Source organism: Miniopterus natalensis, chromosome 7, assembly GCF_054644295.1.
Source record: "Miniopterus natalensis isolate mMinNat1 chromosome 7, mMinNat1.hap1, whole genome shotgun sequence".
Classification (NCBI taxonomy): domain Eukaryota; kingdom Metazoa; phylum Chordata; class Mammalia; order Chiroptera; family Miniopteridae; genus Miniopterus; species Miniopterus natalensis.
Window position 1 is genome coordinate 30,229,786 of NC_142087.1, and position 72,089 is coordinate 30,301,874.

Consider the following 72,089-nt stretch of genomic DNA (forward strand, 5'->3'; position numbering starts at 1 on the left):
TGTCACCATGGCCTGCTCCACCAACTGAGCCACACTGGCTGAGCGCCAATGGATATTTTGGGGAAACTACTTGCTGAAGTAACAAACAAAAATCTAAAATTTTCATTTTAACTTCTTGCTACTTTGAGTAGAGAGACACGTTAGGGGCATATTGTCTAACAAGTAGTTTAACTGGTTTAACTGTATGAGATTGAATTTTTTACAAAGATTAACGATGTTGACTACACACTATATTGCCCTAAAGAATATCTTCTAATATTTGAGTATTCCAAACCAATATCCCTTAACTCTTTTATTTTTAAGGCAAAGTAATATAGGCATGCTATTTAAAAATTCATTATTATTCTGATTTTCTCCCATCTGGGGCAATGTCTTAAGGCAGAGGCTAATTGTAAGAGCCACGTATCAGATCATTTCTACTTGAATAAAGGAACTGTCTGAAAGGAGAGACGCATCTTAAATTGCTTTATAAAGGTGATAATGCTGTTCAGAGTCCCGTCTCTCAGTGGGGCTGTTGTCCTGTTTAACATATTTAATACATTTAAGCATCCTGCCTTTTAGAAAAGCAATTAGAGGTCATAATGAAATAGTCTGACTTAGCTAATGTTATATACAGTATGAAGGTAAATAGAAGTGATTAGGGAAGGGACATTTTAGGCTGAAATCTGCCTCAGGGAGTAATGCACATGCCATAGAAAGTAGCATTTGGCTTTCAGAACTGTAAGGCACGTAGCAAAACAAGAGTCAGCTTGGAAATGAATAGCCCTGTCCCCATAATGCTCTCTCCGAGTTCAAATCCCGAGGTTCCAAAAGCCTTGTGCAACCAATTTAATTAGAAAAGAGAAACAATTATAAACTAACAAATGATTTACAAGGGCAGGAAAGCCTTCTGCAATCTGGCTTGTTACATACAATAAGACGATTCGCTCATAAAAGCCTAGGCTATAGCTTCCAGTTATAGTTATCTCTATATATTTTAATAAATCTATTGATTTTTACTAATGTTGCAAACCAGTAATATAAAAAACTGGACATAAGAAATGTAAGATTTTGATGAAATTCCTGGGTCAATTTTATTTTTCTTTATCCGTGTTCAACTATATTTTCTCCCTCTGAGCTGATAATGGATAACATTTGCCTTGGCATAAAATGCAGAAGGACCCATAGTCTTCTAAGTAAATCTTAGTGGAATGCACCCCCTGCTGGGGCAGATCATCAGGTTGATGACTCCTCTACCTTGCCTTTGCCAGATCAGAGTCAAGGAACCTAATCAACAAAATAAACTGACAAACAAAATAGGACCAAAGGCATGGATACATGGAACAGACTGACAGATCTCAGAGGGGAGGCTGGTAGAGGGGACACTGGAAGAGATGGACCAAAGAACATAAGTACATATATAGGCATAGCTCATGAACACTGACAATAGGGTGGTGAAGGCCTGGGGGAGGGGTTAGGGGGAGGGGAGCCAATGGGGGTGGGAGATGGAGGACATCTGTAACTGTGTCAACAATAAAAAATAAAATTAAATAAAAGAGTAACAGGCATTTTAATGACCTAGTTAGAAATATAGTAAGGATTCAATGCTAATCTGTCCCCACTATGTTTTAATATTTCCTCTAAAAGTATTACAAAGGGAATGTTTTAGATTACTTGTTTTTCACCAAGTAGAGTAGAAAGGAGTATCGTGACTTGAGCACATTTGCCCTTTGAAAATGTGTTTAGATATGGAGCTCCTAATTCATTCTCTCTTACTCCGTTTCACCCTTTCTAAGTATATTACTAAGAAGATGTGCATGCTTTTTTGCCCTAAATTTGATCAGAAGACATTTTTACATAACAAATTTCAAACGAAAACCTCCAATATAACTGACTTGTGTCATTCTACATTGACCACCTTAAAAATCAATACCAGGTCTGATATATATGTTGGGAGGTAAAAAATGAAATCCATTACAATTCAGATGTGCAAAAAATTAGGTGACTGATCTGCTTCTCAGCATGTTAATTTTGTACCTTGACCATACTGTGAAGAAAACAGAACCTTCTCCTCTGTTTTCATCCTGAGAGAAATGGACATATGCTAGAGGAATCCATAGACTTGAACTGGCCCAGCTGGTGTTGCTCTGTGGTTGAGCATTGACCCAGGAACCAAGAGATCAGGGTTTGATTCCCAGTCAGGACACATCCCCTGGGGTGCAGGCTGGATCCTCAGTAGGGGGTGGTGCAGGAGGCAGCCAATCGATGATGTTTCTCTCTCATTGATGTTTCTCTCTCCCTCTAACAATAAATACAAACTTTTTTTTTCTAAATAGACTTGAACTGGTGCATCAAGTAGTGATGGTGCCTGTTATCTTGGTATTTGGGGTTTCCTACTGGTCAGTTGCTGTCTCCTCTAATCAAGGAGTACGTCACTGTGTGATGTAGCCTGATATCAGAAGGGGACAGTTAAAGGAACATGTCCAGCGTATCATTTTGCCCTTGTTCCTGGGGCACAGATCACCACTGGGAAATAAGTCAGAGAATCAGGTCTGTTTATCAGGCTTATTTTGTTTTACCCAAGCACATCAGAATCTTTCGCAAACACTGTTAAACTCAGTTCTCAGTCTCTATGAATCTCAGAGGTCGTTGCTTAAAAGCAGCTAATCTCTACCTCGAGTTGGTGGTTAAATTACAGGAAAAAAATTTTAAAAGTACATTCTAGTATAAGTGATATATAATACTGAGAATGCCCAAAATCGAGGGAACTATGAAGGAAAACTGAGGGGAGGTACCAAAAGCAATGCAAACAAATGGAGGCTGCTGTGAAATCGCCCCTGTGCATTTCCTGTTTTCCCATCCTCTTGCCTTCACCTTCCTTCTTTCTTTTGCTCATGATTTATTTGTTCTTTGTAGCAATATTTTTTTTTAAAATCACCCAAAAATATTTCTTTCTGTGCTCTTTGTGGGTGATTGTTACTTGAAGAGGAAAATACGACTTTAAGTAAATAAATATACTGGGTTTGAATGCCATTGCCTAATATAACAATGATTTAAGAATAAGTGTGCTTGAATAATCAATGTTTTTCCTGTGCCCACATGTATTGAGTGCGTCCTTTCTAGTAGCTATAGTATGATATATAATAAAAATGGGGAAAGAAAAATGTTTGGCATTTAATTTTGATAGAAACTCTGTCTAGGTAATAAAAGTAATATAAAAAGGGATACATATGTTTTGAAAAAGGAAAGCTAACCTACTATTAATCTTATATATATATGTATATACACACACACATATATATACACATACACATATAATTTATATGCAGCCAGAACATTGACAGTAACAAAAAAATTACTAACAACTAAATATAATTAAATGAATTATGGGTTAATGGATTAATAAATGAAGGAGGTGATGTAAATGAGGAGGAGCATGCTATTGTTACCTGATAGCTGCCCAAGTAGGAGGAGGCTCTCTCCTCCTAAGCTCTTGTCACTCTCAGGAGAAAGAATTCAGATGAGTGACAGAAAGCAGTGTTGAAGCAAAGCAAGAAAATGTATTAAGGAAGTAAAGCAAGAGAATTTAAGAATACAGTTGGCATAAAGCACAAGAGGGCAACTCAGCCAGTCTGAGCACCCCACCTGGTGGGGTTCAAGGGTTTTATACTTTTCCCCCTTATAGATTTCAAGGTTTCTCTGCCAGGTAGACTAGATTTCAAAGTCCCCCTTTTGCATTTTTGTGGCTTTTCCCAGAATTTATGAGAACACTTGGTGATTTTCTATTGGCAGTTCCCAAGACTGCTGACTTCTTTGCCCAGTGGGAGAGGTAAACTCCCCATTTCTTACCCCCTTTCCCCTCCTCCTGCCCTAGCAGCTCCCTAGCCTGCCTAACAGTATCATAGACAAAATCCAGGGAGGCAGAACTAACTTGCCTGGCTTTACATTATTACCACTTATGTGTGTAACTTCAGGCAAACTACTCAGTCTCTCTTTGCCTCTGTTTCCTTAGTAGTATCCTGGAATAACATGAGTACATTCTTACATAGTAGAGAATCAAATGAGAGAACATTTAAAAACATACACGCTTAGAATGGGACCTTGGAAATATACCTACTTAAAAAAAAAAAAAAATAGAGAAATTTAGGGAATCAGCTTTGTTTGGTCTGTTCAGAAAAATTTGAAAGACTACAAATCCTCTCTTTAATATATTCCTTTTTTTGACAAATAGTATAACTCAATGAAGCCCATTCAGAGTCAGCGATTCCTTTAGGAAAGCTGAGAATTAGTCTCACCTTAGCACCAACCTGTCACCTGCTCGAGAGTCTCTCACTTCACCTCTAAGAGTTCCTCACCATTATTTTTTCAGGCTAGGACACAGATATTTCACTTGTCAAGATTCTATTCAGGGTTTATTACACACCACTCAACTTGGAGATGCTCTCAGTAGATGCTACTGGTCGATCAAATCTTCAATGTTTGTTATTTACTTATTGAGGACCAGCGAACCTAAGTGTAATAGAAGTTTCAGAGTTCAAAATTTTTCCCAGCATGTTCTTTGGCACAGATTTCCTTTCCAGGTATTTATGTAAAAAAATTAAGTAGCATGACTATAGATAATATTTCATACAGAGAGAAATATTTGCACTTAAAACCTGTTATTGGGACAATTTGTTTTAACGATGTGTGATAATGGTAAGTAGTTACTATGGATAAACATGCTATCCAGGGTTGGGCAAAGTAGGTTTACAGTTGTAAGTATGCAAAACAGAGTTTATTCTTGGGTTATTATTTATTAATTATTGTATCATTTCTCATACTAACAACTGTAAACCTACTTTTGTCAACCCCTGCATGATTTATCAACTTCTAGTTTTATTTACACAGTTAGTAAAACTAATAACATTTTTAAATAATTGTGTGAGATTCTCTCCCTGTAAATTGACTATGTGTAGGTATGTGCTAAGTTTTAAAGAGTTAAAATTAGATGATTAGCTCTGCAGGGGAAGCTCCCAGAATAATGTAGAGCCCTGTAGAATAATGTAGGTTTCTGAACACTGAGGATCCGTATGACCTGGATAGGTGTCCGGCACTTGCCTGAGCACTAAGACTGAATAAAAGGAGAGATTGATAAAAACCTACTCGTCAGAGGACATATGGCGATAGATGTGTCCTTAACTTTTGTTTTTCAAAACAGAGGATGGGGAATGTAGATTGAAGCCAAGGGTGTGGCTTTTCATTCTGTATTGTCAGAGGTGATGAGCGCAATCTGCTTTATAATTTAATTGTAAATTCTTCACATACAATTAGAACTGTGAGTATCAGATGTTAGATACTAACAATAGGTTTGAAAGCTTTCTCTTGGAGCCATTAGCCTGTGACTTTTATTGCTTCCATGTAGTTCTAATAGAACATAGAAATAATTTCATTTCTTCATTCCTTACAAAGTGAGCAAAACCAATCCTTTTTTAAATATATTTTTTTCTAAAATATATCTAGAAAAATTTGCCACAAAATTTAGGTACTACTTATCTTAGCAGATTTTTCCCCAAATAAATATTGTAGAGGAGTGACTTTCAATCAGAATATCTTGTACATAATGTATAATGTGAGCAATTAATTTTTTCTTTGGTAATGAGGCAACGCTAGACAGGAAGGGCCGGGGAGGGGGGGCAGTAACAGCAGGCTAATTATTGTCCTGAGTTAATTCATTTTCTTCCAATCCACATCAAGTCTAGAGTAAGGAGGTCAGTCTATGAGCATTCCTAAAGATAAACTTAACAACATAACAGCAATTATTATGTTAACAATAACAACAGGTAAAAGCATTGTTTGCCATACGTTAGGCAAAGTTCATTCTTCCATAAGTATTGTTACAGTTAATTCCTACAGTAGTGTGACAATTTAGAATGTCTATTCTTGATATCCCCTTGTGCAGATGAAGCCACCAAAAGAGAAATTTCTAAATAGCGTGCCAAAGTTGGCCTATCAAAGAATTGTTAGCTGGAAAATAATTAAAAGTGTATTTCATAGACCGCTTACTCTCACTAGCAGGCACATGAGATAATTTATGGAAATGTGAATTCCATATATCATCCCCACTCCCTTTTCTAGACAAAACGTTCGGCCGATTTCTACATCTATGTAGTTGTGAATATGTGGGAGTTTCCTTGTCCAGCCTAATTTGCAGCTGAGATAAATCACTTCGGACTGCAGAACTCAATAAAACACATCACATTTTCAGTATTAAAATGAATAAGCACAAAGAGTGGCATGAAATACAGTTGTGTAAACTATTTTAATATGCTCTCACATGTTTTAAGAACACTATAAATTATATGTACTTCTTTTCTATCTTCCTTATGGTTTATATTAGAAAATAGAGTTTTAAATTATTTGAACTGTGAGAAATGCCATATTGATTTGATATGCTAATAGATTCGGTTTATTGATCAGTTTGTAACTTGAAGGGAACATCATGAAAATGTTTTATTTTATTCCGTTTTTAGACACATTTGCATTGATCTCTCCAATGGCCACCTGGGCCAAATCTCAGATAGTTTGCACAGATTCTGGAAAGGTATCCCTTTTCCAGGTCCCAGAAGCCTTTAAACTCACATCCAGTGAAAGGTTCTCTCTCTCGCCCTCCCGCACTGTCCTTGCTGCTTGTGGACCCCTGGTGTCTGGGTGGGGAAGGAGGAGGAGAGATAAGGGGGACAGTAAACCTGGCTGTTGCTCTCATCATTTCACAGCCAGAGTCCTGGGCGATGACAAGCCTCCCACTATCCAACTGTGTTGCTCTGTCCTGGGCCACTTGCATGGGATATTGGGAGATAGTTTAAGACCTGGAGGTTCCTATTGTTCCTTAGCCTGGTTGACACCTCTTTAAATGATTTAGTTAAGCTCCTTCTTAGTTCCTACCTTCTGTGCAAAATTTCTGCAGCTGCAAACACTTAACCTGTGGGGAGGGCATGCAGCTTTGCCTGTCAAAGGCTAAGGAATTGCATGTGGTCCATCTGTGGCCCTCTCTCTTTTCAGGACATTTCAGACCAATCAGTCAACCTGACATCCTCAGAGATCTAAGGGAAAAAAAGGTAGCAACAAATTCCAACAGGTCCCAAAAATCTGCTTTGTGGTTGAGATGTTAGTTCCCTGTCCTCCAGAAAAATCACAATTTCTCACAATAGAAAAATGATAGATAGATGATGGATGGATGGGTAAGTGATGATAGATGAATGGGTAAGTGTTGATAGATAGATGATAGATAAATGATAGGTAGATGGATGGATAGATAGAGAGATAGAGAGAGATGATAGATAGATGATAGATAGATAGATGATAGATAGATAGATAGATAGATAGACAGATAGATAGATAATAGATAGACAGATGATAGATGATAGATAGATAGATGATATAGATAGATGACAGATGATGATGATAGATAGATAGATGATAGATAGACATAGATAGATGATAGATAGATGATAGATAGATAGATAGATAGATAGATAGATAGATAGATAGATAGATGATAGATAGATGATAGATAGATAGATAGATAGATAGATAGATAGATAGATAGATAGATAGATAGATGATAGATAGATGATAGATAGATAGATAGATAGATAGATAGATAGATAGATAGATAGATAGATAGATGATAGATAGGTAGATAGATAGATAGATATAGATAGATAGATAGATAGATAGATAGATAGATAGATAGATAGATAGATAGATGATAGATGATAGATAAATAGAATTGGAAATGTAAAATATCACATATTCCTTTCCTCCATTTTCTTTCAAACTAGTAGCCCGGCCTTTAGTGTATTTGATATTTAATGCCCTTGTTATATCACATAGAAAAACATGGAGCTTACCTGGCAGGTTTCCTGTGACCCTGTGATATTACAAATGAGAAGCAGGATTCTCACGCCTGCACGTGTTTCCATGCTCATCGCCCTTCCTGGGAACTTACTCATGTAAGACTTTCTACCACAATCATCAAGGGACCTGTTCTCACTGAAGAGTATAACATCATTACCTATTTTAAAATTCTGAGTAAATGTTAGTAAGTCCAAATAAGTTAAAATGCCAAACTCATATAATTTCTAGAAAGATTTTTAAAAAATCTTTACCTAAGAACTACCCAGTACTAACCTATTTTGAAAAATACATTAACTCCATACTAATATTCAACAAAAGTCAACACAGCTTCTATAGATAACAAAGTATTGATTGGGATCCATTAATACATTCATCTAAAAGCATTTATTGGTCACTTACTATGTGCCAGAAACAATCTTAGACAAGAACAAATGAACAAGTCCGACAGTTCCTTGCCCACTTAGGGTTTACATTCTAATAATGGGTAAAGACAATAAAAAGCAATATATATATAATGTGGTAATACTAAGTAGCTCAGCGATTTGATGAAAAGCAAGGCAGAGCCAGAGCCACAGTGGGGGACCGTGGTCAGACTGGCCTTCCTTGGAAACCACAGATAGTCACACACCTGGACCAAGTGAGGGATTGGAAAATAAAACTGTTTGAGGGAATACTGCTTCAGGCCTAGAAGAGGAGGTCGGAAGAGTTAAGAGAGTGTGGGCATAGCAGGGGCAGGATAACACATGTCTTTACATGTCAGGTCAGGACATGGTATTTGAAATGTGCTGTCAAGCCTGGGGGTCCATCTTGAGAAGGGAAGGGACCGTCCTGCTCTGGTAGAGCAGCATCGGCCCTGGTAGGGATGTAGGCGAGTAAAGAGCCTTGGTCAGGTACAGCTCTTGCTGCTCATTTGACTGAACCTTCCCAACAATCATGTGAAAGGGGAGACTGGGCCTCATTTCACAGATTACAGGCTCAGATCCAGAAAGGTTAGGCTTTTCACCAAATTCACAGTTTTTTTCAGATAAAAGTGAACTAATTCCAACTCAGCTCTGCAAGGCTGTCTTGTGAACATCCATTATTGCTAACTTTTTCTGATTCTTATAAAGGACTAAACATTTTCCTGTTTCTACCATTAGTAATTTAGGATTCACACCTAACCCTGTGAGTGAACTATGGGTGGTACTGGGGCACTTGGGGACGAATTGAAGCTGTGCTGCCTGGGGAATACCTGCACTGGGGAACCTCTATTCAAATGGAAAACAACTTAACGCCATGTCTCTAGCTTAGGATGCAGCTGACTGTGTTCTTGCAACACCCATGTGACCAGGAAAAGATTGAAATAAGTATTGAGATATTGCCAAGCATAATATCTAGGATATTCCAGGTTCTCTAATAGAATCAGAAAGTATTTTTTGGATGCAGTTCAAAGGGAACTTTTTAGAACAGAAAGTAGCTATGCAACCAGGTGCCCCTTCTGGTGTCTCCTGCGATTAAAAATCCCGTCATTACCTAAACCAGAATTTATTTGAACACATCTGCTTAATACCCCTGGACACAAATGTGAGACCTGGCTGATGAATACATGGGAGCACTGCGCGTTTTTATAAGCGTTCATCCAAACGGAAAAGTGCATAGGGCTGGCGTCTGTGGCGGAAGCTGCAGCATCCCAGGCCACCCTATTTCTTCTTGGAACCTGTTTTCCATGCTTAGCTTCATCTGTTATCACTATTTCCAGTCCTTCCGCCATCATAATGTTGTGTTATTGTTTAAATACAGGGAGAGGTCCTGTGTTGAATAATTTACAAAAATTGCCCTAACTGTACTTTTTCAATTTTTATGTTATTATGGTAGAAATATAAATGTCATCTGTACTCATAAATTTGTTTTATTTGCCAGTTTTCAACCTTTTAAAATTGCCTTTTGTTGAATAGTCTTAGTTTTTTCTAAGTTAATAACGCTATGGATGCAGAAGGGTCCAGTACAGCTGGGCGACTCACCCTCACCCTCTCTCCATGTCTTCCCAGACCGACTGCAAGTCTGATTTTCTCAGGCTTTTGTAGAGGGACGTGATCTCTGTCGCCAACATAACAGTCCTCGATTGATATTGGTGAAAAATCTCTCTGCTGTTACCTGGTGTGGATGCTGGCATTTCAAAGTACAGAGAAAACTACACTGTAGCCATTCAGCGACTCTAACACTAGCTCAAAAGGTTTAATTTGAACATGTATGTTCAACTTGTTAAAAATGAACACATGGCCCGGCCGGCGTGGCTCAGCGGTTGAGCATCAACCTAGGATCCAGATGATCGGGGTTTGATTCCCGGGCAGGGCACATGCCCGGGTTGCAGGCCCGATCCCCAGTCGGGAGTGTGCAGGAGGCAGCCGATCAATGACTCTCATCATCGATGTTTCTCTCTCTCTCCCTCTCCCTTCCTCTCTCTGAAATCAATAAAGATGTATTAAAAAAAAAAAAAAAAAAGAACATATAAACCAATTTTTAGGACATTATATTCACTACTTTCTTTCTGTTTAAACTATGAATTTTAAATTCCACCTTGATTTGAATAGCATAATAAGGCTCATTCTTAAAAAGCTGATTAAAATTAAAAGTGCTTTATCTTATGATCCAATATTACCATAAAGGTTTATGTCCAGCAGCTTTGCATTCATCCTTCATAATGTTACCATAAAATAACTGCTGCACCCAACTCTATATTCCATAATAAAAAAGATACCAAAGAATAAGTTATAGTCTCAGCTCTTAATAAAAATAGAAATGCTGTGAATTTTATCCCGTTTTTCCTGTGCTGGGTAGGATTCGGTGCAGCTGATCATAATACTTACACTGAATATTAACTCAAGTGTGAACCCAGTTCTTCTTTCACTTGCTTCTATCATTTTAGTAGCAATAATAAGTTACTTAAATTTTTTCACACTTTCCACCATTTTCATAACTTTTACATTTACTGATGAGTAGACGTTGACAAATATTTTGTGAATGTATTGTGACAAGATAGCGACACATTTTGGTTACACACAAAAACAATTTATGAAAAACTCCTCAACATATCTTATCTCCCATTTATACACAAAGCTGTAATATCAAAAATAATAAATATTTATACAATATCTTTGATTAATTAACATATACCAGTTAGCTGTCTAAATGTGAAATCAGTTTTAAAGTGTGATCTTGACAGAGATTTAAAAATACCAAACTAGAATAAGTCATGGAATCCTAGTAATAAACTTGCTTTTTTATTAAATGAAATTGTTCTTTCAAGTTTCGTATGATTACCCAGATTCTCCTAGGTGTTTAAGTTTATCTCTGGATAGCATCAGGAACTTAACACACATATGCAACTTTCCTCTTACTTGGTAAGATTTAATGAAAGCCTAAATGAAATAATATTAACATACTCTAGGTTCAGTGCCTCTCCCACATTAAACATCCAAGAATGCTGAGAATCTGTACTGGATGGGACTGGAAACAATGCTGGGAGACTATGCCAGGGTGCGCTTGCAGTGCCTGGCACCGGGACCCGAGGGCTGCTTGTCTGCATCTCTCTCCCGCTCCACCTTCAGTGACAAGGTGGCCGGCTTGCAAGAACCATGGGTGTTTGCTCCAAGGAAATCAGAAAACACTCTAACTCAGATCTTATTTTTCTATCAGAGAACTGGAGCATACAGCTCTTTACCAAGAGACTCCCAGTTTGCTCCAAAGCACAATTAAAACTTTTAATTGACCTTATTGGGGTGGCCTTGGCTATAAAACCATGCCTGTTTCAGGTGTACAGCCCTATAACGCATCATCTGCACACCCCAACACCATCTTCCCCCCTGTGCCTCTCCCACCCCCCCTTCCCTCTGGCAGTCCCATAGTGTTGTCTGGGTCTGGTTTTTGTTTTGCTCAATCCCTTTACCTTTTTCCCCCGACCCTCCAACCCCTCTGCCCGGCCAAGCCCTAAGTTTCTGACTGCACAGCAGAACCAAACACGCACGCTGATCTCGTAAAGGGAGGCTCCAAATCCTGCAGGCAGTCAAAGTGTTCACCCTCCCCAGAGGCGGCCGACTCCAAAGAGCTCAGGGACCCGGCCCAGGACCCCGTCCCCTCAAAGGCGTAGGTCCGGAGGGAGTCAAAGGGAGGGGCAAAAGGATCGGTGTTAGCTTCTGCCAGCTTTTCCAGGATGAATTCCTTGATGACGGCATCGTCTGGGCCGACCTGCCAAGACGGGCCCCTGAGCCCCGCGGGGGGCGCTTTGCGCGGCCTGCGCGCCCTCCTGACCGGGCTGCCCCTGGGCTCCCCGGTGGCCAAGGCCTGGGCGTCTTCCTGCCCTTCCCCTTCGTCAGCGTACCTGATGATCCTCTCTTTGAAATCTTTACCCTTCTCCGCAAACAGAGGCTGCTTCCTCCTTTGTCTCAGAACTAGGAGCGTAAAAATAAACCCTGACAAGGAAAGCAACCGAAATATTAGCACAATATAGCGTAACACAGCGTCACAATATAGCAGGATATGTTATTTATAATAAACTTTACAATCCTTGCTTTGGTTACAAGCTTAAGACATGAGCTTAGATGTTATGATTTTTAAGGCAGAAAGGTATATTTGCTGTTGAAAATTTACAAAAGGGTTTTGCAGAAAGACAGGGATACAGCAAACTTGCTGGTTGATGATTTAAAGTAGAAAAGCATAAAAAATATAGTGAAATGTTTTTGAGGGTGATCAATTTAAAACCTAAAATTTTATTTTTTTCTTATATATTGGAAACAGAACAAAGCAGAATATGGGAACATCTTTCAATCTCTATGCATTTGTCCATTTAGTAACCAAAGATGCAGGTTAATAGAAGTTAAGCACAATGGAGCAACTGAGGGTCCCCATTGAGGAAGATTCTGTGGCATAATTATTTTCTAAGTTAATATTTACTGCCCGTAAAATGTGTACCAGGCATTTTTCTAAAAGCTTTAAATCTATTCATTGATTTAATTGTTATGAGACCATTATGTTGCATATTCCCTGTTGAAGTTGGGAAACGAGCCCAGGGACGCTCAGTCACACTCCCAGAGTCACACAGCAAGGAAACAGAAAGCTGGCACTCAAAACCAGACAGCTGGCTCCGAATCTGCACCCTGGGACACCACATTAATTTTAGAAATTCCAAACGGCCAAGTCCTTTCATTATAGCACTGGTATGTCAACCATCAATATTTATTAACAAGGTAATTTTAATATGTAAAAACAACAATTTCAGAACACTTTTTATTTTAAAGAAAATGTGTGTGTGTGTGTGTGTGTGAAGGGTAGCCAATTCTTACTCAACCTTGGCTTGTATGTAGCTGTTCAGAATTTCATAGATAGGACTTGAACCAAAATGGAAGCAATATCATTAATATTATCAAAAAGATAAATACATTAGGCAATATTTTATATAAAAGTTACATTTAAAATATTGAAACACTGCTCTTGAATCAAGTAAGGGCAGCACTGTGTCTAAATTCAGATACTATACTTTAAAATTCATCTGCGCTTGGCCCGGTGGTTCAGTTGGTTGGAGCATTGTCAGGTGCACCAAAAGGTTGCGGGCCCAACTCCCCACCGGGGCCCATGCCTAGAGTGAGGGCCCGACCCCCAGTAGGGGTGAGTAGGGAGGCTACTAATGCATGTTGGCCATCCATGTTTCTCTCTCACATCTCTCGCTCTCCCCCACCCTCCCTCCCTCTGCCTCTCTCTAAAATCAACGAAAACACATCCTTCAGTGAGTATTTAAAGCAAAAACAAACAAACAAGCAAAACCTCATCTGAGATATATGGCTGAAATGGAAGGAGGTCTAATAAATAATCCCTAAACCTATGAACTGGAGGCAGTCCTCATGAAGCTTTCAGAGGAAACCACCATTGGTTGGCCCCACTTCCCTTCCCCCCAATATTAGGCGTGCCTCTGACTGCGGGGCTGCCCTTGGTTTGCCTGCAGCCTTTCAGGACTTGGGGTAGGCCTAGTGATTCAGTACTTGCCATCCCCCAGATGCTATTTTAACTATTTCTTGATTCCGACGTCTAGCTATGTAGCTCTCTCTAAATTCATTTTTATGATCAAAGATCATTAAAAATAACCGGAAACAGTGAAGCTAGGTATAAAAGAATGTTGGACGGCAAGAGGAATGCATGGGCTTTGGGGTTTTGATAAAGATGAGGGGAGCAGAAGCAAAGCGAGTCCTGAAACATTGCACATCTGTTGGAGCCATGAGGTTGGGAACCCAGATGCAATTGCTGATGCGGTTGCTTTCAGCACGCAGTAAGGTGTGTTGGTTTTAATACAGTTATGAGGTAACAGAGGGAAGGGTTTAGATTGTAGACACTGATAGATTAAAGAAACGGAAAAGCTTATGTTAAGTGAATCATTAGTTGTCTGGAAAGCCTGGCTACATACAACATTTATGGGTTCATTTTCCTCATCAGAAAATGAGTATAACTTATCTTCTTGTGAAACAATAATAACAACAGCAAACAAGAAATAATGGAGTTATTCGACTGCAATTGCTTTTGTGTTTAGCACTTTGATGAAATAAAACTCTCTCCTTTACATTCCTCCATGCTAACATTTACTCTTTCTAATGCCCCAAAGCCGTGAGTTGCTATGCAGGGTTGAATAGCAGTGTGTATGGTTAGAGAATCTCGAAACATCATTTGGGAGCCGTGGAACCCTTTGTAAATCACATAATTCTTTGAGTTTCACTCTTGTTGTCCATTCAACGCAGGTGATCGTAGCTACTACTTCATAAGGTTATTGGAAGGAACACATTGCAATACGTATGACGAGCACTTAAGACACTCCCTGGGTGTGACAGAAACTCACCATTATCACCCCTAATTTTTACGTAACTATATATGTAGCAATGCCTATGTGGCAGAACCAGACCTAAACCACTGTGCGCACACACTAATCTACACAAATAACTCAAAGAGGGTGGATTTTCAGCTTCAAGTGCATGATCACCATTTTTTAAATTCACTCCACTTGATTTAAGAATTGTACAACATTGAGAAGAGGAGCTAAACGCGTACACACACAAAGACACACTACTCTGCTATAAGGAAATGACCCATTTTCTATATGTATCACGTTATTTTCAATAAATGAAGATATATTCAGTTCAGCATGACCTACCAAGTATTATCACAGCGCACGTCAGGACAGCAATTACGATGTCTGTCCTGGATTCCATGAGGAGCATCTCTTTAGCACTGCAGATCTGGGGACTGCCACTGTCGTCGCAGTCACAGACGCGGATGGTAAGGGTGTTCGTGCTCGTAAGTGATGGGGTACCGTTGTCGGCAATTAAGATGGTGATGTAGAAGACGGGCTCTTCTTGAAGGCTAAACCCAGTTCTATTAGTCAAAATTACAGCCGTGTTATCTAAAACAAAAACACATATGCATGATTTTTTCAACAATACATAAGAAATTCATACCAGGCATATGTACTAGAGGCAATGGGAGAGAAATACCTAAATAATTTTTTTTTCAGGGCAACTTCTTATGCCTCAGTACTATGTTTTCTTTTGTTGTTGTTGTTTTTGGTATTTCCATCTCCCCAAAATATTTTCTGTAGCAATCAGACAAACTTTAGAAGGCAAACTATAAAAGGCAAACAAAGGGAAGTCTTTTGAAGTGTATGCCTCCTTCCGACTTTTCTCGAGTCATTCTTTTAAAACAATGTCTCCATCTTGCTCTTGAAGTCTATACAACCCTTTTGATTCTAGTTACTAGACAGATAGAAAAGGTGATATAATTTACATTTTTCCAACGTCTAGTTTATTTATGACCACAAACATTAAACCAAATCAATTACTTGTTGTCTCAATGTCTTTATTTTGCCTCAGTACATTATTTTGTGTTAATATAAACAAATCTGAGCTACATCTTATTTCTTATGTTCATATTTGCGTTTTTTATCCTAAGTTTATTTGTGTTCCCTGCACTGAGGAATCTGACAAGGACAGATTTATTTTATCCCAACAAAAGAGCCCCTGCACTGAAGGTTGACCTGTTGTCCGAAGGACAGCTACAGGTATTGGTTACAGATGCTTAATAATAAACCCAGTGGTGACTCATATCTCTGGGATATGAAGAGGAATTAAAACAGAAATCCATATGATGGTAAAAGTATTTTACTGGAGTTAAAGCAAAAAAAAAAAAAAGAACAGAGTGGCTCTCTATAAAGTTAGTCACGTCAATAAGGAAGGAAAAGAAATTCTGTCTCTCCAGATGAAATCCTTTAGAACATTTTGTCCTCAGATTGAGATAATGTTCCATTGTGAAGGAAAAAAGAATTACATTAAATCTATACTGCATAGTCACAGCCATCATTAATGACACCGATATCTTTGAGTCAATCGAGCTAACACGACCACGAATTAAGCGAGACCACTTTCTCCCCCAGGCCTGGGCCGAAGGCTGAGCTACATGGTGACATGACGGGAATCCCTCTCTCGGCCGCGAGAATGTCTGCAAAGCCATTCGGACTTTCCGAGGGCTTACAGCCACGGATGACTCGAAAAAGTGCTTCCAGTTTCAAGACGCCCAGTAGAAAACGGGGGCAGTACTTTCGGAACTTGACTTTGGGTTTTCTTTCCCATTTTCATTTCCACTTCTTGCTCCATAGCTTAACATTATCAGTGTGCAGGAAAAGTGTAAAAAGCAATGCTGTAAGTTGGCTTAAAATCAACCGCGATGCCAGGAGAATGGATCGAAAGCCACCAAGAGTGAACGTAATTACCTTGATTATCTGTGATTGTAAAGGTGGAGTTCTTGGAGTCCTCCATGGATAAATTAAAGTAAAAATGCTGATCTTCTATAGAGTCATCTCTATCCACTGCACTGATGGTCTGAACTACCTAGAAAAAAAACAGAAAAAGGTTTTGTTTGTTTTGTGGGGTTGTTTTTTTCAAATTTATTTTTAAAAAAAGATCACTGTTGTTGTTATTAGATTTTTTATTAAAATTGCTTTACCAAAATCTTTAGGGACATTGCAGAGGAAACTATCAAACTGATGGAAATATTAACATATTTTCTCAGGTTTAAAATATCCTTACATGCCACGTTCAAAACGGTGTTTTGATATTACACAGTGAATACACTTTTGTTGATGGGCCAGATGGTTTTCATAAGCTAAGTATGCTAGACGTTCTCGAAGCTGTGTCAAGGCTCCCTCCCATTCCTCCTGCCTACACCTCTCCCTTCCCTTTCTCTTTCCTGCCCTATCTGAATTCTAGCCATTAAGATTTGCTGCAATTATATATTCCCTGCTTGTACTGAGAGCAGAACTGTGATGAAGTTATTGTCTTAATAAAGTATTTGCTGAAGTACTGAGTTTTTTTAAAGTGATTTAAGAAAATAATGCATTTAAAGTTTAGAGGCAAGGTACATGATTTCATTTGATCCATAAAGATGATAAGAAAAGTGTTCCACCTCAAGTGAGTTCCTCTCTCTTACATCATAAGAGTGAAGTAATGCAGCTATGAACAAATGAGATCTCAATTAATTATTGTCTTTCAAGACATGAATATGTCAGTCAAGTAGTTCCTTGTTGTCAAAAAAAGAAAGATGCTGTCAGGATCACATGGTGAGATTGTGATTAATTCTGGAAATTAAAACATGTTGATTATACAAGTTTATAGTGCGTTTATGCTCCTAAACATACTATTTTTCTGTTATAACTTTTTAATACTGTTAGAAGTTGCTTTTTATTATAATTTACTTGTGATCTTTATGGTCATATGCTTAACTTTTTTTGTGTTTGAGTTTATGTGTGTATATAGGTATCTAATTTTGTTTTTTTTTCTTTTGCTATGAGTCCTTTAATAAAATGATACAACTTTTATTCTACAATTCCAATCTAATAAAAATTTGGTAAAAATAAAATACTATTAAATGAGTAAATGGGCAGAATTGACCTTTGTTAAAAGTAATTTCGTTAATATTAACAGTAATAGTTAAGAGTAGTGTCATGCATTAAAAGTTCTTAACATGAGGCCCATTCCCTTCTGAAGAGATTCCAAATGAGCTGTAAGATGTCCATGGACACATGGCATTGCACAGAAACAAGGTCAAAGTGTAGCTTCTTAAAAAGAAAGTTAACTTATACAGAACTCACAACATAAAAGCATGTAATTAATATGTCAGCAATTGATTATTTCTTACCTGTCCAGAACTTGCCTTTTCACAAACATAAGTCTCATAGTATTCAGGGAACTCAGGAGCATGGTCATTAACATTAAGGACTTGTACATACACTGGAACTTCAGAAGCCTGTTCTGCATTGCCTACAACAAGCAGAATACAAATAAATATTGTCAATGTTGTCTTTAGGGGAAAAGTTTATAAAAATTGTGTTAGAAGCTATGTGGTGTAATTTCATTTGAACAAAAGCTGTCTGAGGACAGGCTTCCTATATAATTTATATATTTATCAACAATACAACATAGAAAAGAACGTTCTTAATACATTTAACTCAACCAATATTTATCAAGTGCCTGGTACCTGCCATAGTTGTAGGAGCTAAAGGACATAGTTATATGAACATCTTCCTAAAATCCAGGAAATTTTTTAACATATTTGCATTAATCAATCTAATCTGGGTGAATATATGTGTTATTATCCTCCCCAGTTTTACTGGTAAAAACACTGAGAAACTGCCCAGCTGGTGTGGCTTAGTGGTTGAGTGTCGACCTATGAACCAGGAGATCATGGTTTAATTCCCAGTCAAGGCACACGCCCAGGTTGCAGGCTTCATCCCCAGTCCGGGAAATTCAGGAGGCAGCCGATCAATGACTCTCTCATCATTGATGTTTCTGTCTCTCTCTCCCTCTCCCTTTCTCTCTCTGAAATCAATAATAAAAATATATATATATTGAGGAACTTTAATTTTATACATTACAGATAAATGACCTGCCTAAGCTCATAGCTGAAGTAGAAAAGGCAGTTAAGAAGCCAGCAGCCAGTACTCTCAATGACAACATCGTTCAGTGTAGTTTTAAAAGCAACAAAAGGACATGAAATAATGATCTAAATACATGGCAAAATAAGATAATTAAAATAGTATCTAAGTAAAGCTTTATATATACATTGAGTTGGGAAGATTTTCTTAAGTGAGCCCAGAAATACAGAAATGTAAAAAAGCCAAGATGAAATATTAGTAGCTCTAACTTTCAAATCCTGACAGATGATATGAAAAAGACAATTCAGTGGAAATATTCACAAACCACAAATTCGCAGATGAGAAAATTCAAATGATTCACACCAGGGTTTCTTAACCTGGTCACTACTGATATTTTAGGCTGGATAATTCTTTGTTTTGAGCGTTTATCTGAGCACTGTAGGGTGCTTAGCAGCATTTTTTAGTGTCTACTAACTAAATACCAGTAGCAGTTCCCACATTAGTTGTGATAATCAAAACTGTCCTCAGACATTGTCAAATGTTTTAGGAGGCAAAATAGCCCCCAGGTGAGAGAAGCTGCTCTAGCACAATATTCACAAAGGCTCTTGCTCCCCAGAAGGCAGGAGAATGATGATTTGGTCCATGTAATGCATGCTAATATGCAAAACAGGCCCAGTGATGGTGGAGTGGTGACAAATAAAGGGGATGTAAACATTTTCTGGAACCTAATCTGGCGATAGATAATGAAAGTTAAGTCACACATATCTTTGACCCAGTAATTAGCTTGGGAAACTCATGCTACAGCCTAAGGCACTGTCACCAAAAAGGGACCTGGACCAAGGTGGGTCTGCCCCCAGCATGGTCTGGATTATGTAGGTTGTGATTTTATGCAGGAAACTTTTCATAATGAGTCCAGATGGTTCTGAGGGTACATTTATTAAAGCTGGGAACAGTGAAATAAAGGAAGGGCTTAAGATAGAAGAGGCAAGATCATAGCAACAGGAGTGCACCTAGGTGTGGCTGCCTTACCGCTTAGAAAGAAAGTCACAGGGCAGAAGAAGTGAGCCAGCAGGGCTGCGTGGACTCAGGAAACAAGCTACAGAGGCAAAAGGAGGGCCCTTGGAGACTGGTTCAGGGGGTTAGCCCAGGATGAGCTGCTGCTGCCTGCTGCTCCCCTGGTTGCAAGTCTCCTGGGAATCTTTAGAGCTTAGGAGAAAGAAAGCAAAGTTATGCACCTGAGGAAAGAAGGGGGTGGGGGGAGGAAGGTGTGGGTGTGCTCAAGAGAGCACAGCTTGTGCACTGGGTTCTTTATCTTAAGAGTCCTTATCTGTTTTCTGAAGGTGGGGATTTTAAGGGAGGTCTTAGGGGAGGATCTCAATAGAATATTCATCAGCTTTCCAGGTGTGTCCTTTCATATGCTGATTCACCCAAATGAGCATATAGAGGGGCTCAGGGTCATTCTCTGGTCAGTTTCACCTTCAGAGCATGTCACCAAAGAGGGACAGGGACAAGACAGGCCTGCCCCACCAGGGTCTGGAATGTGTAAACCATTTGCTCCAAAGTGTCCTTGGTTGGGGAAGATAAGTCCTTGTGATTTATTATCTGGCTGTAAATTGCTCAACCGTTTAGCTATCTGTCTCAGTTTCCCCGTTCCACTTGCCAAAGAATTTTCCTAGCTTCTTACTATCCTGCCTCAGCACCAGTATATAATAGTACAAGATTCAATTCATTTATTGCAGAATTGTTTGCATCACACCCAAATAACTGGAAATAGCCCAAATGTATATCAAAAGGGAACTGGCTGCCCGGCCGGGCGTGGCTCAGTGGTTAAAGCGTCGACCTAGGATCCAGGTGATCAGGGTTCGATTCCCGGTCAGGGCACATGCCCAGGTTGCGGGCTGCAGCCAATCAATGACTCTCATCATTGATGTTTCTATCTCTCTCTCTCCCTCTCCTTTCCTCTCTCTGAAATCAATAAAGATATATTTTTTTTAAAAAAGGAACTGGCTAAATAAATTACAACCATACAATAAAATTCTGTGTGCTTATTAAACATGAATGAGTCAACATAACAAATGTATTAATATAATGAGCTTTAAAAATGGATTTTAATCCTGGTTGTCACCATGAGAAAAATATTTAACTACTCTTTGTTTCAGTTGATTCTCAGTAAAATGCAAACAATACTAGTAACTACTTACAGAACTGTTATAAAGATTAATTAACACATATAAAGCATTTAGAAGATTACTTAGCATATAAAGAAGTGATAAATATCAAATATTACTTTATTTATCTACTAATCAGAAGTGATATGCATGCTATTTTGTGAAATGATAAAAAAGGAAGTTGCAGCCTAATCTGTTCTACATTTATATAACATTATTTTAAATCTTTCTCTTTTTTTTATTTTAAAAATGCTGTGGAAAAGGTATATACAATAAAGACTAAGAAGGGGGAGGTTCCTTTGTTTCTCTTAATGTTTCTGTTTATAACCTCCATGCTCCTTTGTTCATTATATTTACAATTGTAATTTTTAATGCAAAGACTTTTTTTAAAAAGAGACTTAATTCTCTCTGCTGAAAATAAGGGGAAAGACTGTCCCTCCCTCTTAGAACATTTACCTTATGAAACTCATAATTGCAGGTTATTTCTGTTTCTTTGAAACATACATAAACCTTCCAAAAGTTAAAGAAACCTCTTGCCAACTTGCCAACGCAGGTTTGTCTTTCTCAAGTACTGGGAGCCCAGTCTTTGAAATGGAACCGTCAAGGAGGAAGAGGTTCTTCCTTCCGGCCTCTGTGAGAGGCCAGGAGCCAAACTTTAGCAAAGACCTGGACTCAAGTTGCAAAACTGCGTCTCATCTTAAAGGGATGAAAAGTTTCGCTTTCATTTGGATAAAGTCAGTTAGCAAACGCAGGTGGGCACTCCAACTACGGGTGAATTTAAAATGAACTACGCATGCGACACGTGATGTGAAGGCCTGGTAGCTGCTGATCTGGAGAGCTGGCGCGGTGGGCCGTCTGCCCGCTGCACGGAGGGTGAGGTTTCTCTCCGTCTTGGCCGCCTCTTCGCGGATTTCCTTCAATGCAAAGCACATCCTGATTCCATGCTTTTCAGTTATAAAACTTTTCCCTCTATTCCACTGCTGTAGAGAGGGTTTCTGGGTTGGGATGAGATTTTGCTCGTCAACTACTTTTCCCCAATAAATAACAGTTGCAATTATGATAGAAACTGCAATTTTTATTTACTTAAAAATTAAAAATTGCAGAGTTTAATACATAGTCAAAAACTCCATGGCATTTAGGAAATACATATACCATTAAGAATTACTTTGAGACTCTTCTCTTTTGTGTTATATTCAGGATAAATAGATAAGTGAAACATTAAAATGCTTTTTTAAAAAACTATCCCTAGAGATTTCAAGGTATAATGAATCAGAATTTAAGGCTCATCTTTTAATGGTTTAAACATATAATATACGACCATAGAACAACTTTTTGCTTAAGTAAGTAAACTGGAAACAGTATTCCAGGTACAAATAAATTTAAGAAAAATTAGTAAGAAATTCATTTAAAGATTTTATTCTTTTCTTCTGAAAAAAATCTGTTTAAATTCAAATTAAACCTTTGACATAACTATAGAAAACATATATATATATATATATATATATATATTTTCATAGCTTCGTTTTAAAGTAGTTTGTCATTTCATTCACTTAGCTGACAAGCTGATAAATCGCCTGTTGCTTCATTTGGGACCTTTCCCAGGAAGGAGACGAAGCACAGTCAACTTCATTTGCTGATAGCACACATGCCGCAAGGCAACATCTCTTTGCTACAATCAACACAATTGCTACTTCGCAAGCTTCTGGGCAGTGAACACGTGCAGCAGGGTGCTTTCAATAACACCTTTATGAGGTGCCCTGTTTTCCAGGATCCAGGTGGCTTGTTCATATTACTACTGAAATTCAAATGGTGAAGCGATTTATAAGCCGTGATAGGAATGAGCAGGCGCTGTTAACTTGAAATAATAAAATGCCACATGTGTGAACTGACATACACAATATCACTTACCTCTAATTCCAAGAGCATTTTAAGTTGGCTCTTGTCCCTATTACTGAGTGGTTTAAACAGTCTGGGGAAGGGACATGTGGTCCCCAGCGGGCACTTACCGATTTCTCTGGCTGTAATGCTCAGGTTGCACCAAGCACTCGTCTCCCGGTCAAGAGGGCCAGCCGTGACGATGGTGCCATTGTCATAAATTTGGAAGGCACTGCCGCTGGTAATAGAGTACCTGGACCAAAAAAAGGCTTCCTCAGTTTCATTTTCTCTGTGCAACGGTGACACATAACACCTTTTAAACGCAATGAGACTGATTGTCAAATGCATGCTCCACACAGCTGATCAAATTCTGAACAATTTTCAGAAAGGCGTATTTATATATTTAAGATTCAATTCACAGGAGATAGGACAAAAAACAAAACAAAACCTATAATGGCTTCACAGTTAAGTTGATATATGCTCAATCTTAACCCACTCTCGTTCCTAAGAGAGAAAATGCTAATAAGTGAGTGGCTTGGTTAAAAAGAAATGGCAAAATGTCACTCACAAAATAAAGAGAAATGCAAATGAATGGGAATAAAAATTAATGCTCAGTAACATTTTTTTTGTAATTTGAAGCAACATAAAACAGTTGCCTAGACTGCCCTGAGTCTCTTTCCAACACCACACGGTTCTTGTTAAATCTGTGCATATTGTAATTACGCGGTAGCTGACCTATGAGAAACTGTTTAATTTTGTTTGCTGAAATAAAACAATCTGAGAACATTTAATTTTGTTTTCATGATATATTAGGGACATTTACTATACTACCTGGAAAAAAACAACAACTTGTGATCCTAATATATGAAAAGCAATCTTATTTATAAGACACTTCTAAATGGAAGAATGTCCATAAAAGGCATTGAAATATATTTCTGATAGGTTCTCACAAACTACTTTTAAAGGTAATTAATTTCAGTATAAAAATGAAAATTGTGTGTCTCACTTACTTGTCTCATATTTACCTAACATTTTTACTAGTAGTAAACACACAACTCTAATAATTTTGTGTTTTCTTTTAAAATCATGCCATGTTTTTATTAATGCTCATAGGCATTGTTGTAAATCATTCATCATTATTGCCTTGTTTACTTCATTAAGATTCAATATATAAATTGTTTTCAACACTTTATCATAAATAATAATATCATAAACAGCTTAGTCATTATGGCATTTTTTAAAAGTTAGGTATTCTTAAGTATTCTAAGAACAATAAATAGGTTAATATATATACTACTGTAAAAATCTAAATTAATTTATTGGGTTATAGTTTTATATTTTCCCCCCTAAAATTACTATAACTAAATAGGAACTATATCTACAAATTAGGAGTCAGTTTTTATAATTAGTAATTACTGTGGAAAACTGGGAGCATCCCTGTCTCAAAAATTTAAAGCAGCAACTTCTTTCTCTCTGTTCTCTCTGCCCCCCGCCCCCCCTCCCCCCCCCAAAGCACACAGCAAAGCAGCATCGTAATAAATACATGGAGGTCTGTGGAATTCCCTGAACTGCAAAGGGGGGAAAATAGATGATTAGGGGAACATGTAACAGATTTTGTTTTTATGTCTAACCAGACCTACGATTTGAATATTGAAAAAACAGAAGAAGAAAGCAGAGAACATGGGCATAAAGACTAGTTGAATAGTGGCAAATACAGTCCAGCTGTAGCAGAAATCTTTCTAAATCACTGCGCTTATTTCATTTTTACTCCTTTAAGGAGTATCCTATAGAAAGCTTTCTCAATATTTGAATATCATTTTAATGAAATAACATTTACACGAGCCACATTGGGTCAGCTTTGCTTCTTCTTTGATTGGGCACAGTCAGGATTTTTTACCTTCACCTCCTTGCCCCAGCGAACGGACTGGGCTGCACCCTAGTTTAGATGGTGACCCCCTATTTCTTGCACGTTGGCAGTTGCTATGTCACTGCTTTTTAACCAGTAGCGAGGCTCCCTGTTGTGACTTGTCTAAGCTGTTGCAAATTTGATTAATACCATACGGGGAAATACAGAGGCGTCCTGTTCCATGGGCACGGAATCTTATGCTTAAGCCTGTCCGGGTTGGTGCGTTCACGGCTGCGAGGCCGGCCTCCCGCACTCACCTGACGGGGGCCCTGCGGTGGTCGGGGTCCAGGGCCGACACCGAGCCCACGGGCGCGCCCCGCGGGCTGCCCTCGGGGACCTGGAAGGTGTAGCGCGGCTGCAGGAAGGCGGGCGGCTCGTCCTCGTCGGCCACCTGCACCCTGACCAGCGTGGTGGACGCTGGCGTGTGGTGGCCCAGCAGCCGCTTGTCCACGTGGCGGTTTCGCACTTGGGCTCTAAAACGATAGTAGTTCTGATGCTCGAAATCCACTTTCTAAAAGAAACACAGAGCACATGGAAGAAACGGCTTCAGTCACCCAAGGCTTGCTCAGAAAATGAACGATTTAGTTGTTATGTTATCTCAGTTTCAGTTGTTTTATTTACTTTTTTATTTATTTTAAATATATCTTTATTGATTTCAGAGAGAGGAAGGGAGAGGGAGAGAGAGAGACAGAAGCATCAATGATGAGAGAGTCATTGATCAAGCCCACAACCCGGGCATGTGCCCCGACCGGGAATCAAACCTCGATCTCCCGGACCCTGGGTCAATGCTCAACTGCTGAGCCACCCTGGCTGGGCAGGTTTTACTTTTTTACCCCCTAGGTTGGTTTGTGTTTTTTTTCTTTTTATTAAATTTACCAGAGTGACATTGGTTAATAAGATTATATAGGTTTCAAGTGTACATTTCTATGATTCACGATCTGCATATTGGTTTTCCTTTTTATCTACTGGATGCCCTGGTATTATCATTAAGGAGTTGCACAGTAATTCTCTATTTTTATTTTGTTATTTCTATCTATTACAAAATGTTTTGGGCCTGCCTGGCGTGGCTCTGTGGTTGAGCATCAATCTATGAACCAGGAGGTCACAGTTCGATTCCCAGTCAGGGCACAGGCCCGGGCTGCAGGCTCGATCCCCAGTAGGCGGCGCACAGGAGGCAGCCGATCAATGACTCTCTCTCATCACCGATGTTTCTATCTCTCCCCTCCTCCCTTCTTCTCTCTGAAATCAATTAAAACAAACAAGCAAACAAAAAAAAAATAAAAAATGTTTTGGGATAATAACTATATTTTTTAAATTAAGGTTAAAATTATACGTATATTGGGTATAAGTGTCTTGTGGAATTAAGAATTAATTTCTTGTTATTTAAGAAGCTTATTTTCAAAAAGTATGCCCTCCATTTGAAATTTTTGAAATTTAAAAAATGTCCTACCTACAATACAAGAAGCTCTGCAATAACTAAACCTCATTTCTAAACTCCTTTTTCCCCTAAATCAAGAATCACAGGTTCTCATTTCAATTAGTTAAAGAAGGACAACTAACTGCCCACACAAAATTATGGTGTGTATTTCCGATTTGATCTTGCATCATCCCGCAAAGCAAACCGTTTTAATCTATCTACCTTCTTTAATATCACTATGCCTTCCTGGGTCTCGTTATCGGTGACTATGCCGAATGTCTGAGACGCGTCGTCTGCAATGCTGTAATCCATTTCTGCGTTCACCCCGATGTCCTTGTCGTGGGCCGTGATGATTCCTATAGAAGCACCAGCGGGTGTAGATTCAGAGACATTCATGCTGTACAAACCTTCAAAAACAAAATCCAAGATACTTGTACAAATAGTTAACATAAGAATCTCACAATGATAGCATCCTTTATTTATGGCCTGGAGGAAACCCCATGCCTGCCCATTCCACCCCTTACCTACCCCGACCTCCCTCTCTACACATACAGGCTTCCTTCTTTTATTTTTACAATCCGGACATTTCCTTAATTAAACTATTTGAGCATCTATTATTGGCTCCTAAGTATATCTTAGGAAGTCCTATTACCAGTACATATAATTTTCAAATTTCTATTCCTATAAATCCTTCTCAATATTCATGGATTTATTTTTTATTGTACCCTTCAACCACCCCAAATTAAATTTGATAAAAAGAGCTTTTCAATTTCACTCAAGCATCCTGATACCTAAAGTTACCAATAACTGCAAGAATGAATTAAAAAACGAGAGAGACTAAAAGAAAATAGTTGAGTTCCGAGTACGGTAGTTTGATGTGGAGATGTTGAGCCTGGGTTCCCGTAGCCACGGCAGAGGTGAAAAAGAAAGTTGGATCCATAAAATCTGGAAAGTGGGCGTAGCAGAAAAACTGTGTTTAAATGAGATGACCCTACTGCTGCAGCCACAGTGAAATAATGGCAATTATCCTGGAAATGCAGAGATGCTAAATAGAAATAATTGAGCTCTTCTCCTTATTTTTGAGAAGTATTTTGCATAAAGCTGATAAAGAAGTAGCCATTCATGTATTATTATCAGTAATTCATGCTTAAATGTAGGAAATAATCCCATTAGTCAATGTGCACGTGTTTAAGTGAGCCTGGTGTGGGAGGGGAACAGGGACATCGTCTGAAGAACTGGGTACCCTTATGGTATCACGACCATGTCCTCCACACTCACATCTGATCGAAGTTAGTAAGACTCTCCTCGAACCTGAGGATTCTGGGTACCTAAGAGGATTTGAAAACTATTATCTCAGTTTCTTAATAACTGATAAATATTGTTTTTTAAAAAAAAACAAACTAAAAAAGCAGCAAAAGTTTCAAGGACTTTCTGTCTCAAGGAGCTTCTTTGAGAGCACTCTGCCTTCTAGTCCTCAGCTTGCCATTTCCCCTTCATCTGAATAGAATGTAGACTAGATTTATTCAACGAATTCAGCCAGCATTTCTCTACATGTATTATACGCCAATTATTTTATAAAGTTCTCAACATTTCAGACTTAATTAGACATTGTCTTCTTGCCTTCAGGGCATCTTCATGTTGTGGAGAAAGTCACAAACGCTACACAATTCATAACACAGAGATGAAGGTCGCACACCGCTTCCCCACTGCCTACCTGCCACCCAAAGAGGGGCTGTTTTGTTGACTCATAAAGAAAAGATGTAGCTCAAAGGGTACAAGGTTGCAATTATGTAGGATGAATACATTCCAGAAATCTAGAAGTGAGCGCTAGAAATGTAGAGCATGGTGGCTATAGTTAATGATACTGTATTATCTAATGGAAATTTGCTAAGGGAGTAGATCTCAGGCGCTCTCACCACACACACACACACACACACACACGCTGTGCAGAGATGGACAAGCTAATCAGTTTGACTACAGTAATGATTTCACTGTGTATATATCAAGTTTTACACCCCAAATATTTACAATTTCTATTTTTAAAAAAACCACAGTGGCTACATACTTTAAACCAATAAAATTTAAAGTTGGATAATAGCACAGAAATAAAAGTTCAGAATTCTAATATTTCTTGAAAATTCAGAAAATCTGATAACCTAGGGCTGGCACAAATTGTCTACACTGAGTATTGTGTGCATCACTTAGGAGTGTGTGTGTGAGTGTGTGTGGGGTGGGGTGGGGAGTGTTTGTTCTACTTCTTTCTTTGCTCCATGCTTATCAAATTTTCCTTCTACCATGATAATTGCTCATGATTTCTGGAAATATTTGCAAATATATTTCTGTAGCTAAGAAAGAATCCCCTGAAAAAGAAACTTCTTACAAAATAAATTCCTCCTAGGAGTGTCATAAGAAATTCTTTCTGAAGCACACCATGCAATTTAACTTACACTTACTACTTAAATTCTCAGAGCAGGTGTGACCTATTCTTGCTATAAATACATAAATGAATAAATTAAATAAATAAATAAATAAATAAATAAATAAATAAATAAATAAATAAATAAATAAATAAATAAATAAATAAATAAAATATATACAATTTAAATCATTACTGGTAGTAGGTAGAAGAATGACTCCCAAAGTTATTTGTGTCTTCACTGCCAAAGATATGCAATAGGGAATTTAGGTTTCAGATGGAATTAAGGTTGCTAATCAGTGGAACTTGAAATGTGGGCACAGTCTTGGCTTATCCAACTGGGCCCAATGTAATTACATGTGTCCTTAAAAGTGGAAGAAGAAATAAAAGTGTGGGTCAGAGTGATGGCAGTGAGAGAAAAATATGACACCCTGTGCTGCTTCTGAGATGTGTGACTATGTCCATAAACCAGGAAGAGGCATCTAGGAGCTAAGCACGTCCTCCAGGCGGCAGCCTTTAAGGAAACAGAGCCCTTTATCCTGCAAACACCGAATTCTGCCAACTCCCAAATCCAAGGGAATGGGGGGGTCTGCCCTAGAGCCCACAGAGAGGAGGGCAGCCCTGCAGACGGACCTGCACGATCCTACTTGGCCTGCAGGCACCCGTAGCAGACGTCCTTAAGTAATAAATTAGTGTTAAGACATGACGCTTGTGCTGATTAGTTAAAGAAGCGATTGAAAAATAACACATTGCTCATTCATTTGTATTTGACTTTTCATGCTAATGAAAATAGTCACACCGTAGAACAACTGAATTTATATTATATCGTTTTAGTGCTGTAGCCGTGGTTTTAGAACGCAAGCTAACATCTGCATATATTCAACATACTTATAACTACATTATAATAAAATTCAAGATGGTTTCCACTTACTTTTTTTAAATGTAGGTTTATTGTCATTCACATCAGAAAGCGTAACTAATACCCGCGTTGTTCCAGACAGTGCCCCGGGCAGACCGATCCTGTCTTTGGCTTGAACAATCACCCAGTACGCATCTACCAGTTCTCTGTCCATTTTAGAAGATGTTCTTATCACTCCTTTAAAATGTGATAAAACTCCAATTATTATTTTATTATTAATCATGGCATCTTCCTAGTTAATTCCAAGGATTCAATCATATTATCACTTTTGACACATTTCGAACTACTACAATGTGCCAGGCGCTGCTCTAGAGAAGAAAACAATAATGATAGTAAGTTAAACAATGATTCTTCCCAGGCTTTCATGGGCCATCCCAATATTAAGGACACTAGCAGACCTTTAATAAAATCCCATTGAATGATAAACCACAGGTGGAGAAGACTGTATTAATTTTACCTCAATCTACTCTCTGCTGTCTCCTCTAACATAATATTACTGTGCTACAAGAAACTTCTCTCCTTCACTAAAAACTGTAATATCACCTTTTTAAAAAAAAAATTAAAAAGATAAAACAGATGACATTGTGACAGGGTTTTAATCGTGGATACAGTATTTCACAATTATAATCTATTATGTGAATCAGTATGAAACCGTCGAATATATTAAATAGATGCTGCTAGAACCTCCCTATACGTGACGCAACAGCAGCTTGTTTGATAGAAGCAAAGGAGAAGAGTATTAGGGCTTCTGACACAGGCTGCGATATGTCCAAAGGTGTAGGGATCAGTCAAGCCGCGAGTGAGGGAACACAGAGGCCTGGCTCCCCACAGGGGCCTCCGTGAGCTTCGCCTACTTGATTTTCAGCTTTTCTTCTCACCTTCAGACTGAACAAAGGACGGATCTGCCCAGATCCTCCGAACGCGGCGACACTTACAGCTGCATTTTGGCCTTTGGCCCTCACGTATCCTGCTGCTCACCCGCCCCACCTCTCCCCCATCAATGCAATCCATCGCTTTAGCTAACGTGCTCAATCTATATTTTTAAAAAAACAGTGAGGGTTGGGAAAGGAGACAGGGCTTAAAATGGTCAAGAGGGCCGAGTATGGCCCAGTCCCTGCCTGCTCTTCAGAGAGCTCGCCGTCCGCTCGGCTCCTCTGTGCTTTTCCGCACCAGGCCCAAGCCTAAGAGCCTCAGCGCCCTCCCAGCTCAGGGGCGGCTCCCCGCTCTTCCCGGGACCTGGGGCGCCCTTCCTCTCTCCGCCTTGGCCCCGGCTCAGCTCTGCCTCCTGGTTGCAGGGGACTCTGCCTTGAGCACACAGTAGAAAGTAGCCCTCGCTTTCTTTCTCTCATGGGACCTTGTGTGTTCCTCTTAGGGACAGTCACAAACTGAGCGTGTGTGCATTCACGAGCATCCCCGTGTTTAATATATATCTGTAAGTTCCAAGAGAGGAGTCCTTGTTTTGTTTTGTAGTTTTTGCTATTATTTCTCTAAGGGTGTAATGTTGGAAATCCAGTATGTTGCACAATGCCTGTTAACAGATTCGACCCCTCTCGAACAAGAATGGGTGGGGGAATTAAAACCTAATGTCTTAAGGAATCCATTGCACGTATGGAAATAGCTTTTGGCCCATGCATCCCAAACAATAGAGGCTGGGTACCATCCTTGGCAGAATTAAAAATATAGTCACTCAAGTCATATTTTTCAGAATCGGATTCTCTCAAGAAGCTTGATTGAGAAAGAAAAGCTGAGGCGTTTAATAGCTAGCTGACAGTTGAATGAATCGATAACAAATGCTACAAGTCCAATAAAAGGCTCTAATTCTTTTAAGCTTTTCAGGCCACCAAGATGGAAATGCTAATTTGCCTCTCAATAACAAGCACAGAATTCTCCTTCTTTTGACACTTGCCACGTTCTTGGTGGTTAGTTACACACTTGCTTGTGTGGTTTTGTTTCTTTGTTTGTTTTCACTTTTAGAGACTAAAAGCTCTTAAAGGCAGGATTTATATGGGCTTAATCTCTGTTTTGGACATCACGACTGATATCTGTCAAATGAATTCGTGTCATAAAATTCTCATGTATTAAATTAACATATTTAAAAGAAGAGAAAAATTGTCCTATTTATTTTATAAAGTATTTAATTGATTAATGGAAATTGGCAAAGCAATTTTAGAACTTTAATTTTTCAATCTAAATAAAAAAATACATAAAAATACAGAAATACATTTTTTTGAAAGAGAAGGCCTCCAATCAGCTCCTACATCCAGCTGTCAATTCATGCTTAATGTTAGTTATTCTAATTGGGTTTTCCATGTATCTCATTGTGGGTTTAGTTTGCATTTCCACGATAATTCATGAGGTGAGCATTTTTAATACGCTTGTAGGTTTTTTGTATATCAACTTTTTGTCCATTTCTTGTCAAGTTCTTTCCCTCATATTTTCAATTGGGTTATCTGTCATTTTCTAATTGATTTACAAAAATCCTTACAGATGTCTCATCCCCTGTCTGCAAACCATTTGTGGTCCAGGTGCATAAAGTCCAATCTTTCAACCTTAGAAAAATCAGCTAAAAGATTAAAAATGATTAAATGTTTAAACTACAACCCCCCTTTTTTTGGATAACAACAGATCTGCAAAACAACATGCTTGTAAACTGAGAACTTTTGCTGTTGCATTTGCCTACTTAGAACCACGTTGAGCTGCACTTGATTTCATTCAGAAATACCTGTTGTTGGCTCAATGGAGAAATACGGTTGGCCACTGATGACACTGTACAGGAGGCGAGCGTTATTGTTCGAAGAAGGGTCATCAGCGTCACTTGCTGTCACCTGGAAGACGAATGTTCCTGAAGAGAAAGCAAACAGTTACAAGAAATGAAGACTCTGGTCTTATTTGAACAATCAGTTCGATCCTGTAGCTCCTTCCTTCTTTAGCAAGGACAGTGATGAAAAACAATAAGAGACTAGTCCACCTCCTGGTTCCGAATTTCAAAACTATGTATAACGTCTATACAGACAAGAGAATATAACCTCGCACAAAATGGCTCTAATTCCCACACACAGTGTAGAGTTTTGAACATGATTAAATGTAACCGTTGAACAATCCATCACAATGTGTAATTCAGAATTTTCAAAGGTGTGTTATTAGCAGAGAAATCAGAAAATATTGGAAATACCTTCCTTCAAAAATCATGTTGTGATCAGCACCTCAAAAAAACTGGAGAATGTTGATGGAATATTAATAAAGATTATTCACATGAGCTTCAAATAGTATCAAGTTGAGGACGGGCATAACTATTTTGCCTGCTTAATTCCCTTCTATAAACTCTCTACTTGTGTAAATAATTGTTTTTTTAATTTGAAGCAAAATCTACCAGATATTGATAAGCATGGTCATTAAAATCCAGTCACAATCAATAGAAGTATAAAAAATAAGCACTTGTACATTTAAAAATAATGCAAAAATTAAATTTCTTTAAAAGTATTAAGCTTTTTAATTATCACTGTGGAATCTAGCATTCTGTGTCTTCTTGAAAATTTGCATTTATTGATACATGGTTTTCTGTCAGTAAGAATGGTAACACAAATAGGAAGTCAAGAAGCCTATGTGATTTTTTTACAGCTAGCATCATGGTTTTTTTTTCACTACAATCAAATTTTATTAACTAAGAGACTCTAATAGAAAGCCCATCTATTCTTCAGTAATAAAATTGTTGAAACTTTACCCTGTCCCTTAATTTTATGTAATGTTTGCTATTTAAACTTAGTATTTTCATTAGTTATTTAACACTTGTTTTATACTGTGCAACTACTCAAAATGTAGACACTTTCACTTCAAGTGTTCTAACAACATATTCCTGCCATTTGTGACAATGTGTGAGAGCACTGAGGTAAGTAAGAGAAGTGAGAGAGAGAAAGACAAATGCTACATATACCATGTGTGGAATCTAAAGGAGATGAACCCATAAAAACAGAGGGTAGACTGCTGGTTACCAGGGGCTGGGGGTGGGGGGGGATTGGGGAGACATTGATCAAAAGGCACAAACTTGCACTTAAAAGATAAATTCTGGAGAACTAATGCACAACATATTGATTGTCGTCAAATATATTATAAACTTCAAAGTTGCTGAGACACTGCATCCCAAAGGCCTCACTACAAAAAGAAATGATAATTATGTGGTGTGATGGAGATGCTAGCGAATGCTACAGTGGTAATCAGGTCACAACATATAAATGTATCAAATCCACACATCATACACCTTGAACTTTCTCAATGTAATATTAAAATTACATCTTAAGTAATTAATTAATTCTTGCAGTGATTGTGAAGTAATTTCAACAAAAGCCTTCTTAGGAACCATCAATTCAATCAACTGTATTGGGCAAGTTGTTCTTTTAACTACTCTTCTGTGGACTCACCCATTTACTCCCCCCCCTCCGTTTCCCATTTCATTCCTTTCCAGAGGGGTTTTCCACCCCCAGGTTCTAGAAGGAGACTACCTGTCCATAGCTTCAGGAATAACAGTCAAAATCATGGTATGGTTAGTTGGTGGCCAAAAGAAATTCTCAGTATTAAAGCTTTAGGCTTCCTAACACACTATTATTTTTCACACCCCATGGGAGAAGCTACAAGTAAAAAGTAGATACCGACCAATTTCATTCTAGCTTATTGGAACGCACACTAATAATATTATTTAAAGAAATTAAACATCAGGTAAACATTGGGTGGTAAACACACGATGCAATACACAGATGATGTGTCATAGAATTGTACATGTGAAACCTGTACAATTTTATTAACCAATGTCCCCCCAATAAATTTAATTAAAAATTGTGAAGTAAAAATAAATTAAAAATCAGGGACAAACGTTTCCAGGATTGTGTGCAAGGGAAAGCGACAAACATTTCCAGGATTGTGTGCAAGGGAAAGCGACAATACCCCAGAATAGATATGTGTATATTAAATTTTCTCACCCTGAACTCCTACTATTCCATCTTAAGACGGCATCCTGTAATTAGAATTGGGTATTTGATGGCAACTCTTAAAAGTTTAAGTTGTCTAGATCCTTGAAATCGAAAGGAATGCAAACCAGAAGGGCAAATAGCCTCCTCTTGGGGGCGGAGGGTAGACTGGCCAGTGTGCCTTTCTGAGTGGGGTCCGCTTAGCTTGATCCGACATATCGTTTGTAAGTGCAAACAATTGCATTTGCTGCCTAAAGCTTTTCTTAAATCATTTTTTATCTATTCTTTTTAGTGGACAAAAGTTTAACTACAAAAAGTTGCTCTCTAGAATCACACAAATATTCACTAGAATAATCCTGGGCTGTGTTATCATATCGATAGCTGATATTGTCTGCCAATATTACCCTTGAGAAACTTTTTCAAAAATGCAAGTTTAAAATGAGTTTTACCTTTCTAGCTAGTTTCTGAATCTTTAGAGCTATTGTTTTTGGAAAAGGACTTTATGGAAATAAATTTAAGATGGCATTTGACTTCGCCTATTTTATCCGGCACACTCTACTGCAAAAACGTATTGTTATGTAGGTCACACAAGATGTAAACTTGTACCAAGCGCCTGGGAGAAAAATCATAGTTTAGTTCTCTCAGAATCTTCATTTGCTGACATACTTTTTCATTTGTTCCTACACAGATAGAAAATGATAGTGATGGTATGTTAATATAAAGTACTTATTATATATGAGGAATTACATATAAATTGTGCTTTCTGTGATAATGTTGATATGTGCTAAAACTTATAAAACTACATAACACTTTTTAATATTACAAGCAGCACTGGCAGCATCAATTATATTCCCAATGGTTTAGGCCTATTTATCCATCAAGAGCGAAACCTAATGTAAGAACAGAGTAACTCTGTCAATGTTGATTTATATGGATTTTAGTATAAACCAGAAGCATTAGAGGCCTGAATGATTCTCACCCAAATGTTGTTTAATGTTAGTAACAAAATCGTGTTAGATGGGGATGTCTCATATTTCACACAGAACGCTTCATCTTCTGGTGATTATGGGAGGCATCCAAACATAAAAATGGGAAAGAGTAATAAATTTTTATATGCAGACTAGTTTCTATATCATGTAAGCAAGAGAAGTTAGCAACCTGTGGCAAGAACGCTATGTATGTAAAGTTTGCATTGATTACAGAGAACCAAATAAACAGCACACCATGGCTTAATCTAGTGCTTAAATGCCAACTTTTGAACTGCAGGTTTCAAAATGACTCATTTGTTTTTGTATGCAATGTTTTTGTTGTGAATTCAGTGGTAACAATATTAACAGGCTTTTCTTAGAGTAAAGATATAAATTGCCTAACAGGAAAGGTATTTTTACTCGCATCTTTAGTACGAGTATACTTTGATTAATCTGGAACAAATTTATTGAGAGGATATCGACTTTTAGAATGGTCAAATCCGAAGTAACACAAATTAAACATTACTATTTTGATGTATAGTCTGAATCTGTGATTTTTGGTAACAACAAGAAGAGATATGATATTAGATAATCTAGTAAAAATATAATTTTCAGAAATCAAATCCATGGTGGAAATAGTGGTTTAATCCTTGCATCTGCTCACTCCTTCACGCCGAGAACTCATTTTATTATTAAGAATTATTAGTTATTTACAAGTATTGATTGGCCCATCCTTACTGCATTTATACTTCAAATGCAATTACTTTACAACCTAGAAACTCTAAATGAAACTCAAGAAAGAGATGGCATTTCCCCCTTGTCCAAACATTCATTCATTTAATCATCCCAAACTCAGGTATTATATGACTCTTGTCCTATTACATCTTGTATTTTTGAATGGAAGAAATATAATATTTGCAAATCCAGGATGACAAATGAGAAAGCAGAATGTTTTATCTTAATTCCACTAGGTAGTTCTAGTTTAAAAGTACCGCATTTCAAATGTAAACGTAATCAGTTACAAGCCCATCACTACTAGTAAATATATATTACTTGTAATAAATATTACTTGTTAAATAAGCAATAAGTGGTTTATAGTTTTCTTGGTTTTTAGATTCCTTTTAGTAGTCCACCAAATTCTAAGTTCAAAGTACAGGCTCAAATATAATAATTAGTAAAACCCAAATATATTTAAGAAAGACAAGAGAGAATAAAAAGTTTTCACTGGTTGCTTTGTAAGAAATACAATAGGTGTGCAGGGAGTTTGGAAGCAAGATGAACATTCTAGAACCTGCTAAATGACCATGGATATGGAAAGAAGATGAAGAATTAAAGATGTATTCAAGTCAAATAAAGTCCACACTATCCATTAATTAAATATCGAGACTGAGGGAAACAGCAAAATCACCTATAATCTTATTAACTGGTTCCTTCAGAGCACAGTTAATGGCTGCGAGGCTGTTCCCGAGGGAGCGCATCTACCAACGGTGGCCAGCGCCGCACAGACGTTCCGCTCTGTCCGCAGCGGGCAGGGCCCTGCCACCCGCCGGCCCCTCCACCCGGGACAGGGCGCCCAGTGCTCAGTGCTCTTGGGTGACTCCATCCAAAGCCCGAGCCCTGGCACCGCCACAGGCTGTATGAAAATCCCACAGATGGGCTAGGGTGACATGTACTAGAGCCTCTCGGGGCAGCGGTAAGTAGCCGAATATCCAAACACCGTACAGGCCAAACCCATGCCCTGTGAGCGCCCTGGCATCAGCCAGGCGCCGCCTTGGTGCCCGAGGCAAGTGCTCACTGTACACGCCGGAGCCCCATCCAGGGCTCCCTCTCCAGCTCTGCAAAATGCCTCTCTGTGCCTCCTCTCCTCTCTCGAAAGTTCCACCCCTCTGCTCTCAATCCCTGCCCCGCCTCATGCACCACTGATAACACAGAAACCATCACTTACTATCTGGTTGGTTACCGATCAATGTGTGAACCTACCTGCACCGTCCCTCTGTTATTGCCCTAGATTTCATCGCTCTTTCTCTTCTCAAGAATAGTTTTCCAGCAGTCATATCCCTCTTATTTTGCTTCAAAAATACTCTCGTATCATCTCCTATAGTATATAACTATGCTATTAAATGCCCCATCATAATACATGACTAAACTACGCTTTTTAAAAATCCCTTTACCTCCATATCCCTCTATCTCCTGCCTCCCATCTGTTTTCTCCCCGCAGCACAGCACTGTTAAAGTTGCTAAAGTAACTGTCACCTCCTTTCCTCCTTCCATTCATGCAATAGAATAATTTCCAACACACTGCAGTGACACTTAACATGCTTGTCCAAGGAAGTACAAATGTAGAGTTTTCAAATAATTCCAAAGCATATGCTCAAAACCTCAAATCTGTTTTCATTGCCCATCTATGTCTGATGTCAGTTGATATGTAATACCTTCTGGAGACATCTCAGGAACAGCAGCCTCGTAAGGTTCATGTAGGAATGTCGGTGCATTGTCATTGATGTCCATAACTCTGACGACAAACTCGGACTCAGGTTCCACGGGCTTTCCAGTAGTGATGTCTATTACTTGGGCTTTTAGAAAGTAGCAGGCCTGTTTCTCTCTATCAAGCTTCTGAGTCACATATAAGACACCTGTTGTTGCATTGACAAAAAAAATACTTCCAGCTCCGTCTCCCGAGATCGAGTACTTCAAAGACTTGGACCCATTGTGTAAATCAGATCTCAGCTGCAAGTGCAAAGAGCGATCGTTTAGCTTCCAGACATGTCAAAATGGACAAGTCAGTCATAATGGTTTTATTTTCTTGTCTGTTTATTATTCCTAAGTTAATAATTCCATACAACTCCCATATGATATATGTTATAATATTATTTTTTAGAATAATTTTAATTAAATTTATTGGGGTGGCAGTGGTTAATATGAACATATAGGTTTCAGGTGTGGGTTTCTCTGTTACAAGGTCTGTACATTGCACTGTGTGCCCACCACCCAAAGTCATATCTTCTCCTGTCACTATATATTAGGACCTTTTACCCCCCACACATTAAATCCTATCTCCAGGCATATTCTACTCAATTCTCAAATATACCTGTTCTTCTTGTGCTCCTATTCTATTTATTTTTTAAAAACAAAGTAAATCTGTTTATCACTCATAGTTTTAATGTCATTTTGAATTTTAGATATAAAAAACAAGGGTTATTATGATATAGGTAACATCTGTTTTATGTTTTTTCATATCTAAATTATTTTTACATAAGCTCCTAATTATTGTGAATCTATGGTTTTCTTGTTTTATTACTTATGAATATGCTTATCTTCAAAGTAAGAGCTTCTCTGAAATTTTACAAAGTGAACTAAGAAACACAATCTTAAATTTATAACTTTCTGATAGCTCAAGGTACAATGTATTTATTCTGGACTAACTAATAAACTTGTCTGAGTGATTGGGGATAATATCTGAAGATATCTAAAACAACTAATTTTAGTAATTTTAATAATGTGTTGAGTATCCCTGTCATGCAATAAAAGAACCAAATTGGTACTTCTAATAAAAAGGTAATGAAAAGTTCTAGCTCTTTTCATTTAACAATTTATTATCAGAAAACAAATGTCCTCTTAAATAAATATATCAGATCGAAGCAAAGCATGTCCCATGGTTTTCAAATATCATTTTGATATAGTTTGAAAATTTGATTAAATATTGGAATGAAAATAAGTCAAATTTAGTAATGAATGCATGCATTTCAAGTGCATTTATACATAATTTTCATAGATCGGTGAGCTTGATCTTTCTAAGGACCCAGATTTAAGTAAAAAAAAATTTATTTAAAATTTTTTTAATCTGCCTCTTAATGTCACAAGATGCATCAGTTAAACACATTTCAATTTCATGGATTCTAGTATTATAAAATCCCTCTATTCCCATTCAAAAACCATTTTCTCAATGAGGCAGTTATTATCAATTTGGCAAATCAACATGACTTTAAATTTTTACTTAATTTTGTTTTCCAAACTTAATCGCTTTTAACAAATAGATCGAAAAGAAAGTTACGTTGGACATACCAGCTACATTTTATTTTTACCAGCTATTTAGTTACAAGCACCTAAACGTTCATCATTAGACTCTTTTAAACTAGTTATCTGTATGTTATTTAAGCCTAATGAGGTTGTTTAGAGGGAAAACTCCATATTTTCATAACTATGTTTACAGAATGCAAAAATAGGCAAAACCAATTGCCATGTGAAAGGGGGGAAAAAAGGAAATTTGTGTAGGGAGCAGAGGAACAAAAACTAGAAAATGTGAGAGCCGGGGAGCAGTCCCTGCTCTGATTGCACCGCTGCATTTCCGTACAGAGCCTCACTCACTAAGTCACCAGCCCCTGTTGGCCTGTCACGCCTTTCAATGAATGGGGAGCGTGATGAGTCCCCGGTAAATGTAGCTGGAGAGGCTCGGTGAAGTAGTAGACACTTAACTACAGGCCTCACCTGTGGCCTCCTGCCTGCGATTTACCTGCGGTCACCTTAGAAAACAAAAAGGGGTGAGAACTGCTACTTGAGGGACACACATGCACGCGCAGTTTGACATCTCTGCCTGCGATCTCCCTGTAAGCCTTTGGTCGCATGTCCCACAGGCATTGAGAAGAGGGGACAGATGAGCTGGGACGGAATCTGGACAGCGGGCTACCCCCGCAGCCCCCCAAAAGGGCTGGAAGAGAGGGTGAATGGCATTGAGCGCTCCGCCCTTTGGGCCCAATTAAATTTCAGTGCCAGTCCATTAGCGGCCACACCGCCTTCCGTTCATTCAGCTAGAGAAGGAGCTTTACAGAGCAGGACATGATATTGCAATTACCTCTGTTTACAGAAAATCAAAGAATAATAAAAACCAAAAGCATAAATAGGAAATGGTCTTTCCCATTAAGGACATTCCCTTAAAATATATTCTTATAAGAAAGTGAAAATAATTACTTTGTGTTTCGACCTCACTAATCAAATGAAGCACGTAGGCCCTTGAAGCTACTCAACTGCAACAGGAACTGGTATTAACCTGCTCCATTAAAATGAACGAGGTATCTATCAGCACCTACTTAGCATGACAGAAAACCAGGCCAAACACCCCTGGTAACGTTATTGTCCTCGGTGCGGTTGCTTTGAACCATTACCAAAAACACCACCATCCAATTTCCAGGTGTGGGTAACGAGGCTGTGTTCTCACGGGGGAGACTCAAGGGAAACGGGGAGCCAGAGCTTTCCCTCCTCTGCAAGCTTTTGTGGGTACTTTAGGTGCTAACCAACCTGAAGCAATTACTTATGCTGGCTCTGGGAGTTTCCTAATGCTTTTACTGAGAAAATTTAGACTTCACCAAATACCCAAACTCTCCACTCAGTTCTTTAGATTTCTACAAGGTCATTTCCTGTAACATCTCAGAAAATCAGTACCCAGCCGAAGGGCTGCCTGGTCACGTTCAATTCCTCTTCCACAAAGAACGTGTTCCAGGCCCAGTAGCGCTTCTCTCTGCCGCGGGGCCCCTCGGGGGGCATGTCTCCCGTCTCACAGTCTCCTGTCGCTGTGATGCGAGGCCAGAGGACAGGAGTCCCCAACAGAAGGGGGAGAAATAAGCAACGGTTCATTCCGCTCTTTTGATGCCAGCTGCTTGACAGTCTTTAGAAGAAAGAGTTCCGTTGCAAAGGAAAATCTTAGGTTCCTCTATAATCTCTTTAAAATCCAAAGTATCTTTCACATTCCTAGAGAACAAGACACAAAACAAAATTGGCCATGTTAAAAATGTTTTCTCATATAATTGCTCAGGTAAGGATACACTCCCACATTCATAAAAATGGAACAAAAATACACATTTAATTTCTGTTTCAGTTAAACCAGTTAATTATATTCTGTATGCCCGCAATAGCTTGAACAGGAGAGTGGGACACTTCTGCTCAGGCACTGCCAGGCGTAAGCTGTGGTCAAATCAGCCTGAAGGTTGGACACTTGCTCTGGCATCTCCTTGATTGACAGCTGATATTCAGACTTTTTAAAAAAACGTATTGGGGTAACATTGGTCAATAGGATCATATGGTAGATTTCTATGGTACAAAATCTGCATCTGTGCCCACCACCCTAAGTCATATCTTCTCCCGTCACCATATATTAAGACCCCTTCTCCCCCCAACTCCCACCCCCTTCCCTCTGGCAACCATCACATGCTGTTTGTGTCCATGCGTTTCAGTTTATATCCCATGTACAAATGAAATCCTGTGGGTTCTTAGCTTTTTCTGACGGCTTATTTCACTTCGCATAATATTCTCGGGGTCCGCCCATGTTGTTGCAAATGGCAGCATTTCATCTTTCTAATGGCTGAGTAGTATCCGCCGTGTGCATGTCCCACATCTTCTCTACCCAGCCCTCAATCGCAGGACACGTGGGTTGTCTCCATGCTTTGGCCACTGTGACTAATGCTGCAGTGAACACAGGGGTGCATGTATCTTTGCAAATACATGTTTTCGAGTTTTTGGGTATATATCCAGGAGAAGGATAGCTGGGTCATATAGTAACTCTATTCTTAATTTTCTTTAGGAATTGCCAGACTGTTTTCCATAGTGGCTGTACCAGCCTACATTCCCCCCAGCAATGAATGAAGGTTCCCTTCTCTCCACAACATCTCCAACACTTGTTATTACTTGTATTGTCAGTAACAGCCATTCTTTTTTTTTTTTTTTAATCTTCACCTGAGTATATTTTTTCCATTACTTTTCAGAGAGAGTGGAAGGGAGAGAGAGAGAGAGAGAGAGAGAGGCATAGATGAGAGAGACACATGGATTGGTTACCTCCTGCACATGCTCCAACCAGGGCCAGGGATTGAACCTGCAACCAAGGTACATGCCCTTGGCAGGAGTTGGACCTGGGACCCTTCAGTCCTCAGGCCCACACTCTAACCACTGAGCCAAACTGGATAGGGCGATCTAACAGGTGTGAGGTGGTATCTCATTGTAGTTTTGATTTGCATTTCCCTAATTGCTAGTGAGGTTGAGCATCTTTTCATATATCTGTTGGCCATTTGTATGTCTTATTGGGAGAGGTTCCTGTCTGGGTCCTCTGCCCATTTTTTAGTTGAGTTTTTGTTTGGTGTTGAGTTTTATGAGTTCTTCATGTATTTTGGAAATTAAAACTTTGTCAGAACTGTTGTTTGCAAATATCATCTCCCATTTGGTCGGCTGCCTTTTTGTTAAGTTGTCAGTTTCTTTTGCTGTGCAGAAGCTTTTAAGTTTGATATAGTCCCATTCATTTATTTTTGCCTTTACCTCCCTTATTTTTGGGGTCAACTTCATAAAACGTTCTCTACAACTAAGGTCCATAGGTTTAGTACCTATCTTTTATTCTATGTAATTTATAGTTTCAGGTCTTATATTTAGCTCTTTGATCCATTTTGAATTAATGTTTGTACCTGGTGGAATTTGCAACCAAAATAATAAAATATCTAGGAATATATTTAATAAAGGACATGAACAACCTGTATACTAAAAACTACAAAACATTATTAAAAGAGATTTAAAAAGACACAACAAAATGGACAAACTTCCTGTGTTCATGGGTTGGAAGAATCAACATAGTTAAAATGGCCACATAACCCAAAGCAATATACAGACTTAATATAATCCCCAGCAAAATCTTAATGTCATTTTTTTTAAAGAAATAGAACAAAAAGCCTTCAGATTTTATGGAATCACAAAAGACCTCAAAAGCCAAAGCAATTTTCAGAAAAAAGAATGAAGCTGGAGGTATCACACTGCCTGATGTCAAATTATACTACAGAGCTACCATAATCAAAACAGCATGGTATTGGTAGAAAAACAGACACACAGATCAGTGGAACAGAATTGAGAGCCTAGATATAAAACCACATGTATATGGGCAGATAATTTTCTACCAAGGAGCCAGAAACAAACAATGGAGTAAATAAAGCCCCTTCAATAAATGGCGCTGGGAAAATTGGACAGCGACATGCAAAAGAATGAAACTAGAATTTTTTTAAACATGCTTAGTTTCATTTTATCTCAGTAAAAGCACTATCCCATTAAAGTAACAGGCCAGTGAGGGATACATGTAATATTTCTCCTCTATTTCAATAGAAATATGTTTTCTCATACAATTTTCCAAACATTTTATGTAGTATTAAATAAACAAAATGACAATTTACCTTAAAACCCCAGGGAGTTAATAATAACTTATACTGATTTTATAAAACACTCTGAGAACAGAAAGTGTGTGCAAGATATTTCCCACTTTATACTATTAAAGATAGGATATGGAATGTTTTTTATCTTAACAGAAAAATACTGCAGGTTTTAGAAAATAAACACAAAATTATAGTGCTGGGTAAAAACAGCTGAATTTTTTAATATGTAAGACAAAGATGAAAGGTATCTTCTAGTATATACATATTAAAACAAAACAAAAAAAACCTCAGACTATGGAGTTTTCCATTTAAAACTTTTCATTTACCTGAAACTCATTATACCAGCTCTCTCTGAAATAACATAATTCTCACCCTTCTATGTAATTGAAAAGCTTTCATTTTCCACAGCTACATAGCACCTCCCTCCATATAACCAAATTAGATTTGTTTGTTTGGGACTCGTGAAGAAAAACAATTTGTGACATCTGCAATGGAGTTTAATGTCATCAACAGCCACAAGAGCAAATGACATAGAGTTCCTATTTCTGTTAGGAGATTTCTAGATGATCTTGTTTTTTGGTCTTCGACTCCGTTAGGAAGAGTATTCATTCAAAAACACCCAATTAAGAAAGAACACATTGTCAAAAATGGGGATGGAGTTCCTCCCACGCAATGTATTTGTTATAAGTTTACTTAATGAAGGTCATGAAGAAATTCAGCGGAAGGGAAAATTAAAGATAAATTTCATCCTTAGATAGAATATTTGGGATTCAAGTAATCGCTGTTATTTAGAAATTGTTAAATATGTATATTTAAAAGCTAGTAAATAATGAAAACCTTTGGAACATGTAGTTTCCTTTATGAGAATATATTTTGCATAAGTTTGGAAAATTATCACTAACGGTCACATTAAGTACACTAATAATGTTGGGCAAATAACATTCTCATTAACTTTATATTAAGATATTTTCATACATCTAGAAATAGAGCAAATGGTACAATGAACACCTAGACACTATTATTTAGCTTCAGAATTATCAAGGCTGAACAATCTTATTTCATCTATGTATATACTCGCTTTCTGATATTAAAACCAACTTCAAATGTCATAGCATTTTAATTATTCATTACACAGAGACACGTACACACACAATCGGGCACAAATGCTGTTTATCTGGGTGCAATTATCCTTCTAAAAATCAAAATTAAATGTTAAAAAATGGGAATAAGTCTTTAATATAATCACATATTCAGTTAGTGTTCAAATTAAAATATTTACACATTTTTGATTTAGGGTTCAAGGATGTCCACACAATGCAGCTTGTTAATACTTTCCTTTAGTCTCATTTAGTCCATAGGTTTCATCAGTCTAAATTTAATTTTCCTTTTCACTTATGTGTTGGACAAACAAGGTCATTTATCCTGTAGAGTTTCCCACAATATGACTTAATATGTTTGTTTATTTCCTATAAATTAGTAGAGGCTTCATTAGATGCAATTTTAAATATTTGTCAAAAATACTCCTAGCTGATGCTCAGTACTTCCTTTTGTATGATGTCTGGAGACACAAAATACCTAGTTTTTACACATTTTGTTTTTGGTATTAAAGTTGTTCTTGTTTCAAGATTCATTAGTAGATTCATGTATCATCAGTTGGTTCATTTATTATGAACTTCCTAGTCACCATTTGTTTTAAAGTCTTACCAATTATTGATGATTATTGCTTAAATTGACTATTTCAGTGACCACATGGTGAAACACAACAGAGAAACAGAAACTTAAAAAGCACCAAAAGAAACTCCTACACAACTGAAAACATAATATCTGAAATGACAACAAAATTTACAGTATGGTTTTATCAAAAGATGGAACAGTACAGAAGATAATACATTGGCTTTGAAGATTGTTTAATAGAAATTATGCAAACTAAAGTACAGTAGCAAAAATAGTTTTAAAAATTAAAAAAAAAATAGTAACTGTGGAACAATCTCAAATTATGTAATCTCAAATTACATAATAAATATGTAATTTGAATCCTAAAAATAAGGGAGAGAGATATTGGATTAAAAAATAATGAGAATGGCCAATGGTTTCTCAGATTTGCAGAACACTATCACACCACAAAAGACTCTCAACAAACATGAAGCTAACAAATGAATGTTACTGTAAAAATTTTAAAAATAAAATGTAAAGAGAAAATAATAAACCCTCACCAGAAACAAGAAACAGTAAGATTATCCAATAAATGCTCATCAGAAATAAGGTAGGACTGATAGAATGGCATACAAAAAGTTCTGAGAGAAAAACTTTTAACCTATAATTATATAACCTTCAAAACAAAGATAATATAAAGCAAAGTAGAAAAATTAACAGCATCACTGAACTCTAAAAATATTAAGATAAAATCTTCAGAATTAAGGGCATGCGAATCTTTACAATGTAATAAAATAATATGAAAATATAAAATATATAGGTAAATATAAAGAGTTATTTTTGCATTTTATTAATATTTTTTAAATAAGTTCACTATTTAAGCATTAATAATGTATTGCAAAATAGCTAACATATGTGGGAGTAAAATTCACGATGATAACGGCACAGCCCACCATGTGGAAAATAAAACTCTCTGGGAGTCAACTTCTTACGGGTAAAGTGATGTAACAGTAGTTCAAGGAGACTGCTGTGCATGAAAATGAACTACTGATGCACACCATCACATCTCAAAATAATTATGCTGAGTGAAAGAAGCTTCATACAAAAATTCATATTCTATGTTTCCATTAATATATCCTTCCAGGAACTGTTAGCTCATCACAGAGAGAGAGATTAATAATTCAGAAAGAATGGAGGTGAGGGAGGAACCAGAAGAGGGGACCTTGGAGGTCCATGGCCACCTTCTTTATCCTGATTGAGATGATGGTCTCACAGAAGGGAAAATATGTTTAACCTATAAACTAACTGATCTTTTTTACTACTTTATACATCAAGAAACTTTCAAACTTGTCCACTGGGAGGCAATATATATCTAATTAATTGGAAAAACTATATAAAAAGAGTTCAAATTAATGCACTATGTAATACCAATTGAAGAAGTGTTTCAAAATTAGAAGATAATGCCCTACAAGAATATTGTCATAAATGGATTTGGTAAAATAAGTCCAGGTAAAGAAAAATGACATGCAAATTTTATCAAGAAAATTACAGAAGAGAAAGTGGTTTAACAGTTGAAGTTTAGAAATATCTGTCATGTCCCCCCTCTAAAACAATCTAAAGTATATATGTCAAGCAATAGTATTCATTAAATCTGGATGATTCTTCGACCATACATTGTATTTTCATACGATTGAAATATCTCACAATTAAATTTAAAATTAAAAGTCAAAATATAATTTTATCATCCTAAATCATAATAACACAGATGTGAGTACCCTTTCATTTGAACTTTTTTGTATAAACATGCAAGAGTGATGTAGTAGCAGTAATGATGTCTGAATGGTGAGATAATTTGGCGTTGTTTACACTCTTCTACATTCTAAATTTTCTATAATGGTCAGAAAATACAGCCTTCTATTTCAGGGCAAGAGGAAACATTTCAAATAATGGTCCGCTTGTGATTGAAGAGCGTTGACAGCTGTCAACATGCCAGACTGAGAAATACTCAGGGCTGAGTCCAGGCTGGTAGGGAAAAGTTCTATCAATTAGTATTCTGGAATGGTCCCTAGAGAAACCAGCAGTGACATCTTTGCCCTACATCTGCAATCCCAGTTATATTTTCCAATCAGGTGAATAGCTGGATAAAAACCTGCATATTATTTAAATATGGAAAAAGAAAATCATGCTAATACTGCCTCATATGCCTGTGTTTAGATTTCATCTAATTGCCAGAATCAAGGCATAATAATCTATAGTTATTAATTGAAACATAGAGTCCAGTATATTTCAAAATAGATACTGCATAATAAAATAGCATTGATATTAAAATACTATTACATAATAAAACAATTTTGCTAATATTTAAATAACAGCATTTCATAAGAATCAAATATTACGTCCAAGTAGAATCGTGTGATTTCAGTACTGAAAAATGTTATTTCATCGAGTGTATTGCATTCACATATGAAGGAATTGATACCTAGAAATGTTAAGGGATCTGCCCAGCACCAAAAAGCTACTTAACAGTGAAGGTAGGATGGGAAACCTAATCATAAGGGCACAAAGTGAATCACATATGCTGAGCTTGACTGAGTGGAAGAAAGAAAATTCATAGACATCTAACATCATGCATAACATCTCTCACTAGTAGTTCGCCTTTAAAAATTGAATAAAGATCTATAAATTGCATTATAATGTTTGGACAAGTCTTGAAACTAGACGTAAAAAACATTTTCTATTATCTCCGTTAAGACATCTCCTCCCCACTTATTCTAAAGACGTGTGAGGCTGATAAAAATGGAAAAATGACTTAGAATGATGGGTTTGGTGGCTGTGTGGGGAGGGTCAAAGCTGAAGGTGGGATAACGATAGAAGCCCAACGCTACCTGTGATCTCCTAAAAATCTAAGGAAACGTGGCAGCCTCGTGGAGTGACCCTCCCCCAAGGCCTTTAAACGGCTCCCTCGGAACTGCTAAGAGGAAACACGGAAAGAATGCGAGTGGACATAACCTGCAAGCGGAGCCAGAAGGGAGCAGCTTGCTGGGCCCCAAGCGGCCCTTGTCCATGTGCCAGCTCTTTCTCCACACACCTAGAATATCAAAGGTCCTTCTCCGCCCCAGTTGTGAGCTCTCATTACACACGTGGTGCATAGTCGCTGTCAAGAATAGAAGCTGAGAGCCACAGATAGAGCGACTGAAAGGAGAGGGTGCGTGTAAGCTCCCTCCTGGGCCTCCGCGGCGGCCGCGCCTTCTCCACTCGCTGTTCCTGCTGTGGCCTGAGCTAGGGGCCAGCAAGGGCCATTCCATTCCCTCCGGGCTGGCCGCAGGGAGCTGTTTCCAGGCATGAGGGGGGCTGTCGTCTAATGAGCACCACAGCGGGGTGCTGGGCACTGACAAGGTGGAGCTGAGCACGGAAAATACCCCAGGGTGAGAAGGGACAGCTTCCCGCTGATGAAACACACGCTGGCAACATCTCATTTTTTAAAAATCTGGTACCCCACCCTCCCCCTCACTCCCACAAGCTACAAAAACATGATTTCTCCTTATTTCCAGCCTAAATCTCTGCATGCCTCTACACAGAAGATCTGTCTAAAACTCCTTTTAGACCAGGTCCCTAATTCTACGCTGCTGACGCAGTTAATCTGTAGAGAGCTTACGTCTTCGCTGTTGAGCAATCTGATGTTAATTTAGCCATTACATGTCCATAGGCTATTTCCTACACTTATTTTCCTGTGTGCCTGCAGTCAAACCTGGAAAATGGTTTCTTCTCAGAAATCTCTTTTTCTCTTAATTTTCTCTTAAAAATAAGTAACAAGGACAAATAAAGCAATGCTTTATTTCTAATATCTAAAACATTATTCTAATGTGACTTTTATTATTTAAGGAGGGAAACCCACATCCATTTGTCTATATTTTCATTTGCACTGTATAATTTAAAAACACTGGAAATCCCATGGAAACCCCGAATCTTTTCATTTGGAGAGAATGCATGAAACTGGGCTCGCAGTCAACAAGGAAAGGAGAGAAATACAAACAAATTTCAAAGTTCACATTCACACAGTGCCATTCAGCCGCTCAACGTGGCACTGCACAGCCTCTTTATGACCTGGACTATGGCTGTAACACTTTGATAGGTGAAAAAAAGAAATTAAATACATATAAAATTACTCCAGTCAGTTAAGGAAAAGCATGTAGACAAATGCAGAGACGGTGTGGAAGATTATATCCTCATATGCACACAGAAATCATCTCTGAGGTGATGTTATAAGTGGGTAGAAATTCCCCTCATTGTATTTCTATGTTTGAATATTTATTTAGTTAATACATATATACAGCATTTTATAATAAATTATAAAACTATATTTTACATAAGTAAAAACTGTTAACACCACAGTGAAGATCAAGAGATCACTCTTTACTGACTCTGGGGTGGTTCTTCCAATGATGTGGAGGTGAAATGTTCGAAAGGCAGCTGGGTGAGCTGAAGAGTCCACCTGAGCAGCAAGGATGACGGAATGCCCAGGACAGTCCACCACCCACCAGCTGAAGGACTCTGGACAAACGGCCTGACCTCTGGGTTCCTCAGCTGTCTCATGGGAAAAGCGAGGATAATAATTGTGTTTATCCCATAGGGTTGCTCCCTTGATTAAATGAGTTGATGCACCCAGGAGACTGTTTGACACATACTAAGTGTTAATGTGCTTTAAACTAACTATAAAAATACCTACCTGTAGGTGAACGGTAAAGATCTGATCATTTCTTTACTTCTAAACTTGGAAATATTCAGCTGCTGTTATTTCCACAAACAATACACACACATATCAAACTTTATAAATGACTTTTGCAAAAATAGTGCAGGATACATTGTCCCTGATGTATGTGTTCTACATGTATTTTCAAATGATTTGAATGCCATTATGTTTTTCCCCCAAGCATGGCTAAATGACTATGACAAATAAAAATTGTCATGCTTGAAGCAACGTGTGATATTGCACGGACATATATAGGCTGAAAATGATCCCAGTGAGACTCAGAACAATTATGTTTTCAAAGAAGACTCATTATGACTTAACGGATGAAAATATTATAATCTAGGCACTTATACCATTTGTAACTGGATCTAATTAGGAATTGTCTTTTCTGTGACCTCTCCTTGGTTACATAAAGATAATTATTCCATCTGTGAAAACTTATAAAAATGTAATGTATTCTGGAAGGAAGGCTTGTGGAAAGCTGAACTAAGCTCGGCTACGCTAGCTTCTCGTAAAGAAAAGCAGATGGTAATTAATATAACTTCTCCATCTTTAGACAACCATTGAGTAGGCCTGACCAAAATAATATTCCAAAAGACTTTTACTTTGTGATGGTCAGGAAATTCCAAAGCTTAAAAAAAAGAAAGGAAAACTCTTAAAATGATGGATTCTAAAATGATCCTTAAACATAAGAGAAAACCTATCTTCGTCAGTTTAAAGAAGCATGTCTAAGCCCTTAGACTGGGGTTGAAGCGCGCAAAGGCAGTGTGAGCCGGGGATATGGCTCCTAGGGCCCTCGGTGGCAACGCTGCTACCGTGAAAGCAGTTAGAGGTTCTTTTTCCTTTCTCTCTTAATTTGAGGGATTATTTATAGAAGGGAAAAAATGAAGCCCTTAAAATGTCTGTTAACAATCCCATTTATTCCAGAAGCATCTTTATAGTACCTTATAGAGCAGTGGCATGGATGGTTGGCAGCTGGTCATAGACTGTATCTCGAAGTCTAATTTTTTTTTTTTTTTTTTTTATGTTACAGGCACTGCCTCAGTATTCATTTCAAAGAAGGTCCTCTGTATTGTGTGAATCTGTTGAAAGTCTTGTCCACTTAAACACAGAAGCAAGGATATTTTAATGAAAGAATGTTAGTTGTTTCAAATAAACTGTTAGGTGTCCCCGCTGAAATATCTTGGAGAATCTGTATTATCTATTGTCTCATTTCCCGTCTCAAAGTCTACCTTTATATCTAATTCCTATTTTTTTTTATTTTAATCATCAGTTGCAATACGATACTAGTTTTCAGCGACATAATCTGAGTCTTCTAACCTGTGCTTTCAAACACCTGCAACGCCTGGGCATTGAAATGGTTGTTCCGCTTCTCCCACCTACCACCCTGGATCCCTGATGGTTTGTCGCCTCCTGGGAGGGTGATGCTTCCCAGCACTCAGACTAACCGTGGTCCCCAGAAAGGGTAATATGAGTACGGAATAAATAAACACCATGGAAACAGAATTCACAAAACTGATGACCTGTTGGGTTTCAAGACAGACTGCTTGTGTCAAAGGGAGTGTCAAGGGTAGGTTTGGAAAGACTGAGTTAAGACACCTGCAAAAATCACAGGCAGAGTTTCTTAGCTGGCACCTGTTGATTCCAGACACAGAGAGAACTGTAACTGTTAACAAACTATCCTCCCTCCTGCCCCATTTCTCTAAGAAAAGTTTGGCTTTAATTCTGTAGGATTTCATAAACTATCCCTAGACTCTGGATAAATTAGTAAGCAGAAATAGATGTGAGTAAAAAAGGAACTAACATATTTCGGTCACTGTGGTAGACATACTATTGTCTACCAATATCCCTCAGACTATCGCCAGATTTACATGTCGAGTTTTGCAAATGAAATATAAATAAATGTAATGTCTACCAGTCAGAACTGAAGCAATAAAAGGCTTGTGAATAATTCTTTTGTCTTCTCTCTTCCTCATTTGGCAACAGGTGCTGTAGTTAGCAGATGATGGGGCCTCAGTCAAGGCTGGTCACTGAGCGAATGCGTGGAGCTGGGTGCTGCACCCCACTGACTCTCGTTAGATACTTGGGGTCTAAGCTTGCTGAGAATTCACTAGTTACTTGGCTGCATAGCCTAGTACCTTGATAAAATCATCACCAACTATATCCTGGCACCTTAATAGATACTTCATGTGTTCTCTTGTTAATCCCCCTTGTAATTCAATGAGATATTAATTATTAACCTCCTTTTAAAAAGAGAAGAGAGATCAAAGTGAGCATATATATAAACTACTGAGAGAAGGGAGTCCCAATGGCCAGCTATAGACGATAGGTGGAATAAAGGAAGACTTGTCAGAGGAGATGAAAATGCCTAACCAGAAATAATGCAAGAGGTGAACAGGGTCAGAGTTGGGCAGAACTATGATGTGCCCAGGAAATTAACTGCATATTAATTTCAAACAGCAGACCAGGTTAAACTATTTCTAAGGTAAGATATTAAGGCTACAAATCTACACAGCCTCTAGAATGCAGCAAATTCCTTCCTGGGTCTATGTCAAGTCTTGGGTACTTCGACCCAGTCCTGATTTCTCTAGGACACTTTCTCCTCAATATTAGGTACTAAGTTAATTCTTCTACCATTTCTTCACAATTTTTAAAGCGAATGCTTGAGTTACAGTTTTCCTTGTGATTTCACGATTTGTCTGGTGCATTCAGAGATAGATGCGTTTCTTGAGTATTTAATACCAGGATATTTTACACGCACGTCCACAGTAGGTGAAATGTTAAAATTAGTTTGGGGTTGTAAGGACAGGAAAGAGGCCTCTTTTTCTTCACTGTGGCATTCCACAATTTGTGAGAAGCACCTAGTAATTAAACCCCAAGATTGTTGTCTCCTCTGTTCAAACTGCTGACAAGATAAGCTACTCTCAAGGCTGCATTGTTGCATCCCCTCGCCCAGCTGCTTTCACGACTTGGGGGTAATTCACACCAAGGAGTCTCTACTTAACAGAAAGTTCTCTTCCCCCCCTCCCCTTCAAATAAGCCGCTTTGGAACTTTTCATAACTTTTGCTCTAAGTATGTCTTATAGGCTTGGGCAAAATATTGACAGGACACCTCCCTAGGACATCTGCCGGACTGCCTACCTGGAAAGCACACAAACTGTAACTTTTCAAGACAACCTCCCTGGTAGCTGCTCAACTTCAAGACAACCCAAGCCCCCCCTTCCTTGTCGCCTAGCGACGAACCTGCTTGAAAGAGCAGGCTGGCCTCTTTGTTTCTTGCCCTGTATTGATTAGCAGCCCTTGGCCCTTTCCACTCTTGGAAAGTAAAATGAACTTTCTCTCTGCATCTCTTCTTTCACAGCCTTCATCACAGGCCAACACCTAACAGGGGACTGCATTAGGAAATAAAACTTGAAAAAATGCTTCCTATGTTCAGAGTTATAATGAGCAACTTTTAAAATTAAAATTAAATAGATGTAAAGACATTGAATTAAGTGGAAAAGAGCCAATTTCAGATTTTTTTTTTTTCCTTGAGGTGCATAGTATATTTCTTTTCTTTCTTAGGTAACTAGTTGAGGTATTAATTTTGTTTTTATTTTGGAGTTGTACTGAGAGAGAGAAAGAGAGAGGAACATACATTTGACCTGACGGCATTCCCAGCAGAAAATGGCAAGCAGAAAATAATTTTTAGTTAGCTGTTTTCCCCATGTGATGTTAATTAACACTTAATAATAGCACTTAATAGTTGGAAATAACCAAGAAATACTAAGAGATACAAGAAATAACTAAGAAATAACCAAGAGATACATATAAATTTAAGGAAATAAAATTATCATGAATATAGTTAATCTGAGGTTAAAAATGGGTTTAAAAAGTAAGATAGGTAATCTTCTTTAAGTTTCTGATTCCTTTGCAATTGACATCAGGGAGAATAAACATGATTTTTTTAAGTGCTTAAATATAGAAACATTCAGTATAATCTTGATGAATGACTGAATTATTGAATACATAAATGTCTCTTTTATCTTAAAACTTTGAGTGATGTGGACTATGAGTCACCCCACTTTGTCAATGGGTAGGGAGAGTTAATGTATTCTGTAGAAAGGAATGAGGTCCTTACATGAAATAATTCCTCACCTATTTTTTTTTCTTTCTCATTCTGGCAACCCTAACATCACCTCTTTTCATTATATGTAGAATTCAGCTAATTAATATCTTACTAAGATATGTAATATTTAACTCACATCTATATACAGCTTGAACATGCTTTCCTTATTTCTTTATCCCCACAGCACAAAATTCAAAGATATCCTTATAATGCGATTTCACATAATCTCATACAAATTACACCTATGAGTTAAGAGCTGTGTGTTTTAAACATTAGTTAAAATTTATATATATAATTAAATTTATATGTAAGTGACTTTATCAAATATACATTTTATAGAATGATACAGCATTTTAACAAATAATTTGGCCTTAAAATTATCAAGTGAGTATATACATAAATTTGAAATGTATCCTTGGACAAATATATAGACATGCATATGTATATGCGTGTATGCCAACACCTATGCTTATTTATTATTAACCAATAAATTTGGAATCAAATCCTGATGTGCCTATAGAATTGGCACATTCTATAGACATTAGATAAAAGAGGGGAAACAAATAGGCAAAGGGAAAACAATGTCTTATGGAGCCTTTATGATGAAAGTGTTATTTAGAAGGAGGGTTAATATCCAACTAGAAGGTGATGTGATGGGTCTTTATTTGCCATCTAACACTATGGGAAAAGGGTTATATTTCGCTTTCCTAGTTTAAGAGCAATTTCAAGCACCATCAAGAAGTATTTGCTTAATGACAAACGTAACCACTAAAATTCAAACAAAAGATGCATCTACTTTTTTTCTCAGTTTTTTTTTTTAGTGTTCTGTTTAAGGGTTCATATTTGTCTCTAAATCTGGTAGCATCATCTCTTTATCAAAGGATGTCATAGGATCTCCACTAGAGATTTTTTAAGAATAAAATAGATGGCAGACTCTTGGAAACACTTTAGCTATAATTTAACTTTAAAGCAGAACAATGGTGGCTTTTTTCTGTCCTATGATTTATGTACAATGTGCTCGTTTTCATAGGAATGACATTTCTAAATTCCGTGCTTAGAGAAAATTACTTAGATTAATTTAAGCCATAACTGATGTGCCAAAATCATTTCCACTTTAATATACTATTCTACGAATTTACAGCCATCCTTTATCAGGTAAGTTCTTAGAATGAAGGCACAGGAAATGTGGGTGTACTAATCCCCTATGTTGATGAGTCACTGCCCTATAATAACATTTCACATTTTTATTTTATTGAGGCAACATTGGTTTAAACTTTAGAATATTATATCAGTTTCAGGTGCGCGGCATTGTAATTCACCATCTGGTATAGTGCAGCCTGCTCACCACCAAGAGTCTAGTTTCCATCGGTCACCAGGCAATTGTCCCCCTCCCCTTTTGACCTCTCTCCATCCCCTCCCCCCCTGACCACTCATCTGTTGCCCGCCTCTCTTGGTTTTGGTTTTGGTTTTGACTTGGTCCATCAAAGCAGGGGCTCTGGGAATTACGTTTTGCTTTAATATTAAGACATCCCTTGATGACTGTGAATGTCTTTTATCCAGCAATGAATGCAACAAATTTCTGAAAACAACATCTCTGCTTTACTAAGGCTAGAAGTGTTTTTAATGTGATACGAATTCCCTTGCTGGATCATATCGGAGTCTTCAGGAGGGCGTGCATCACTTCAGGAGGGAATTGACTGGTTCTATGCTGTGCAAAGGCAGGTTTTAGAGCATTTGCCGGATTCTCTCAAATGAGTGGGGATGGGAGCTGGTACAAACCCTCTAAAAGTATGGATTTTTTTTTGTTAAGTGTCAAACATCTTCCTGGTCACCTTGGTAAAAATAACTCATTTCTCAAATCTGTAAGCTGTCGGCAGCTTTGCCAGGGAGAAGGGTTCATATGGGGTTATGAAACTCTGTATCTGTTTATGTTTCATTGTCCATCTGATATTCAAAGAAAAAACACAGGTATTGGAAGATCGTGGATATGAAAGGAAATCATCATGAAAGTAAAATATAAAAATCCCACTTCCCCATATTCATCAGCACGGTTCTAAGACATGAGGTCAGTGGCAATAAAACCTAACCTCACCAAAGGTATGTGCAAAGAACCCTATGTCCCTTTAAACTTTGTAAAAGCACATGAATTCCTATTGCATTTCTGTCAATGACATGTTAAATACTACTCCGTAACACCTGAAATGTAACATACTGTTTAAGCAGTGCATGTTAAGAGAAAGAGTCACAAACGATTCATTATCAATCTGCGCTATAACAAATTCCTAAAAGAATAAAAGCAGTTCTTAAGATCATATAGGCCTGGCCTGGCGTGGCTCAGCAGTTGAGCGTTGGCCTGGGATCTAGGAGATCATGGTTTGACTCCCGGTCAGGGCACATGCTCGGGTTGTGGGATCGATCCCCAGTTGGAGGGGTGCAGGAGGCAACCGATCAATCACTCTCTCATCATTGATATTTCTCTCTTTCTCTCTCCCCCTCCCTTCCTCACTCTGAAATCAATAAAGATATATATATATTTTTTAAATGCATAGGATGTGTTTGTGCATCTCATTTTAAAGCATCTTCAATTTATGATAATTTACATAGTTGAATTAAAAAAAGTTTCCTGGAGATAAGTATTCTGGAAACATTCCAAAGGGGAAAACAAAACAAAACAACACAAAAATACAAGTAGATAACATGTGCTTCAAGACTTCTACAAATTGTGTGTGTGTCTGTGTGTGTGTGAGGGAGGGAGAGAGAGAGGGAGGGGGAGAGAAAGAGACAGAGAGAGAGAGAGAAAGAGACAGAGAGAGAGAGAAAGAGACAGAGAGAGATTAACTGTAAAGTATAAATATTTCATTAAAATACAAGTAAAGGACTTATTAAAACTGAAGCTGTAAAACGCAGGTATAATCTACATTAGCTAATACAGTCCAGTCATTTTTAAGACCTGGGAAAGTGGAAAACACATATAAAGAATCAGATGATTTCTAGATTTCATAAGCCGGTTATTTTTGAAAACCGAATGATTCTAGCATTTTCTGTTATGTTTATTTCTTTTAGGAAATAATGTCACTGGGTGAAAAACTTGGTTAGGAGAAATATTCACATTGCATTGAAATTGAAATAATTTAAAAATCTTTCTTACAATTTATTTTTAAATTATAGTCAACATACAATATTATATTAGTGAGTTACTATGATTTTATTGAACAGATTCTCTATACTTTATAATACATCCCAGTGACTTATTTCATAACTGGAAGTTGGTTACTTTGTATCCCTGCTAGCTTTTTCAAGTAAAAAATTATAAGCATATATTTTTGCATACTCATGATACTTAAACATCTAAAGTATTAAGAATTTTAATAAAGAGCATTATTTGAATATATATTATTTTAATACATTATTTATATTGTAAATACACCCAAAATGTATATATTAATAAATCTGCAAATATTTTATATAAATAATGTCTTCTATACAGATACAGTAATTAAAAAAATAAATTCATAGCGCTCAAATTAAATTTGTATACTCTAAAGAAAACATTTACCATTCTATTTAAATATTCTTTGTTGTTCACCTCTTCATGTGTTTTTTTTCAAATATATGCTAGTTACAGATTGACTAAATCCCTTTGGCAAAACTTTGTTAAATATTTTATTAAAATTAGTAACCCAATTAAAATTATTTTAACAAATTAAAATTGAAACAATATTAAATGTCTTTCACATTTTGCATTTTCTTAATTCACACTTTCATGTCATTCATATTTGATAAATTAGCCTTTTATTATATATTATGAACATAATATATTGCAAATTAATACGTATGCATATTTGAGTATGTATGTGTTTATATTCATAATATACTCGATAGTTTTATTAGTAGTATTATTATAACATTCTTAATTACTTAAGCTTTTGGTTTTAAGAATTTTCCAATGTCAACAGAAAGTTGGATATAAAAAGAGGAAGTAAATAATTATGTCAGATTTGACAACAGATTGGCCTTCAAAGAAACACTTTATTCAGATATGCAGAAAACTCCATACTGAATATCATTTACTAAAAATAAATAATTTATTGTGTTACAATATTTACTCTGTATATAAATATTTTTCTCATATCTTTACAGTTGACAACTTTATTATTCATAGCAGCTGATACTACGAGGTAATACAGGATAAATAAAAAACCAAAATCCTAGAGAAAGATAAAGATAGAGGGATGTGTGATACATACCCCCCAAGAAAGAATGTTCTAAATATTCCAGATGTGAGCACCTTTTAGTTTCCTCAATCTGAATGGCAGAGATGGCGAATCGCTCTCACACACACTTGTCTTAGAGAAAGTTCAATATTCATGTCATAGTTTTAAAAATTTAGAATTTTTTCTTCCCTTATGAAGTGCAGACTAACAAAGAGCCTCTCAAAGTCCTTTTTGGCCCTATAGTCATTAAAAAATAATGTATATAGTTCGATATAGGCCTGATTATCACATTCTTACCTGTGCCTCTTCAAGTTCAAGGGCCTCTGTGGAAACGCACTTTGAAATCCTGGTAAACGGCTGAGGAACAGCAGGAGAGGCCCTTTCGATTTTGCTTCCCCGGCTTCCCATCGAAGCTGCCTGAGCCCCTGCCCTGGGCTGGGACTTTAAGTAGCAGGACACCCGCGTGTCGCTGCTCGCCCATGAATGCTATTTTGGTTTTTCCGAGTAAAGCCACAGACACTCAGCCCTTTGTGTAAAATATCATAAGGTCACTCTGGTGTCCGCTCACAGTCTGGAATTCAAACCCAGGCTGCTCCAAGCCAGTAGTATGAGCTGGGTATAGATATTTTTTCCTTTTACTAACAACAAGCAAAAAGAAAAGAAAAATAAAGTGCTTATTGGCTCGAGGTGATAGAGGGGGGATTCAACTTATGTAAGAGAATTCTGCCAGTGGAAAGGACATGCCCTCTGCGTGGGGATTAGCCGATGGAACAAATGATCAATTTAAAGTAAGCACAAAAGTTACTAAAAAGAGAAGAGCTTTTCCACTATGTCTATGCCTTCTGGCCGTTTCTTAATTCAGTCTTTCTGGTCAGGCATCAAGTAAAATACAGAAAGAGAAGCCAATGTCTAAATTGCAACCCTCTTCTTTTCCTGGGTTTATTTACTGCCTAAATATACTGATTTTTATGAAATGTATACTTAGATTTTGTTATAAACATTATTTACTGTAAATACATATTAAGTTTTACGCTGTTTTCTCAAGCTCTTTTTAAATCAGTTAAAAATAATTTTCAGACCAAATCAGAGAGAGGTTAAAAATGTGAACAGTGTCTAAAACTATGGATGTCCATATAACAACATTTTAAGGTTCATATGTACGGTATTGTAAGGAGACAGCATCCAACTTGCATCGGCAGGCTCATCGCTTTTATATTGTAATAATGGAAGGATATTAGGAAAAAGGTTACAACTAATGCTGTGAGAACAAAAGAGGTTGTGGTCTGATTTATGCTTATGTCATTTTTGAATTCATAAAAACCAAATTTTATCAGTTACCATGTGTTTGACAAATGCCCCATACTTCTGTAACACGTGGCTAACCAAACAGAAATAAACTTGGTCTTAAAAGCTTTTGTTTTTAATCGCTGTGAGAATACATAAGATCTGTCCCCTTAACCACTCTTAAAGTGTATAGCACAGTTTTGTCGATGGGCACAATGCTGTCCAGCGCATCTCGGGGACTTACTCATCTTGCCGAACTTGACACCCACCGGGCAACCTCCTGTTCCCTTTGCTGCCAGGCTCTGTCCACCAGCATCCTCCCCTTTGCTTCTGTGGATGTGACTCCCTTAGATGCCCCTTATAAGCGGATTCATTCAGGATCTGTCCTCCTGTGACTGGTTTGTTTACTTCGAATATGTCCTCAGGATGTATCCACATTCTAGTGTTTTTAATAAGAACCTCACATTTTACAGGATGTGGCCTCTTGTTAGATACAATCTCCAGCCCCACTTCGGATTGCAGTGACACTTCTCCAACCTGAGTTCACATTCAACAGGATGTCCCGAGGGCTTGTCTTATGGCATAAGGCAGCAAGTGTGGGTCAGTGTTTCCTACATGGATTGTGACAATCCCACTAGAAATACAATCAGAACTGTAGAAACTACAGTGAGACAGGATTACATTTTCTAAAGAACAGACAGCTTGGAGCTGTATGTTTTATGTAGAACATAATTAACAGCGATTTCTGATTTCATTAAATGGGAGATGTTTATAGAACACCCTTGTAAAGAAACCACCTAGGTTTAAGATAGGCTCAAAGTCCTTCAAATTACTTAATAAGGAAGTTTGTCTTCCCTGGAGGTCAAGAGGTGATTAACAGCAGATAGACTGGAATCCAGCAAGTCTTTACAACTATGTCACAACCAAGAATGTAGACTAGACAGGGCTGATGGGGACAAGCCTCATACCAGGTGAAAATTATTTCCCAGCTTTGGGAGGAAAAAGATATTTTGCACAGTGAATGGAGCGTGACTGTATATGAATGGAGAGTCTCAGAATTAAGTACATCACTATTCACATGAGAGTCAACGCCATTACACTAAGGGGTTTTGGAGGTCTCCCTACTATAGAATAAGTGTCTGAGAGGGTGGACAACTCTTGAGACACAGACACTGTTCCATAACTACAGAGAAACACTCTGGTAAGCAATCATCATCTTTCACACCCAATCCGGGGGAATTCTACAATGTCATCTGCAGCAGGCTGAGGAAGAGAGTCTGAAGTTTCAGAAGCATTCAAATTGGAGTGGTTGGGGGGCTCTGTGGGAAAAAAAATTACTTACTCTTAAGGACAAGAATTATTCATTTTAGGTGCTATCAGTTGGGAGAGGTCCATGTCCCCACCTGTTGCTTGTGGGTGTGGGCTTCCTGATATCCCGAGGAAAGGAATTTTCTGAGACTCGCAGGGGAGAATGAAATATTGTAGAAGGCTTTATTTCTGCGGAACTACATCCCTGAGTTTCCAAGTTCCCCTCTTCCTCCTTCCCACCATGGAAAAAGTGTAGCTGTGACTTCAATAGGTCTAAAATAAAAGCCAGTGCCCAGAGTTTCCATTCCATGTTAGGGCACAGTCCAGTCTAGCATCAGGCTAGGTTAGTTTGTGTTTCCCGCTGCAGTCCATCAGTCCACTGCATGTGGGGTCCTCATGGTGACATTGTTATGTGACTATGGAGGGAACATGGGCAGGAGCAAAGCCAAAGGAACCAGAGAGCAGAGAAAGCCATGAGCCAAGAGCCAAGAGCCAAGAGAGCGAACTTCTTTGTTTAGGGGATTATGTATCCCCACATTTTTGCAGGCCTGCATTGGCTCCACCTCTTCTAGCCAATGATTTCTGTTCCCAGGTTTGATTGACTGGCTTCTTCCCCAACTCATTGCACTTGCGCTCATCTCCTCTTCGTTAGACTCCTTCCCCTAGTGACCTAGTGGTTCCCTGGGGAGTGTGAAATTGCAGCTTCCTGGTGAAGCCGCCCAAATTACATGCCTTTACTGTCTGGCTTCCCTTTTGCTCCTTTCCTATTATTAATAACTAGCTAATTACAGTGGTACCATAAGCATGTGTAAAATCACTTTTTTAAAAGCTGAAAATGAAAATATTTTTTAATGAATCATTAAATGGCATTTTTTTCTATTAGCCCAATTTGCTGTGTTTTATTTTTTTAATAGTGAGCATGTGTCACAATGATAAATAGGAGAAAATAAAATGCATATTGAGAAAAAAACATTAGCTAATCCATATACTTGAAACAATGGCCAGTCTTTTTTGTCAGACTCAGTAAAACTTGTCTCCTAGTAAAAAAAAACATTCATTCAATTGAGTATGCAACATTCTGTATGGCCTTCGAAGATTTATCTCTTACACTCTGGTGGTAGCAGCATTGATTTGATATAAGTAAAATGTATCTGTTCATGAATATCCACATTCCTTTCTTTTATTTTTCTTTTGTTCTGTTACAGTGAGTAGACCTCTAGAGCTCTGCTTCCAAGGAAGACCTTTGTTTGATTAAACTGTAACATAATCCCCATGATAAAGGAAATTGGAAATATATAAATACACAAATAATAAAAATATCCATTCTATAAAAGACATACTTCAGCAATTGGCAATACAAAAACATGCAATTTAAAATACTGGAATTCAGAAATAAAACACCAGAAATGCAGACTTATCATCCCTGACCCCTGGCTCTTGATCTATCATCTATCATCTTTACTTTTGCAAGACATTGTGTCAGAGGTTAGAGTTCTACAAAACACATAAGACTCTGACCAACCTTTCCTTGAAAATGAAAAGTACAAAATAAGTTTTAAACATCGTACAGGAGTAAAAACAAAATGAAAATCCAATAGAACCATTTGGGAAAAGAGGAATGTCAATCTCCACTGAAGGTGTGATGAAATGTGAAATATGTGTTATTGGATCAAGAGCTGATCATGGGAGAGTTGTAGAACTGAACAGCTCGATCGCAGCCTATGTTGTGCTATACAACTAAATGCCCTACGTATTGCTTTAGCTTCCTGAAATGTTCTACAACATTTCCTCATTTTACAAAACTTTTGCATATACCTGTAAAAGGAAAAATCCTGCTTAAATGGAATATATTTAAATTAATGAAAACTAGTCATTGAAAATGAGTAATGTTTTTATAGTAAGTAAATGGCAATCTTTCTATACATCACAACCTCCAAACTGAGAATCCCACATGCCAAATCCACCGGCCTTCTGTTTATATCAATAAGGTTCTGTTGGAACTCGGCCTTTCTGTGACAGGCGCCGCTCTCAGACACCAGAGAGGTGTTACTGGGCAGCCCTGAGTCAACTGGGAGAGGGCTGTTCCCAACCTCGGTTCTTGTCTTCTCATATAAATGATTTTATACAGGAGAACCTGATTGTGTTGTGATGAATTTATTAAAACATTAAAGCAAATGAATTTAAAAAAACTAAAGCATACACATTTATAAACGAAACAAGGCTAGCAAATCAATACGTCTGGCTTAGGAAGCACAGCCGGGCTCTCAGGCAATCTGAAGGCCAATTGGACTTGGGGGTTTCTGCCTTATATATCCGCTTGTCTATAAGTTTTAAAAAATTCCCCTGCCAGATATCCTGGTGCAGGTTAACTCTTTGTTATGGTTTTCCCACAATTTATGAGAAGTACCCAGTAACTTTATCTTGACAAACCCAAGACCAGCTGACCTCCCTGTTGAAACAATCGGCACTCTTCTCTTCCCCTCCTCCCTGCTGTTTTAACAGCTTCAGGGTGATCACACTGGGTAGTCTTTCCAATTGTTTGCATTAAGATTCCTCTTCTCCTTCCCTCCCCCCGTCCAGCATTCTTTTGTGAGGAGAGGTTTTAACCCTTTGTTCTCAAGATAAGGCCCTTTGACAAGCGGCCTGCAAAGCTTTTTGGCTTTGTTTCATTTTCTTGCCTCAGTTTCCCTATTCCTCGTGCCCTGAAACTTTCCTAGCCTCTTGCCATCCTATAACAATTCCATTTGTTTCCTCCGAGTCTGAATTGCCTGTGGCTGCCTTCATACTATAATGGCAGCTGTTGAGTTTTTGCAACAGACTCTTGACCTAAAAAACCCAAACTGCTTACTATCTAGTCATTTACAGGAAACCCTGAGCCATTCCTACTTTGTATTTCTGTGAAGTAGTGACATTTAGTTAATATTTATAGCATAGTTTGCTTACAAATGTGTCAGGAAAGGTTCAATTGAGAAGACAATAGTGATGTCCGTCGTGGGCGTTCTCAGTTGTCCGTTTAGGTCCCCAGAAGCGATTTGGCTGCTCTCTCGGTCTGTCCCTGTCCATCTTCACATCACATTGTGCCATTGCCGCCTCCTCTCTGAGTGCGGCTTTTCTCTCCCTCAGAGCTTTTGCTTATGTTTAATTTATATCCTTTCTACAGCTGATAGTTACACCTCTAAGCTTTTAGTCACAGGTTTTAAACTTCTACTAGTAAATGCTCATTCTCTGTCTGTTACAGGCCTGTCTCAACCAACAAAAAAACACACAAAACAAGCCCCCCAAAACAAGTACACAGCCTAACAATACATCTTAGAGAACTGGGAAAAGAGCAAAAGCAGGCCGGAGTCAACAGGAGAAAGGAAATAGCAAACATTAGACCAGGATTGAATGAAATAGAGAACACAAAGACTATACAAAAAAGTGAACGCAAGGAAGAGCTGGTTCTTTGAAAAGATTCACAAAATTGACAAACCCCTGGCCTGACTCACTAAGGAAAGAAGAGAAACGACTCCCACAAAATCCTAAATGAGAAAGAAGTCACCCCAGGCCCCACAGGGATCCGAAGGATTGCACAAAAACACCACATTCAACAGCCTGGAGGAGATGGGTAAGTTCCTGGAAATACATCCGACCTCCCTAGAAAAAATCAAGAAGTGGAAACTCTTAGTAGACTGAGCAACAGCGAGGGTTGTAAACAACCATCCAAAGCCTCTCCAAAAGTCCAAGTCCGGCACCAGCTGGCCTCACTAGTGAATCCTACCAAAGGTTCAAAGAAGATTTAATGCCTGTCCTCCAGCTCTTCCAAAAACCTGAGGAAGAGGCAATATTTTCCTGTTAAAACTTCTAAGGGGTAAAAGTATTCCACGTACATCGGCAACGCTCCTATAGTTGCTTATCTTTTGGCTTCACGCCTCTAGTCCAATTTTTGATGGCCAAGGAAATGGTACCCAAAGGACGGTAATTCTCCAGGGCACCCCTCGCAGCGACAGCGACCAGGGAAGTGTGCCGCGGCCCTTCTAAGCGGCGCCGAGTCTTCAGACGGCGTGATACACGCGGGTTGCTCTTATTTTCATTCTCGTACCGGGCACGAGGAAACTAAAAGCCAGGGACTGTCATGCCGTTAGGGTGTTTTGCAGCCAGATTGCAAGTCTCTGTCAGTCTGATGCCAGAAACGATACGCTTCCCACTCCACCATATTGTCTTCTACTTAGGGTGCCAGTGAAAGCACAACGTCCCTTTATTCAAAGGACACTGAGTGAGCGTTACCGCGTGTGCTGCCCGGTGCGAGCAGCAGATAAAAACAAACCCACCCAACGGTCCCGCGGTGGTCTTTCTCTAAAGAATCACGGCATCTGTCCGTTAAAGCGCCTGCATTTTTGGATTCTGGTAGGGGCTATGATATCTCTATCACAGAGCATTACAGGAGCTCAGGAGGATGTGGCTTAATCTGCAGAAGTTTTGCAGATGGAAGTGTCGGGGCAGCTGGGAAAGTTCCCAAAAGAGATGGTGCTCACGCCGAGCTCCCTAAACACGCAGGTCCACGCACATCGAGGGGTAAGCCTGCGTGCAATACCGTTAAGGATGGCCTTTTCATGGAATGTGTAAAAAACTGGAGTATTTGAATTTTAAGGTGGATGCTGCGAAATGTTAGGAGTTAAACATGAAAATTATAAGCAAACAAGGACATGGAGGTGTTTGATTTAGCTGCGAACACATTAATGTCTTTTGGGAAAGTATAATCTGACTAAATCTGAATTTTGGGCAAGTGTTTTGGCAACAGTAAGAAGGAGTGATGTATTACAGCAAAGGCAGGATATCCAATTATGAGTCTATGTTAGTAATTTCACACCAACGGATAAAACATAAAGGCATCTGCGAAGACAGTGGTAAAGGAGATGGAAACGACTTGTCAAGATACTTATTATCGAGGCCCTTCAAGATTTGCTCATTGCAAGTAAATAAAAGTAAATGTTTTCCCCACAGGTTCCTAGATTGGCCGATGGTGAGAAAAGTGAAAAAAGGAAAAGGAATGATGTAAAATAGTTGAGGGTAATATGTTTTGGGTATGAAGAGAGAAGAAAATAAAATAGAAGAACTGGGGAGAACAGGGAATGGTGATTTAGGGAGTGATGCCATTGAATGGATAGTTATTACGTGAAGGTGGCCAAGGGTGGGTACTGTGTGACACCGTCAAAGGGGTGACAGCTCTTCACCTCATGACATTTACACTTTCCTTCCTCAAAACCCATGATTTTGTTAAAAGAATGAAATAGCACTGACCCCGTGCTCACAATTGCTCATTTCTTGCCCTCTCCTCTGTCTTGACCAAACTGTCACAGGACTTCTCTGCTACCAGTCCCCAACTCTGCTTGCCCTTAAACCTAAAAAGGGACACCCTTATCAGCCTCTGAAAATCAGCTGGCCTCCACAAGATGCTTTTTCTGTCAGACCCTATAAGTGATTGTCCCTTGGGTGGCGAACTCCCCCTAAGAAATATCTGTTAACCTTTGCTTATCCCTTTCTTTCACATGTAACAAACCTGCCCCTCTGTTGGGGGAGGTTGTAATGAGAAAGGCTATTCATGAGTGGGGTGGGGGGGTATGGGAAATCTCTGCACCTTTCTCCAATTTTGCTGTGAACGTAAAATTGCTCTAAAAAGTCTTTTAAAAAGAGCAACAATAACACAAAGCCTCAATATCACTGTTTAAAATATAACACTGTGTTGCCCATCTTGATGAAATAAGTGTGCTTGTGTCAAAGGCTGTGAGTGTGTGTGGGGGGGAACCTGTATCACTAGAAGTGTTCTTGTGTGTAAGTCAACTTGTACTTAGGAATTAAACAGTGATGGAAGGAGACTTGACTTGGGGTGTTAAACACAAAATACAATACACAGGTGATGTATTGTAGAATTGTACACCTGAAGCCTGCATAATTTGATTGACCAATGTCACACCAATAAATTCAACTTAAAAGACTAAAAAGGCTACCATTTTGTCTCCCATGGCAATTTTATCAAGTAATATCGAGAAATGTTGCAAGAGGCCAGGAAAAATGTCACTTTATTGTTCCTCCAACCTATTTCAATAAAAACAAGCCTTTGGGGACTTTAATTTTTAAATGTCATAAAGTTTTGTGTTGGGAGAACAACACAGGGAACTCATCAACTTCTGTATTTTTTATCTTCATGCTGTCAGGATGCTTTCAAAGAATGAGAAGATGCAGGGGTGGACAAAGTCGGTCTAGAGCTATTCATATGGAAAGAGACATGCAGGTTATGACTATTACAATAGCTTTTTTTTTTTTTTTTGAGAGAGAGAGCGAGAGAAACATTGATGTGAGAGTGAAACATTGATCAGTTGCCTTCCATACTCGCCTGGACCGGAGATTAAATTCGCAACCTGGGTATGAGCCTGGACTGGGGATCAAATCCACCATCTTTTGGTGAATGGGATGATGCTCCAACCAACTGAGCCACGCTGGCCAGGGCTTCATGAGCTTTATCAACCCAAAAGAAAGTCACAATGCAACTGTAAACCTACTTTTGTCCACCCCTGTATTAGTGATTAAGACAGAAATGAAAGATGTCATGACCAAAAACAAACAAACAAAATATTGTAACTATATTTTGAATTATAAGGTAAAAAAGAAGAGACTGTGTGTTAACATAAGACATTTCAATAGGGAAATAGAAAATATGGGTATTTATAATGATTTTCTCTGCCCCAAACATGCTTCCTCTTAACGATTTATAGGATTGACCTTCTATTTGTTTTTACGCTTGATTGAGGACATAGAGAGGAACTGTCTGTAAACATCAAGTCATACTTTTAAGATCTTGCATTATTCACACATAATACAGTTTGGCATTATGATATCAAAAGAAAAAAAGCATAAAATATGATCTTATAAAGTACAAAATAAATTCTTACAGATACGTATGTAAATCTCTCAATACATTGTCTTCTTCGTGGAGGTGAATTTTGTCTGCTGGGATGACTAGCCCTGTAGATGCATCCCCATTGGGATAAGAATAGAAACTTTTATCCATGGTACGAGAGAACTTCCTTTAGGACTTCTCATAGAATCAAACTAACTCCCCTCACTAACGCTGACCTGCTTATAAATGTTATATAATTTGCTAGAACACAGTTGAGATACTCATGGGGGAACAGTAGTGAAATGGATTTCAGTATTAGTTAATCAATAAGTAAGTCAAAGTAAAATCCAAATACATGGATATTACAGGTTCTGTTTTACACCTGCGGAGCGTTGGGTTTTTTTCCTCTCATATTAAGGCCACGGATTTTTCTCACTGTAGGGAGAACACACATGTATGGATCAGAAACATGCTTTGCACCAGGAGTCAACATTCATGTTTAGAAACTGGCTTGCAAGTTGATGGTCGCCTCTTCCATGCCTAGTGGCTTATCAAAGAATTTCTTACTAGCAAATAATGTCTTTTCTCTGAGAATTGTGTGCAGTTTCTACATATGCGCATTACTCTTAGTGGCAGCTCCACCTGAATACACCATGTAAGTCATCTTGGAAGGGGCCCCTTCCCTAATCAAGCCTTCAGATGAGACCACAGCTCAATTGCAGCTTCATTAGAGAGCCTAACGCAGGATCCCCAGCCAAATCATATCAGGACTTCTGACACATAGAAATGTGAGATGATAGATGGGGGCTATTTTAAGCCACCCATTCTTGGTGTAATGCATTCTGCAATAAAGCTAAGACAGTTATAGTCCAGGAACCCTGTCTCCTGCTTTTCCAAGTGACCACGCAAAACATTATATTTAATGTACAAAATGAGCTGTACTTATGCTACTTATAGATGTATTAGCTACATTGTTACTAAAGCATATAAGATAAACCTATGAATTAATTAATTTCAAATGTACCCCTATTTTATTGATTATTCAAACCTTTAGTTAGCCTTATAAATGTCAGTGGCTTTAAATATAATTTTTATTTTAAATTCTGATTCAGGGTGTATTTTTAATGTACATTTCCTCCCAGAGGTACTTTGTCATTTGGGTTCTTGCCATGTGGCCCAGTTATAGTGCCCTGGTTAGTGGGAGTCAGTGAGAACTGAAGGGGTCCATGAGAAAGGCCAGCCACTAAGAGCATTCGAGAGTGTTTTTCAGGCATGACTATGCTTTAGAAGTAGTTCATCATGTCAGATTTCTGTAGTGCTTCTCAAAATAATGTTAAGAAAAAAAATACCTGGAGTGGGATCAGAGTTTAGGTTCTAAAGGAAAATGTCGCAAAGTGCAACAAAGGTTATTTTCGTTTAAAATTTTGAGTTTAGCTCTAAAAGCTAAAACTCAGAACTTTCACATGATAATGGGTAATATAAACTTTCAAAGACAACTATCCAAGGTAACTTGCCACAAGGACCTTTCTGTCCTCAGGCACCGATGAATAATTGATGAAACAGTGCCTCCTGCCACAAACAATTCATGGAAATCATTTTTGGTAATTCTGTGAAAGTTGGTAACATATTAAAGTGTTTCAAGGAACCTCGTTATGGCCTCCTATTATTTTCTCCTTTTAATAGTTCTATTTAGGATATTTTCTTCTTTAAAAAATATGCAAGGCTTTTATCACTGCCATGCTTCTGAAGGAAGAGTCAGTAGGAGTTTTCACACATAGCCTGGTTCCCACCACGTAGCTAAAGTGGTTAAAGTAGCTCTAGAATATTTTATGCCTTTTTTGACTATGGAGCTCACGAAACCAGTTTTTGTCTATTTAAGGGCTAAGTCAGTATATGAAACCACAGCTGAAGAGTTGACTAATAGTAGGTTGACCAATCTCTGAAATGCAGGCGTGGAAAAGTAATGGAATAGATTTCAACTGTGGCACTCCCACATTTAAGTTATGTAACAGGGCAGCTCACTGTTTTTGTTATTTGTAAAAAACGAATGGTATTGTCATGACTTCAAATACATACTACAAAGTTGTTATAGGCACCCTGCTCATGCTTACAGATTGTCACTTTTCCTTCTGATAAAGGGAAATATTTTGCTTGCTAATACTACTAGGAAAGATTAGATGGCATTGCAAATGGATTCAAACCAAGTAGCTTTAAAATTTTGTGAGGGTGTTTTTTCATAAATGTCCTTCAGTGAGAGGACAATGATTGGATACGTGGGTTAGACCACTCTTACCCTAGACTCTACGCCTCCAATAACAGGACCGAGGAGAGAACCTGGAACACTTCATGTTCTGGGTAAATGTCCCTCCCTACAGTCTCCACAACACCATTGTCAGGGGAGAAGATGGTTCCAGGTATCTGCATGGCCTGGAAGGACCTCAACCCCTCTATTTCCTTTTTGCCATCCTGACAGCCTCAGCACCACCATCTGCCTGGGGGTCATTGGGACTAATCCTGACTATTATCTAACCCCATTTATAGCATAAGGGCCCTGAGACTCCCAAATCAGCCTATTACCTGACTTTCATCACCATAGAGCTGTGCCCATCCATGGAATAGTCAATCACCAGCAAAATTCCACCAAACATTATTTATAAGCATTTTATTCATTTTCTCGCTCCAATCAAACTTAGCTTTCCTTGAGCATACTGCTTCCCAAGCAACCTTTCAAGTTTCTTTCTCCTCACACTTGTAGAAGTGAGAACCTCCCACAGAGAGGGGCCTTGACCTCAGCTACGCCATGCACTACTCTTCTTGAGACAGTCATCTAAAGAACCTGGATCACTTTTCATCGTATTTTGAAGATTTTACCTTATTATAGTGCTACTTTCTCCAACAAGATTTGCCAGTTCTCTCCAAGAAGACATTATAATTCTTAACAATTTCTACATAGATGATCTTCATACTTTGAAATCCTCTCCTCCAAAAGCCTTCTCCTCTTCATGTCAACCTTTAATCCAACCCTAGACTTTGCCTTTCCAATAACTGTTATCTTTTAGGATCTTATTTGCAAACTTCACACTTTGTCTTTCTATTTCACAATCCTTGATTACCTAATTCCAACCATCTTTCACCACAGGGGGACGTATGATTCATTTAGACACTATTTCCCTTCATCTACTACACTCTTGTTTGCTCACTCTGTCCCAGCTCCACCACCCTCTTGCTGTTCATCCCAAAGGCTGGCACTCTGCTGCCTCAGGGCATTTGCTGGTTCATCTGCATAGAGAGCTTTTTCCCTTTAAAAGGCACATAGTAACTTGAAAGAAAGGTTCACACCCAACTCAATTATATTGTAATGAGGAAACAGGGAATACTCCATTAATTTAAGGAGAGATTCCTCCATTAAATTCTTGGGCAGTGGTGGATGGGACTGAAAGGTTTTATAAGCAGGAGGTAGTTCTCAGAAGGCATTGACTTTCTGGGCTAACAACAATCATGCAAAGGTCAGTGTACCTATATAGTCCTAGCAAAACAAATTCCTTGAATTCCTCCATTTACTTTAGTTTTGCCACTCTAATGAATAAATTTTCTCATGCAGGTTCTGATAGCTATATTTAAGACACTGTTTGTGGCCACCTCTGTAGTGTGGCTCTTTTTTGGAATGCTTCAAACACTCACTAAGCAGGGCCGAAACATTGATTTCTAAGTGGTATTTCAAAATTTAACTAAAAATCATTGGAGTACTGATTAAAGAAACTAACATACAATTAAGTTATGTCATATATACTGAAGCATTTTATGGTGAATAAATCAGTCATTTAGATCTACATTATTAGCATTATTTGGAATCAACAATAGCCAATGTAAAGTCAAGAAAAGTGTCACCTATCCGATGCTTGCTGAGGATATACATAATGTGCTGGTTCGTGTAGAAAGGTGAGATTAGGTGTGCAGTAGTTTATTGGGGGAAGTGCCTGGGATTGATGACTGTGAGAAATCAGAAGTAGCCAGGGAGAACTGTCAGACAGCAGTGCAAGCCTGATGCCTAAGAAGGAAAGTGGGAAGGGAGGAGGAATGACTAGGAGATGTTTATGACTGAAGCACCATTCTGGTGAAGTTTGGGTTTCTCTCATTGGGTCATTGACTCAAAACAGCCTGTAAAGCGTCTCATAAAAGTGGGCCTGTACTAGTAGCTCTTCCATCCTCAGTCAGTGGCTGGGAGCCTCAGGGCATCATGATCTTGGCACTAATATGGGGTGGATCCAGACTCCAGAGGGGTA

The 72,089-nt window shown here is 38.2% G+C and overlaps 1 protein-coding gene across 1 annotated transcript; it reads right to left on the minus strand.

Annotated features, from left to right (window-relative positions):
* Positions 1–11,841: 11,841 nt before the first annotated feature.
* CDH19 (cadherin 19) lies at positions 11,842–41,347 on the minus strand. The gene is made up of 11 exons (XM_016211920.2): positions 40,878–41,347; positions 37,874–38,168; positions 32,238–32,357; positions 29,528–29,692; positions 26,403–26,587; positions 25,021–25,274; positions 22,989–23,110; positions 18,079–18,200; positions 16,655–16,772; positions 15,044–15,292; positions 11,842–12,323 (listed from the first exon to the last, which is right to left on the minus strand). The coding sequence occupies exons 1-11, from the start codon at positions 41,067–41,069 to the stop codon at positions 11,842–11,844; spliced, it is 2,304 nt and encodes a 767-aa protein (XP_016067406.2). The 5' UTR covers positions 41,070–41,347.
* Positions 41,348–72,089: the final 30,742 nt, after the last annotated feature.

Excerpts from the sequence above, each read along its gene's own strand:
- CDH19 (XM_016211920.2), bottom strand. The coding sequence starts at position 41,069 with ATGAACCGTTGCTTATTTCTCCCCCTTCTGTTGGGGACTCCTGTCCTC. Across the intron at positions 38,169-40,877 it reads CCAGGCAGCCCTTCGGCTGG|CTGAGATCTGATTTACACAA; the intron begins GTACTGATTTTC and ends TTGCACTTGCAG. Across the intron at positions 23,111-25,020 it reads CACCGCAGGGCCCCCGTCAG|GTACTCTATTACCAGCGGCA; the intron begins GTGAGTGCGGGA and ends TTTTTGGTCCAG.